The sequence below is a fragment of the Euleptes europaea genome, chromosome 4, assembly GCF_029931775.1.
Source record: "Euleptes europaea isolate rEulEur1 chromosome 4, rEulEur1.hap1, whole genome shotgun sequence".
Lineage (NCBI taxonomy): Eukaryota > Metazoa > Chordata > Lepidosauria > Squamata > Sphaerodactylidae > Euleptes > Euleptes europaea.
In genome coordinates, this window is record NC_079315.1 from 11,352,260 (window position 1) to 11,424,088 (window position 71,829).

The 71,829-nt window shown below is 49.7% G+C and overlaps 1 protein-coding gene and 1 non-coding gene across 2 annotated transcripts; one reads left to right on the forward strand and one right to left on the reverse strand.

Annotated features, from left to right (window-relative positions):
* Nucleotides 1–16,879: 16,879 nt before the first annotated feature.
* On the reverse strand, nucleotides 16,880–31,094 carry COPS7A (COP9 signalosome subunit 7A). The gene is given in 8 exon segments (XM_056847851.1): nucleotides 16,880–16,919; nucleotides 17,069–17,220; nucleotides 18,674–18,779; nucleotides 22,742–22,944; nucleotides 23,053–23,141; nucleotides 25,458–25,475; nucleotides 25,478–25,532; nucleotides 30,930–31,094. Coding segments are annotated over 8 exon segments (825 nt in total). The 5' UTR covers nucleotides 31,092–31,094.
* An 8,888-nt stretch (nucleotides 31,095–39,982) lies between these two features.
* Nucleotides 39,983–40,055, forward strand: TRNAA-AGC (transfer RNA alanine (anticodon AGC)). The gene has a single exon. It is a non-coding gene; the product is annotated as a tRNA-Ala (tRNA).
* Nucleotides 40,056–71,829: the final 31,774 nt, after the last annotated feature.

Here is a 71,829-nt window from a genome sequence, read left to right on the forward strand (position 1 = left end):
GAGAGAGACGGGCCCAGGATCACCCAGTGAGCTTTATGGGTAAGTGCAGAGCTGAACCTGGGTCTCCCAGGTCTTAGTCTGAACCACGAGCGTTACTCTACACTGATCCCCACCTCCGAACAAAAGTATTTGGGAGGGGCTGTGGCTCAGTGATAGAACCTCTGCTTGGCATGCAGAAGGTCCCAGGTTCAATTCCCAGCAGCTCCAGTTAAAGGGGGTAGGCAAGTAGGTAATGTGAAAGACCTCTGCCTGAGACCTTGGAGAGCCGCTGCCAGTCTGAGCAGAGTAGGGATGCCAGCCTCCAGGTGGGACCTGGGGATCCCCTGGAATTACAACTGATTTCCAGGCTACAGAGATCAGTTGCCCTGGAAAAAATGGATGCTTTGGAAGCTGGACTCTATGTCATTGTACCCCACTGAGGCCATAGAATCATAGAGTTGACTATTTAAATATGCTACCACAGCTGCCAGAACGGTTTCAGCGAGGAAATGGAAACAGGCACTCCTTCCAGATGTAGAAGAATGGAAGGAAAAACTAATGGAATATGCAACTATGGCTAAAATGACTAACATGGTAAATAGTGATAAGAACTATGAGCAGTTTCATGAAAAATGGAAATTATTCTATTTTGAGGTTTAACTACAATAAAAATAAGACAGTAGATGTCTTATTAGATTAACCATAGCGAATCCCTATTCAGCTGCACACTTGGAGAACTATTTTGATTGTATAGATACAAAACGTGTCTGATAAGGCGATCCGTTTTTGGTTGCATGATTAGTAATGCTAAAACTTTTCTTTTTAAGTGGGTAGTTATTCTGATTGTATGATTGTGTGGAATAGCATTGCAATGTAATCTGTTTGATCTGCTTTTCATTTTCTGTCCTTCTTAAGCGTAGGGTTGGCATCTTTATTTCCCTCCTTTTCCCCATTGTATCCCCCTTACATCGAAAATATATATATTTTTAAGAACCATAGAGTCGGAAGGGGCCATACAGGCTATCTTGTCCAACTCCCTGTTTAATGCAGGATCAGCCTAGAGTATCCCTGACAAGTGTTTGTCCAGCCTCTGCTTAAAGACGTCCAGTGAGGGGGACCTCGCCACATCCCTAGGCAGCCAATTATACTGTCGAACAACTCTTACTGTAAAAAACGTTTTCCTAATATCCAGCCGGAACCTTTCCGCCTGCAATTTCAACCCATTGTAGTGAGTCCTATCCTCTGCTGCCAACAGGAGCAGGTCCCTGACCTCCCTAGGCTCCACCCCAGTTCTCCAGTTTCCCAACCTGGATCTGGCAACCCTGCCCCCCCATCCCCCACTGATGGCCAGGTGAGACCTGGAAACCCTAGAGTAGACAGTCATTACTTTAATGGACCAAGGGTCTGATTCAGTACACATGAACACATGAAGCTGCCTTCTATTGAATCAGACCCTTGGTCCATCCCAGTCAGTATTGTCTACTCAGACCAGCTGCAGCTCTCCAGGGTCTCAGGCTGAGGTCTTTCACATCACCTACTTGCCTGGTCCCTTGGAGATGCTGGGGATTGAACCTGGGACCTTCTGCATGCCAAGCAGAGGCTTTTCCACTGAGACACAGCCCCTCCCCTCCGGCAGCTTCATGTGTTCGTGTATATTTGGGCTCAATAAATAAATAAATAAATAAAGAAATAAATAAAGCAGAGGCTAGCCATGGCAGCTGTTGGGGACCCTGCAGATACCCACAGGCAATTCCCTGCTTTTTAAAATCTCACACACCCTGGGGACCGTTCCAGCCCCGAAGAAGCGTTCCTGGTGCTCAAGTGCACCGAAATTGGCCACTGAGCCAGGCCTCATTTGGGATGCTCTGTCGTTCTCCCATATTCAGGATAAAACAATCATCGTTTCCCCCATTGCGGTGGTTCCCAAATTGTGCTCCGCGGAGCACTTGGTGCTCCACAAAACATCTCCTAGTGCTCCCTGAAGATACTGGAAAGAAAAATACTACTGTCATTCGGTTTAGTATACGGGTGCTATGGTGAAAAGTAGCGCTCCGTGATGCAATTCTCTCCTGAAAAATGCTCCTCGACTCAGAAAGTTTGGGAACCGCTTGCCCTGTGAGATGGCTCCAACTGGGCCAGAACAGGGAGAAGAGAGCCGGGTTTCTTTACCTTTCTGTAGAGGTTGTTGGGATTTTTAATGTCCCTAGCAGAAGGTCTTATCCGGTCCCTCGGCTCTGCCCGGCCCAGCGCCACGTCCATCACACCGCTTTCCCAACTAGGCGGAGAAAGTCTCTGGGAGGGCTCTGGTACCCAGTCTCGGCCGAAGCAAGGGCAGAGCAGGATTTAAGCCTCTTGTTTCGAAAGGGTCCAGATCTTTCATCCAGCCCTTCCTTTTCCCTCCTGCATCTGATTCCCATCGCGCTCCGCCTCTCTTGTTCTCCCCCCCAAGGTGACAGCGGCTCCTCCCTCTGAATGGGGAAATGACCCCTCAGCATCTCTACATCCCCCGTCAAGGTTTGCATCATGCCAGCATCATTTTATGTAGGGTTGCCAACAACCTGGGCGGGGGGGGGGGACTCCCTGCCCTTTTAACAAAGGCTTAATGAGAGTGTATTTACCTGGCAAGGTTATTGCCCTCTGTGCCCAAGAAAAGTTTCAACTGCTACATTTCCACACGTTACGCCTCTGTTAAAAAAAGCCATTTTTCCCCCTTCCAGGCCTGTCGGTAGGGTTGCCAACCTCCAGGTGCTCCACAAAACAAGAAGGCTTAGTGCTGTAAGGATAATTGAGCAAACCCAAAACAGCACTATAACAATATTCAAGCAAATTAAAGTGAATTTTATAAAGTGCAATAGTGAGAAAAGATATATATACAAAATATGTACAAAGTAGGAGTACAACAAGATACAAAATTTCACACAATGCAATCCAATAAATATTATTATTCTCCACGGGATAACATAGATCCTCAAGCAATAAATAAGTCAAGGTAGCCCATAAGGGCATCCATTGATATCAGAGTCTATTAATTACAACTGATCTCCAGCCAATAGAGATCCGTTCCCCTGGAGATAGGGTTGCCAACCTCCAGGTGGTGGCAGAAGATCTCCTGCTGTCACAACTGATCTCCTGCCGACAGAGATCAGTCCACCTGAAGAAAATGGCTGCTTTGGCAATTGGACTCTATGGCGTTGAAGTCCCTCTCCTCCCCAAACCCTGCCCTCCTCAGGCTCCACCCCAAAAACCTCCCGCCAGTGGCGAAGAGGGACCTGGCAACCCTACCTGGAGAAAATGGCTGTTTTGGCAATTGGACTCTATGGCGTTGAAGTCCCTCTCCTCCCCAAAAACCTCTAGCTGGTTGTGAAGAGGGACCCTGGCAAGTTGGCAACCCTACATGTTGGTGACCCTCTTCTTTTGGGAAGGGCCTGAAGGAAATATTGAGGACAGCAGCAGTTTGGGAGCTAAACAAGTATGGGAGGTAGGGTTGCCAACTCCAGGTTGGGAAACACCTGGAGGTTTTTGGAGGCAGAGCCTGAGGAGGATGGGGTTTGGGAAGGGGAGGGACTTCAAAGCCATAGAGTCCAATTGCCAAAACAGCCATTTTCTCCAGGTGAGCTGATCTCTGTCACCTGGAGATAGTTGTAATAGTGTGTGTGGGGGTGTGTCACTTCTGACTTCAGAGATGGTTGCCAACCTCCAGGTGAAAGCTGGAGATCTCCAGACGACAGAGATCAGTTCCCCTGGAGAAAATGGCCACTTTGGAAGGGGAGCCTGCACCCTGCTTTTTAGTGCCGTTTATTGTACTGTTTTAATTTAGCTTTAATCCATGTATATATTTTAGTGTATTTTAAATTGTTGTTACCCGCCCTGAGCCCTGCTATGCAGGGGGAGGGCATGCTATAAATATAAGTACAAATAACTAAGTAAATAAAATTTCTGTCTTGGGTTGCCAGTAGGGTTGCCAACTCCAGGTTGGGAAATACCTGGAGATTTTGAGTGTCGAGCCTGAGGAGGGTGGGGTTTGGGGAGGGGCTTCAGTGGGGTATAACGCCCTAGAGTCCACCTTCCAAAGCGGCCATTTTCTCTAGGGGGACTGATCTCTGTCGCCTGGAGGTCAGTTGTAATAGTGGGAGATCTCCAGCTACCACCTGGAGGTTGGCAACCCTGTTTCCTTCCCAAAGTCCGGCAGAAGCGCATCCACTGGAACTGGCTGCTGGAGAGTTCTTTTCATTCCAAATGCCTGAAGAAACAATCCCTGAAGGCTAAAATAGCAATAAGATAGGGGGCACAGCTGCTTAAAAACCTGCCGCCTATTTGGTGGCGGTGTAGCGAACAGGCAAAGAATTAGGGTTATGGCCCGAATCACAGCCCATCTTGCCTGCAAGACGCCAACCCTTGATAAAGGCAACGGGAATGCTGGATGTGCGTATACCTCGCTGGTGTGTTTTATCAGCTCACTACAAACGCGACCTGCATCTGTGGCTTGCATATTACAGAGCTCAACACCGAGGTTAAACTGATTTGCTTGGCTGTTTCCAGCAACGGATATGGTGGAAATGCTTGAAAACCAGAGGGTCAGATTTCCTGGAACGATACACCCAAGAGGTCTGGGCCCAGAACGATACTTAAATAGTGTTTGGGCACAAATCTGACGTTGACCCTCGGCCTAGTGATAACAGCTCTTTCTTACACATGGGCCATTCTCAAGGCTGCATATACTTTGCTTCTGCAGAATGCAGAAGAAACACAGAATGTGGTCCTGGGTGCAGAATTCATCTCCCTGAGAATCAGCTTTCATTTAGGTAGGTAGGTAGGTAGGTAGGTAGGTAGGTAGGTAAGTAGGTAAACATGAACATAACCTGGACCTTCTGCATGCCAAGCAGATGCTCTACCACTGAGCCACAGCCCTCCCATAATATTTGAGCACATGAACCCATGAACACTTGAAGCTGCCTTCTACTGAATCAGACCCTGGTCCATCAAAGTCAGTATTGTCTGCTCAGACCGGCAGCAGCTCGCCAGGGTCTCAGGCAGGGGTCTTTCACATCACCTACTTGCCTAGACCCTTTACCTGGAGATGCCGGGGATCAAACCTGGGACCTTTTGCATGCCAAGCAGATGCTCTACCACTGAGCGACAGCCCCTCCCCTCAAAGGTAGGTAGGTAGGCAGACAGACAGACAGACAGACAGACAGACAGACAGACAGACAGACAGACAGACAGACAGACAGACAGACAGACAGATAGATAGATAGATAGATAGATAGATAGATAGATAGATAGATAGATAGATAGAAGCTCTCATGGTCGGGAATACAATATGTGTAACACATTCAGGTAATACCTCCCGAAAAGCCAGTGGAGTGGCCAAACAGAGCCAGTGTGGTGTAGTGGTTAAGCGTGTCAGACCCGGGTTCCAATCCCCACTCGTGCCATCAAACTTTGCTGGGTGACCTTGGGCCAGTCACACTCTCAAAGCCGAATCTACCTCAGAGGGTTGTTGGGAGGATAAAATGGAGGAGAGGAGAATGATGTCAGCTGCTTTGAGTCCTCTTTGGGGGGAAAGGTGGGGTCTAAATTCAAATGAACCAACAAATAAGATCTCTAGTAGACAGGGGTGGAAGGGTACCTTAAAGGCAACTGCCCTGTAGAATGTCGAACTGTCGTATAAATATCGCAAAAGGGGTATAGTGAAGCTTCAGTTCCTTCCTAGGATCTGTACTGTCTTGCTTTTAATTTTAGCTGACGGGAAAGAAAGAAAAAAGAAGAGAAATTTAAAATTAAAATCAGCAGTAACGGTAATAACGCTCAGCACTTATCTGGCTCTTTCCATCTTCCAAGTGATTTACAAATGTTAACTAATTAATTAATCTCTACATCCTCCTTGTTGATGAAATTCAAAGTCATGTTTGGGCTGAGAAGGAAGATAAAATCCCTCAAATCGGAGGATAACAAGAAAGCAATAAACCAGCTGACTGGTAAAGGAAATCCAGCCACAAACGAAGGTGACTTCCAAGCCATATATTTTCCACACGTTTTAAGTTTCAATTGAGGGATTTGGGCAAGGGGTAGTGAAAAATGCACGCGGTTTATTATTTATTTACCTCATTTATACCTTTCTCCCCAAAAGGGACTCAAAGGGGCTTACACTGATCTCCTCTCCTCCAGTTAATCCTCATAACAACCCTGCAAGGTAAGTTAGGCTGAGAGTGAAGGTTGCCAACTTCCAGGTACTAGCTGGAGATCTCCTGCTAGTACAACTGATCTCCGGACGATAGAGATCACTTCCCCTGAAGAAATTTGGCAATTGGACTCTATGGCATTGAAGTCCCTCCCCTCCCCAAATCCTGCCTACTCAGGCTCCGCCCCCAAAACCTCCCACCGGTGGCGAAGAGAGACCTGGCAACTCTATCCACGCAGGGTTGCCTGCCCCCCCCCGGCCCCCGGTGGGAGAGGAGGGGGTAGGGTTGCCACCTCCAGGTTGTGAAACTCCTGGAAATTTGGGGATGGAGCCTGGGGAGGACAGGAACCTCAGCAGGGCACAATGTCCTCGATTCTACCCTCCAAAGCATCAATTTTCTCCAGGGGAACTGACTCTGTAGTCTGGAGATGAGCTGTAATTCCGGGGGACGTCCAGGTCCCACCTGGAGGCTGGCATCCCTAGTGCCTCGAAATCTTCTGCCAGAATAAAAATGTATTTTTAATGTATTTAATATTTTTAACGTATTTAATATTTGTCACATGCATTTAGTTCGGAGATTTGCTAAGACTGTAAAAGAAGAAAAGAGTTGGTTTTTATATGCCGATTTTCTCTACCACTTAAGGGAGACTCAAACCGGCTTACAATCACCTTCCCTTCCCCTCCCCACAACCAACACCCCGTGAGGTAGGTGGGGCCGAGAGAGTGTGACTGGCCCAAGGTCACCCAGCTGGCTTCGTGTGTAGGAGCAGGGAAACAAATCCATTTCACCATATTAGCCTCCGCCGCTCATGTGGAGGAGTGGGGAATCAAGCCCGGTTCTCCAGATCAGACTCCACCGCTCCAAACCACCCCTCTTAACCACTATATCCACTCTCAGCCAACAAGACAACTCTTGTGGTCTTAATTCTGGCGCGCCTCCTTGCTTTCCACACTGGGAAGTAATGCCCACCACACAAGCCCCCTTTGGTCATGCTGACGCACACTTTGGGGCCCCACGTGAGCTCTCCCAACCACACCAAAACACTGAATCTGCCCCACAGCCCCCCATTACCTGCATCCTGCGGCTCGCCTGGCGAGTTGCAGGCAGGGTCCCGTTACCAATGCTGAGGAAGGGGGCATAACCAAAGCCCCCCGAGAGCACACGGTTCACGTGCTGGTGGTGAATGGCGAGGGGGTCCCTGCAAGAGGGTCAGGAGAGCGTTAGATCTTTCACCCTAAAAAACACTCTCGGTTCAGCGCTCCCCTCCCGAGTTCTCCAGATCAGAATCCACTGCTCCATTAAGCCACAAACCTTATACAAGTGGCCAACCGACAGCCTAGATGGATAAGGACTCCGTTAACTTCAAGGACTTGGTTGTTCGGGAATTGTTTTTCAGTTGTTGAGCATATCTGTGGATTATGTTGATGTACTCTTTGTGTGATTACAATTCTTGGCATTGATATATATATATATATATATATATATATATATATATATATATATATATATATATATATATATATATATATATATATATATATATATATATATAATATGTTACTGGATTCTTTAATGTGAATATAGTTCTCGACATGGTTTGGAGAGAGTGGACAGGGAGAAGCTTTCCTCCCTCTCTCATAATACCAGAAGGCGGGGTCACCTGCTGAAGCTGGAGGGTGAGAGATTCAAAACTGATAAAAGGAAGTATTTCTGCACACAACGCGTAGTTAAATTGTGGAACTCCCTGCCCCAGGATGTGGTGATGGCTGCCAACTTGGAAGGCTTTAAGAGGGGAGTGGACATGTTCATGGAGGAGAGGGCTATCCATAGTTACTAGTGAAAATGGATACCAGTCATGATGCATACCTGTTCTCTCCAGTACCAGAGGAGCACGCCTATTATATTAGGAGCTGCTGCAGTCGTCTTGTTTCTGGGCTTCCTGGAGACACCTGGTTGGCCGCTGTGTGAACAGACTGCTGGACTTGATGGGCCTGGGTCTGATCCAGCAGGGTTTTGCTTATGTTCTTATGACATTAATGTGAATGATAGCCTAGATTGCAGGGTTTTATTTTTCTTTGAATCTACACATTACACCAATTCTCCCCCCTTATTTTTGTATAGAATAAAAATGGTGACTCCTGCCCATTTGTACAGCAGCAGCAGGGTAGCCTCCTGGAAATACATTCCTGTTTACTTCCCCGTCTCCTCCTCTTAAGCCTCTTTCCTCTGGAGGGATGGCGAAAGGTAATGTCTGGGTTAAATATCGCACGGAAGCAAGGCCTTATTTCCATGTCTGAGGCTCTCAGATCTTCCCCAGATCAAAAAAAAAGCTTTCCGAGTGGCCGTGAAGTGAGCGGCATCCGTTTTCTGTGGATCTGGAAAAGGCCCTGAGCATCCTCTCTGCATGTCTTAAGGCCGCCATCCGCCTCTCATTAGCCAGGTGGATCGTGCCCGCTGGCTGGCGGTGCATTTCAAAGGCCGGGAGGTGACGCAGGCCTTTGGCAGGTGCTCCGGGACCGGGAGGTATCAGACAGCCATTAGCGCCTCCATCCTGTGCCAGCTCATCCTGCCTCATCCTGGCAGGAGGGGCGGTGGTGAAGTTGGCACAAGTCCCCTAAGAGGGAAATCTGTGAATGAAGACGAGGGAGGGCGGAAAAGCCGCAGAGGAGGTCGTTCCTGATTTAGCGAGCCTGGTCAAGGGGGAGAGTTGCCCTTCCTCATTGGCCTAGATGCAGGGCCGGTTTGAGGTTTGACGAGGCCCTAAACTATTGACGGTAATGGGGCCCTTTATATGTCCAGCTGTCCTTTGTCAACAACACATTGTGGCTGTTTTTTTGTGTTGAATATATGCTATATGCTAATTTATGGACCTAATAGGTATCTAAAGCCATTTGCACATAACAAAATATGTATTTTATCAAAGTAAAAATGTAGGCACCCTATATATAGAAATGAGCAAACCAGTGATATTTTAGGGAGCAGGCTAGCAGGCGGGGCCCATTACTTACATCATAGGAGCCTACACAACACAAAACACTGTTGCTGGATGTAGGTTTTATTGTATTTGTTTTTTATCTTATATTTTGGAAATGTACATCCAGTTTTTTTTCCCCTTTAAATTTTTTTGGGGGCCCCAAGAGAGTGGGCCCCTAAGCTATAGCTTGTTTAGCTTACACGTAAATCCGGCACTGCGATGCTACATTTAGATGCCTCTTCACACATGACAGAGGATACATAGGGTTGCCAACCTCCAGGTACTAGCTGGAGATCTCCTGCTATTACAATTGATCTCCAGCCGATGGAGATCAGTTCACCTGCAGAAAATGGCTGCTTTGGCAATTGGACTCTGTGGCGTTGAGGACCCTCCCCTCCCCAAACACCACCCTCCTCAGGCTCCACCACAAAAACCTCCTGCTGGGGGTAAAGAGGGGCCTGGCAACCCTAAGAATGCAGGTTGGGGTGGAGTCTCCCCTCCCCATGTCAGATATAACACAATCACACATAGGGTTGCCAACCTCCAGGTGGTGACTGGTGATCTCCTATTAGAACTGATCTCCAGCTGATAAAGATCAGTTCACCTGGAGAAAATTGCCACTTTAGCAATTGGACTATATGGCATTGAAGTCCCTCCCCTCTCCAAACCCCGCCCTCCTCAGGCTCCATCCCCAAAATCTCCAGGTATTCCCCAACCCAGAGCTGGCAACCCTAACCACGCGTGAGTTGAGTGTCGTCCTCACCTCCTGTGTATGCGGTGCCCATAGAATCATAGAGTTGGAAGTAGGGTTGCGAGATCCCTCTTCGCCACCGGCGGGAGGTTTTTTGGGCAGAGCCTGAGGAGGGTGGGGTTTGGGGAGGGAGGGACTTCAATGCCATAGAGTCCAATTGCCAAAGCGGCCATTTTCTCCAGGTGAACCAATCCCTTATCAGCTGGATATCAGTTGTAATAGCGGGAGATCTCCAGCTAGTACCTGGAGGTTGGCAACCCCAGATGGAAGGAGCCATAGTCCAACCGCTGGCTCAATGCAGGATCAGCCTAGAGCATCCCTGACAAGTGTTTGTCCAGCCTCTGCCCAATTAGGATCAGGCCCGCAGTACTTGCGGAGAAGGCACTGCAGCCTTTCCAAACAGGAACAGTCCCTATTGGCACGGCTGCCAACCTCCAGGTAGCAACCAAAATAAACACCACTGCACTGATACCACAGGTAAGGAAGAAAAGTGCAGGAATTGCTGGAATATACTTGCCGTATCCCGGTGGGAACAGTTGAAATGTTGAATTTGTCTGTACAATCTGTGTATTGACAATGTTGTGTACTGTATTGGAACCTTAATTTGAAAGACCATATGCAGCTTGATCTCCTATCAGTTTGAGAGAGAGACTGTATTTAAATTGGATAACCTTATGTGCATATAAGAGAAACCTGAACTAAATGGAACTGATGAAGAATACAGAAACGATCGTCTTCCTAGCAACTTCTATATGAAGAATTCCTTGATGCTTGGCCCTAAAACTAGCATTTTGAACCTTGGACTTTGAAAGAGTTTTGTATTACATTGTATGTTTGTTATATGTTAATTCGTACACTGATACACTTTGATACACTTTGTCAAACCTCCAGGTAGCGGCTGGAGATCTCCGGCTATTACAACTGAGACAGGAGACAGAGATCAGTTCCCCTGGAGAAAACGGCCGCTTCGGCCATTGGACTCTATGGCACAGAAGCCCCTTCCCTCTCCAAACCCCGCCCTCCTCGCGCCCCACCCCCAAAACCTCCAGGCATTTCCCAACCCGGAGCCGGCAACCCTTCCTCTTGGGCCTCTTCGGGTTTCCTCGAATGAACGCTCCCCGCGACTGGTTCAGGTCAAGAGGAAATCAGACATGAAATATGCTGGCTATGTATTGTTCAACTTGTTCTAACTAATTGTTAAGTAAATTCTAGACTTTCATATAATAGAATATCAACATAAGTAGAATAATCGAATGACACTTTGTAATAACTTTTTGAGCAGAAAATGTTTCATAATATATCAAGAATGACCCCAAAAAAATTTTTCTTTTCTTTTTTTGTACACAACTGAGTTTATTTTTTAATATTGTATTGTTTTTATATTTATAACGTTTTACCCCTCCCGTTTTTTTTCCTGTACCCCTCCAATTATATAAATAAAATCTAAAAAAAAAAAAGAGGAAATCAGACGTGTGCGATTCTTCCCGGGCTCCCAGTATTGTTTTGCGGGACCCGGTATCAGATCAGCCATTACCGGGGCGGGTCTCCATTGAGATGCAGATCTTGGGCAGGAGACCAGGTGCAAACGGGGAGGGACGGAGTGCAAAAGGACCCCATTTTGTCCGTGGGGGAAACCATCTTGTTTCTATCCGGGGCTGGCGGAGAGCCTATCTGACGCCAACAGGCTTTCTGTAGCACGAATTCTGCAGAAAGGAGCATCCATCAGTCTGAGCGATGAGTTCCAACGAAAAGAATGAAATTGTTATCCTGGCAGAGGTTCCCAGGGACTGTGCGCCTGTGCATGTTGGTCGAACTGGGAGCCTGACGGAGGCATTGAGCGCATCAGCTACGGTCCCGACGTCCCACAATAAGCCCATCACAATTTACAGCTTCCAAAGTGATGGGAAAGGAATGCGAGAAGCCCCCCCGGGGTGTAGCGCTTCAAGTGCCAGAATAAAATCAGGGAGAGCCAGCTTCAAATCCCCTCCCTGCCATGGAAGCTTGCTGGGGGACCTTGGGCCAGTGACACCCTTGAGAGCCAGCGTGGGGTAGTGGTTAAGAGCGGCGGTTTGGAGCGGCGGACGCTGATCTGGAGAACCGGGTTCGATTCCCCCCTCCTCCACAGGAGCAGCTAATCTGGCGGACAGGGTTTGATTCCTCTCTCCTCCACGTGAGCGGCGGACGCTCATCTGGTGATTGAACCGGGTTGGTTTCGCCACTCCGACGCATGAAGCCAGCTGGGTGACCTTCTGGCCCAACCTTCTGGGGCAACGGGAAACGACTCTGCACCCTCCTCTATGTGACAGCCCTTCAAGTACTTGGAGATGGTTTTCATATCCCCTCTCAGTCTTCTCCTCTCCAGGCTAAACATACCCAGCTCCTTCAACCTTTCCTCATAGGACTTGGTCTCCAGACCCCTCACCATCTTTGTTGCCCTCCTCTGGACACGGTCCAGCTTGTCTACATCCTTTTTAACCCTCTCATTGCCAATGTGAACACCATCAGAGGTTTGGGCAGAGGCATGCTTTTTGACATTGCCTCAACGGCTGGTGACCCCTAGGAGTGAGCTACAAGGAATTTTAACAAGAAGCGGGGCTCTGCAGAGACCTTCCTTGCTGTCCCTGCTAGCCAGGAGTGGGTTCAAGAGCCGATCGTCGGTGGCTAGGGTTGACAGCTTCCAGGTGGCACCTGGAGATCTGCTATGATGTAATGGTGAAGAGCGGTGGTTTGGAGCGGTGGACTCTAATCTAGAGAAACAGGTTTGATTCTCCACTCCTCCACGTGAGCGGCGGAGGCTGATCTGGTGAACCGGGTTGGTTTCCCCACTCCTACACACGAAGCCAGCGGGGGGTGACCTTGGGCTAGTCACAGCTCTCTCAGCCCCACCTACCTCACAGGGTGCCTGTTGTGGGGAGGGGAAGGGAAGGGAAGGTGATCGTAAGCTGGTTTGATTCTTCCTTCAGTGGGAGAGAAAGTTGGCATATAAAAATCAACTCTTCCTTCTCCTCCTCCTTCTTCTCTTTCTCCTCGTCCTCCTCTTACAATTGATCTCCAGATGACCAAGATTAGTTACCCTGGAGAAAATGGTTGCTTTGATAGGCTTTGGGTGAGCCATATATAAGTTTTATAAGATATCGCATAATTCTGTGATTCCACAATTTTTTTAAAAAATGTTTTTTTACGAGTTAATTGATATTCTGGAAGTTTGGATTATTGTATTGATTCTATTTTATTGGTCTCGGACTATATTAAATAAATTTGAGATTTGATAGGTGGACTCCATGGCATTCTATCCTGCTGAGGTGCCTCCCCTCCCCAAACCCCCCACCCTCCCCAGGCCCCACACCCAAAATCTCCAGGTATTTCCCGGCCCGTAGCCGGCAACCCTACCTGCGGCTCAGCCAACAGGTGAATTGCTGGGTGGCGCGACTGGTGGTGCTCCTCCAGAGGATTCTGGGTCAAGTGCTAAGACGCACGCTCGGTTGATCGAGAGCACATGCCAGGCTTGTGGGATCTCACGTTTATCCCACGTGGACCGAGCGCGTCTCCTAAAACGTACCCGTTGCTGCGTGAGACTGCGTGGCGTTCCACAGAAAGGAGCAGCGGGCGAGGAAGCCGAGCCACTCATCTTCTGGAAAAGGAGGGCATCACAACCTTCTGAACGGCCCCCGAATCCTCCAACGCGCCGTTTGAACACCACCGGCACAGGGAAAACGGCTTGTACCGAAGGACGGTTCTCGCAGGGCACGCTTCCCGCTGGCCAATTCATTTCCACGCGCTCTGCTCGGGTTATGTAACTGAAATATTAAAAAGCGACTTGACGGGGTGGGGTGGGATCAGAGCCTTTCGCTGCCGCCGAGTTTGGATCGGAACAGATTAGCCAGCCAGCTCTCGCTCGCTGGAAAAAAGGGATCATTAAGCCCTCCAAATCCTTGCAAGGCCGTGGCTCCTCGGAGCTTACTGACAGAGTGCGCCCGGCCGCCGGGCCTGCCGCTGCTTGATTAAAACCGCCCGTCGCGTAACTGGGTGGCTGGCATCAGCTTCCCGAAGACGGCATCTGGTCGGGGAGGCGGACATGTTATTCAGGGGAGGAAGAGGACTGAGCCGCACCATTAGCAAGGCCTGAAGGGGACTGATAGAAGAAGAGTTGGTTTTTATATGTTGACGTTCTCTACCACTTAAGGAAGAATCAACCCAGCCGACAATCGCCTTCCCCTCCCCTCCCCACAAAAGACACCCTGCGAGGTAGGTGGGGCTGAGAGAGCTCTAAGAGAACTGTGATTAGCCCAAGGTCACCCAGCAGGCTTCATGTGGAGATTTTTAAATGCCAACTTTCCTCTACCACTTAAGGAGGAATCAAGCTGGCTGACAATCGCCTTCCCTTCCCCTCCCCACAACAGACACCCTGTGAGGTAGGTGGGGCTGAGAGAGTTTGGAGAAGACTGTGACTAGCCAAAGGTCACCCAGCAGGCTTCATGTTGAGAAGAAGGTTTTCAAATGCTGACTTTCACTACCACTTAAGGAAGAATCAAACCGGCTTACAATCATCTTCCTCTCCCCACAACATACAACTCGTGAGGTAGGTGAGGCTGAGAGAGCTCTAAGAGAACTGTGACTAGCCCAAGGTCACCCAGCTGGCTGCATGTGTAGGAGTGGGTTCACCAGATTAGCCTCCACCACTCACATGGAGGAGTGGGGAATCAAACCCGGCTCTCCAGATCAGAGTCCACCGAGGCGAGGTGAAGCCGTCATTGAAACTGCAGCTTTCGGGCACCGTTCGGGAGCACGGCGGTATCTGGGCCAGGGAAACGGCTCCTGCTGGGCCTCAAAGGGAACCAGCGTACGCGTGGAAAGCACTGAAAGGCAGCTTTCTCTCGAGGACGAAAGAACAGCAAAGCTGGAGTGGGAAGATGCTCTCGCTGCCCGCTGATGGCTTTTCTTCGCTTCCCCAAACCGGGGGAGACAGGAGGAAAAGACAGCTGGGATTGCTCAGCCTGGGTACCACTTGCGTTGGGGGCCTGGCCAAAACGGTTCTCCCGAAAGCTCGAGCGAATGGCTTTCAAAACTGGTTATCTTTTATTGCTAAAGCCGGGTTCTGAAATCGTTTCTTGAACACACACACACATACAAAGCTACCTCATACTGAATCAGACCATCGCTCCATCCAGGTCAGAATGGTCTACTCTGACTTTGACGGACCAAGGGTCTGATTCAGTAGAAGGCAGCTTCATGTGTTCAAATGTCCCAAGTTCAATCCCCAGCATCTCCAGTTAAAGGGACTAGGCAAGTAGCTGACGTGAAAGACCTCTGCCTGAGACCCTGGAGAGCCGCTGCCGGTCAGAGCAGATAATACTGACTCTTTGGTTCTTGTAGGTTATCCGGGCTGTGTAACCGTGGTCTTGGTATTTTCTTTCCTGACGTTTTGCCAGCAGCTGTGGCAGGCATCTTCAGAGGAGTAACACTGAAGGACAGTGTCTCTCAGTGTCAAGTGTGTAGGAAGAGTAATATATAGTCAGAAAGGGGTTGGATTGAGCTGAATCATTGTCCTGCAAAAAGTATCAAAGGTAATGTGCTAATCATTGTCCTGTAAGTATCAAGATAATGTGCTAATGAGGGTGTGGTATGTTAAGACAGGGTCTTATTCCAAGACACTGAAAGACTGGACAATTCTACCAACTATTCTGTCAGATTGCACAGAGAAGCCATTGAAATTCATAAACATCAGCACAACTTTAACAGAAGAGAGTTTAAGAATGAATAAGGCTTGGCTTCCTGTCCTGAAAACCTCCAGACTAACAAAGACTACAGTCAACAATAGCCATGCAGATTAGCTTTGGATTTCACACATTAACAGATCACTTCAGGATACAATGGTTCCATTTTAACATACCACACCCTCATTAGCACATTATCTTGATACTTACAGGACAATGATTAGCACATTACCTTTGATACTTTTTGCAGGACAATGATTCAGCTTAACCCAACCCCTTTCTGACTATATATTACTCTTCCTACACACTTGACACTGAGAGACACTGTCCTTCAGTGTTACTCCTCTGAAGATGCCTGCCACAGCTGCTGGCAAAACGTCAGGAAAGAAAATACCAAGACCACGGTTACACAGCCCGGATAACCTACAAGAACCAATGAACTCTGACCGTGAAAGCCTTCAACAATACTGACTCTGATGGACCAAGGGTCTGATTCAGTACAAGGCAGCTTCATGTGGGATCCACCTGGTGTGAAAAGAAGGCTTCCTCCTTCAGGACGGAAAACGTCAGCGGTGAACCCGGCTGCTTCTCAGAAGCCAGGGGAAATCTTTCCCAGTGCCAAGGGCTGAATGAGGAATGTGTTTGTGAAGCGTCCCACAAGAGAACAAAGTCACGCCGCAGCAAAAGAAAGCCTCTCCAGATATGTCCATAGATTTATTTATTTATTTTTAAATTGCTTTATATATTTATACTATTTAAAAACAATCCACCCAAGACACACGCAGGCGCCCCCCTCCATTGATCGGAGCAAAGCGGGGGGGGGGGGAAATAAGAGAGATGTAACGGTGTGTCATCCAATCCCCACCCCACCCCAGAGCAAAGATGTCCTGGGACCCGCCCTCCCCCAGAACCTAAGAGGCTACTTGGAGCCAGAATTACCCCAGGGCTGGCCACAATACATCAGGTGCAAATGCAATGGAAGGATATGAGGTCGTTTTTTATGGCTGTTTCAAAATGCGCCCCCATAAAAGATTGGGGTCCGGGGAGGGTGGGGGGATATGGTGGGAGAGGCGACAAAGAAAGGGGGGCAACGGCGCTGTCTGAAACAGAAGGGCCATGAAAAGGACGGTGGGAGCGACGGAAGGAGAGAACGTGGCAGGAAACGATGGGCGTGGGGGGCGGAGGGGGGCACACAGACGAAGACACAGCAGTCGGGAGAAGAAAGCCCCACACATGGGAGACCGTCAGCCGGCCCTCCCCGGCCACGCCGCTGTCCCGCTTAGTTTGATTTCGACCAGATTTTCGCGCTGCCTCGGAGCCTGCGGGAGAAGGAAAGGACCTCAGCGCTGGTGACCCCGATCCACCTCTGGCCCCGCCCAGGGGCTCCAGCCCGCTCTGGGGGGGGGGGCGAACCGTTTCTCACCGCCCTGAGGGAACTCCGAGGGGGTCAGCCTGGGTCCCGCCTCACCCTTTGCCCTTGGAAGTCTTTTTGCTCGCCTGCCGCTGGTTGGTGCCTGGGGCCGGCTCTCGGAGCTCGGAAAGGTGCTGCTCGGGATCCTGGGAGGTGGCGGCTGCAGCGGCCGCTGTCGTCACCTTAATGGTCTTCTTCAGGTTGGCAACCTGCTGGGGCAAAAAAGGTGGCGGTGGAGGTGAAGGAAACAAAGAAGAAGAGTTGGTTTTTATATGCCGACTTTCTCTACCACTTAAGGGAGAATCAGAACGGCTCACAATCACCTTCCCTCCCCCTCCCCACAACAGACGCCCCGTGAGGTAGTTGGGGCTGAGAGAGCTCTGAGAGAGCTGAGACTAGCCCAAGGACAACCAGCTGGCTTCATGTGTAGGAGTGGGGAAACCAACCCGGTTCACCAGATTAGCTTTCGCCACTCATGTGGAGGAGCGGGGAATCAAACCTGGTTCTCCAGATTAAAGTCCACCACTCAAGTGGAGAAGTGGAGAAACGAACCCAGTTCACCAGATTAAGAGTCCACCGCTCATGTGGAGGAGTGGGGAATCAAACCCGGTTCTTCAGATTAAAGTCTGCCGCTTGCGTGGAGAAGTGGGAAATCAAACCCAGTTCACCAAATTAAAGTCCGCCACTCATGTGAAGGAGGAATCAAACTCAATTCTCCACATTAGAGTCTGCTGCTCATGTGGAGGAGTGGGGAATTAAACCCAGTTCTCCAGATTAGAGTACACCGCTCAAGTGGAGAAGTGGGGAAATGAGCCCAGTTCACCAGATTAGAGTCCGCCGTTCATGTGGAGGAGAGGGGAATCAAACCCAGTTCCCCAGATCAGAGTCCACCGCTCCAAACCACCGCTCTTAAGCACTACACCATGCTGGCGAAGAGAACCACAAGCGACGGGCAAAAATATGTTGGGAGGCAAAGTCATCATATGACTGATCAAGGGAGGCACAGGAGATCCCACTAGGCCTCCCGGTGAGTAGGAAGACACTCCTTCACGGAGTTAGCAGAAGGGGTTCTTGCCCCAGTCCATCCAAGGGGGCATGTTTATCTCCCACCATTTCTCACAGTTGTGATCGCTGACAGGCACACTTACCTCTCCCCACTTCGGCAAAGCAATCTCTTAGACTTCTGCATGAGTCACTCTTCTAGCTCCCCTTCCCAGCCGGAAGGAAACCAGCCCAGAGCAGCGACTCATGCTGAGGTGCAGGAGGCTGCCTCAGAGTAAGACGGGCAGCTCTCCAGCGCCTCTGCATCCGGAAGAGCCGAAGGCCCTGGTTGGATCTGGGCCGGAATCACCCAACCCTAGGGAGAGGCTAACCGGACGATGGCCAAGCCAGAACAACATATCGAGCAGAGACGCAGCAGACACTATGGTAGGGTTAAGGCCTGGGAGGCAGTCTGGGTCTCCCCCTCCCCGTTGTGGCCAAAGGTGGAGGGGCACCCAGCCCTAGGGAGAGGATAACCGGACAAAGGCCAAGCCAGCACAACGTATCAGAGACGTGGCAGACACTACGGTCGGGTTAAGGCTCGGAAGGCAGTCTGGGTCTCCCCCTCCCCGTTGTGGCCGAAGGCGGAGGGGAAGGTCGGTGGCCGGCTGGCGCGCTCACCTCGCTCTCGATCTGCTGCTTCAGGCCCAGCTGCTGCTCCTTGTGCTGGTTCGCCCGGCTGACTTGCTCCTCGATGCTGGAGAGGACGACCTCGCAGCCCTGGCACCTGGAGGGACAGGAGAGAAAGGTGAGCAGAGAGGACGCTTAGGGCTGTTTAGCTTGGAAAGGAGGCAGCTAAGGGGAGAAATGATAGAGGTCTATAAAATCATGCATGGTTTGGAGAGAGTGGACAGGGAGAAGCTTTTCTCCCTGTCTCATAATGCCAGAACATGGGTTCATCTGCTGAAGCCGGAGGGTGAGAGATTCAAATCAGAGAAAAGGAAGTATTTCCTCACACAGCGCATAAACGGTGGAACTCCCTGCCCCAGGATGTGGTGATGTCTGCCAACGTGGAAGGCTTGAAGAGGGGAGTGGACATGTTAATGGAGGAGAGAGCTATCCATGGCTATTAGTCAGAATGGATACTAGTCATGATGCACGCCTATTCTCTCCAGGGTCAGAGGAGCATGCTGAATATATTAGGTGCACTGGAACACAGGCAGGATGGTACTGCTGCAGTCGCCTTGTTTGTGGGCTTCCCGGAGGCACCTGGTTGGCCACTGTATGAACAGGCTGCTGAACTTGATGGGCCTTGGTCTGATCCAGCAGGGCTTTTCTTATGTTCTTATGAGGACAGAGGCTCATAGAATCACAGAGCTGGAACGGGCCATACAGGCCGTCTAGTCCAACCCCCTGCTCAATGCAAGATCAGCCTAGAGCATCCCTGACAAGTGCTTGAAGACCGCCAGCAAGGGGGAGCTCACACCTCCCAAGGCATTCGATTCCACTGTCGAACAAATCTCACTGTAAAAATTTGTTTCATAATATCCAGCCGGTACCTTTCCTACCAGCAATTTAAAACCATTATTGCGAGTCCTTTTCTTTGCTGCCAACAGGGAGCCAGCGTGGTGTAGTGGTTAAGAGAGGCGGGTTTGGAGCAGTGGACTCTAATCTAGAGGACCAGGTTCGATCCCCCACTCCTCAAACATGAGCGGCAGAAGCTAATCTGGTGAACCAGGTTGATTTCCCCCACTCCTCCGCGTGAAGCCAGCTGGGTGACCTTGGGCCAGTCACAGCTCTCTTCGAGCTCTCTCCGCCCCACCTATCTCACAGGGAGTCTGTTGTGGGGAGGGGAAGGGAAGGTGACTGTAAGGTGGTTTGATTCTTCCTTAAGTGGTTGAGAAAGTCAGCATATAAAAACCAACTCTTCTTCTTCCCCTCTGCCCTCCTCTAAGCGACAGCCCTTCAAATACTTAAGGAGAGCAATCGTGTCCCCCTCAACCTCCTCTTCTCCAGACTAAACATTCCCTACTCCCTCAGCTTTTCCTCATAGGGCTTGGACTCCTAGGAGAGTGAAGCAGCGCATGCAACTCCTGAACAAAACACACCAGACACAAGAAGCTAGAGAGGCAGGGTGGGGGCAGGGTGGCTGGAAAAGCAGACAAAATGAGGGCATCGAAGCTGGAGTGACGGTAGCGATGCAAGTCGTCTGTTCTCAAAGGGGAGGAAGCGGGCGACGCGAAACTAAACCACCTGATGTCTCGCAGAGAGATCCAGGACGAAACGGGCAAGAAAGCGTAGGAAAAGGCGTTTGGCTACCCACAGGCCTATGGCTACGCCCCCACCCCCTCCGAATAGCACCGGATGCTGAATTCAGCTTCCTGAGAATGTCAGATTTCACTTGATCGGAGGGGGAAGCAATCAAGTTTCTAGTCCTCATGTTGCAAAGACAGGGCGAAATCTCAGAAGCCTCAAAGGTGGTGTGGGGGGTATTTGAAGAAGAATGAGGAGGGGCCATGGCTCAGCAGCAGAGCATCTGCCTGGCATGCAGAAGGTCCCAGGTTCAATCCCTGGCATCTCCAGTTAAAGGGACTAAGCAAGTAAGTGATATGAAAGACCTCGGCCTGAGACCCTGGAGAGCCATTGCTGGTCTGAGTAGACAATACTAACTTTGATGGACCGAGGGTCTGATTCAGTATAAGGCAGCTTCATGTGTTCAGTCATTTGAGGAGGGGCTGTGGCTCAGTGGTAGAGCATCTGCTTGGCATGCAGAAGGTTCCAGGTTCAATCCCCGGCATCTCCAGTTAAAGGGACCAGGCAAGTAGGTGATGTGAAGAAAGACCTCTGCCTGAGACCCTCGAGAGCCGCTGCTGGTCAGAATAGACAATACCGACTTTGATGGACCAAGGGTCTGATTCAGTATAAGGCAGTGTTATGTGTTCATAACATTTTCTCTCTGAATCTATATGGCAACTTTTAAATTTTTTATATGATGTTACCCGCTCTGAGCCCGGCTTCAGCCGGGGAGGACAGGTTATAAATTGCAAAAACAAAATAAATACATAAAAATAAACTTAACCAAAATGCGCGGCCCATATTATAACAATTTAGTGAGCTAGCAACTGAGCCAGCCATTTTTATCTACCCTCTGCTTGTCTCGCTGAACGATGAATCCGTGTATTCTTTATCCGCGCTGTCTTGCAGAATCAGCGTTAATGTGTCACTCCGACAAAAGAAATCTGTATTTCGTATACATCTACATTTATAAATTAAAAAAAAAGATTTCTAGAGGGTTTTTTGGGGGGGGGGTGGGCGTCAAGTCACATCTGACTTACGGCAACCCCATAGGGTTTTCAAGGCAAGAGACGTTCAAAGGTGGTTTGCCACGGCCTTCCTCTGTGTCATGCCCCCGGTATCCCTTGGAGGTCTCTCATCCAAATACTAGCAGGGCTGACCCTGCTTAGCTTCTGAGATCTGATGAGATCAGGCTAGCATGGGGCTATCCAGGTCATGTCTAGGAGATGCCTTTTGCAAGCAACACCATTCCTTACCTCTCTCTACAACTAGCAATAATGAAGAAGAGTTGGTTTTTGTATGCCGACTTTCTCTACCACTTAAGGGAGGATCAAACCGGCTTGCAATCACCTTCCCTTCCCCTCCCCACAATAGACACCCTTGTGAGGTAGGTGGGGCTGAGAGAGCTCTAAGAGAGCAGTGACTAGCCCAAGGTCACCAGCTGGCTTCATGTTGAGAAGAAGGTTTTTAAATGCCGACTTTCTTTACCACTTAAGGAAGAATCAAACCGGCTTACAATCTCCTTCCCTTCCTCTCCCCACAACAGACACCCTGCGAGGTAGGTGGGGCTGAGTTTGGAGAGAACTGTGACTAGCCCAAGGTCACTCAGCTGGCTTTATGTGGAGGAGTGGGGAAACTAACCCGGTTCACCAGATTAGCGTCCATGAGAACAAAATGGAGGAGAGGAGAAGGATGTAAGCTGACTTGGTCCCCATTGGGGGAGAATGGCGGGCTATAAATAAAGTCAGTAAATAAATAAAAATCAGTCAATCAACCACGTGCAAGCTGGTTGTTTTCCTTAGGGTGCAGTGTAGCGATTATAGCGTCAGGCTAACATCCGGATCAAAGCCCCACCTTGCCTTGGAAGCTCACTGGCCAACTGCAGGCCAGTGATGTCCACCCTCAGACTGATCTACCTTGCAGGGTTGTTGTGCAGACAGAAGAAGAAGAAGAAGAAGAGTTGGTTTTTACATTCTGACTTTCTCTACCACTTAAGGGAGACTCAAACCGGCTTACAATCTCCTTCCCTTCCCCTCCCCATAACAGACACCCTGTGAGGTAGGTGGGGCTGAGAGAGCTCTAAGAGAGCTGTGACTAGCCCAAGGTCACCAGCTGGCTTCATGTTGAGAAGAAGGTTTTTAAATGCCGACTTTCTCTACCAGTTAAAGAAGAATCAAACTGGCTTACAATCTCCTTCCCTTCCCCTCCGCACAACAGACACCCTGTGAGGCTGAGTTTGGAGAGAACGGTGACTAGCCCAAGGTCACCCAACTGGCTTCATGTGGAGGAGTGGGGAATCGAACGCAGTCCTCCAGGCCACACTCCACTGCTCCAAACCACCACTCTTAACCACTACACCCCGCTGGGAGGAGAGGGAGAGGAAATGGGCAGCGCAGAAACGAAGCCAATAAAACACTCCCGGGGGAAGGGGGGGTTTCAGCCAGCCCAGCTTACCAATCCTGAAGGGTGCGGGTAATGGCGCTGAGCTCCTCCCGGCGGATGTCCCGCCCAATGCTGTAGTCCACCTCCAGCCGCTGGTTCCGCTGGTCCAGGCTCCCGCGCAGCACGTCCGCGTACACGGCCTCGATCACCAGGTCCTCCAGCTGCCGCACGTTCTTCAGCTGCAGCTGCTCCAGCAGAACCGAATAGGGGATGCACTACAAGGGGGTGGGGGAACACAGGGCGGCATGAGCGGCGGCCCCTAGGAGAGCGAGGGCCCCCCCCCCCTGCAGGAAGGCCAAAGGGCCCGGGCCGGGGGAAGCTACCTTGAGCTTGGAAGCCAGCGTCACCACCGAGAGATGGCGGAGTTTGTTCTTCTGAGCCTCGGTTAAGGCGGGCAGATTCCCAGCCTCGGCTGAAAGAAAGACATTAAATCAAAAGAGTTTTCGTCTAGACATTAGGAGGAATTTTCTAACAGTTAGAGTGGTTCCTCAGTGGAACAGGCTTCCTCGGGAGGTGGTGAGCTCTCCTTCCCTGGAGGTTTTTAAGTGGAGACCATCTGTCAGCAATACTGATTCTATGACCTTAAACAGATCATGAGAAAGAGGGCATCTTCTGGGCATGGAGTAGGGGTCCTGGGTGTGTGTGTGTGTGTGGGGGAGAGGTAGTTGTGAATTTCCTGCATTGTGCAGGGGGATGGACTAGATGACCCTGGTGGTCCCTTCCAACTCTATGATCCTATGAAAGAGCTGCCATCACAGCCGGTTCACAGTCCCCCTCGAGCCCTCGCCACTAGCTGAGGTCAACGTTCGTTGTCTTTCTCCTTCTCCTGTAATACTAAAATTTGGGGGGGGGGGCAATGAAGCTGATTGGAAATGGATTCGGGATGAACTAAAGGACATGTTTCTCCACTCAGTGAGAAAATAAACGGTGGAATTGACCATAAGAGGATGTAAATGATGGCCACGGGCACTTGATGGCTTTAAAATGAGGTTAGACAGATTCAGGGAGGAGCGGGTCCCTCAGTAGCTACTAGCCATAGTGACTAAAGGAGCCTCCACAGTCAGAAGCAGTAAACCTCTGGATACCAGTGCCTGGAGGCAACATCACGGGAAGCCCTTAACCTCTGTGCTTGGTTTGTTGGCCCTCCACGGTAACTTATAAGAACATAAGGAAGGCCCTGCTGGATCAGACCAAGGCCCATCAAGTCCAGCAGTCTGTTCACACAGTGGCCCAACCAAGTGCCTCTAGGAAGCCCACAAGCAAGACAACTGCAGCAGCGTTATCCTGCCTGCGTTCCACAGCATCTAATACAGAAGAAGAGTTGGTTTTTACATGCCGACTTTCTCTACCACTTAAGGGAGACTCAAACCGGCTTACAATCGCCTTCCCTTCCCCTCCCTACAACAGACACCCTGTGAGGTGGGTGAGGCTGAGAGAGCTCTGAGAGAACTGTGACTAGCCCAAGGTTCACCCAGCTGGCTTTGTGTGTAGGAGTGGGGAAACAAATCCAGTTCACCAGATTAGCCTCCGCCACTCATGTGGAGGAGTGGGGAATCAAACCCAGTTGTCCAGATCAGAGTCCACCGCTCCAAACCACTGCTCTTAACCACTACACCACACTGGCTATCTTCTGTGACTGCTCCTCTGAGACTGGAGAGAATAGGTATGCATTGTGAACGTGTTGGCCACGGTGTGAAAAGATAAGACTTCTGGTCTGATTCCAGCAGGGTTCTTTACATTATGTTCAATTTTTCCAAATTTCTCACATCTTGCTCCTTTGTTTGGGTTGGCGTCAGACCCCACTCAACTGCCGAAGGTGTAGCTCCTCTCAAATATATGCAGTAGGACGGTACTCTTACCCAGCCAGTCCTCACTTTTGGGGGGGTCTAGATCCGGCAGACAAATAAGCCACCTCCCTGAGCCACAAACACATGGTGCTTTTGCTTTGGAGACTAGTTTTCCTGACCCTGATCTGATGACTGCTGCTTCAGAGCCCAGCCAAGAAGAGCTGTTTTTTTATATGCCAACTTTCTCTACCTTTTAAGGAGAATCAAAAGCGGCTTACAGCCTCCTTCCCTTCCTCTCCCCACAACAGATGCCTTGTGAGATAGGTGGGGCTGAGAGAGTTCAGAGAGAACTGTGACTGGCCCAAGGTCACCCAGCAGGCTTCATGTTGAGAAGGAGGTTTTTAAACGCCAACTTTCTCTACCACTTAAAGAAGAATCAAAGTGGCTTACAATCTCCTTCCCTTCCCCTCCCCACAACAGATACCCAATGAGGTAGGTGGGGCTGAGGAAGCTCTAAGAGAGCTGTGACTAGCCCAAGGTCACCAAGCAGGCATCATGTGCAGGAGTGGGGAAACCAACCTGGTTCGCCAGATTAGAGTCTGCTGCTCCTAACCACTAGACCACGCTGGGGAGTACCTTGCTGTAACCCACCACACTCCAAGATAGACTCCAGAAGCAGCAGAAAAAGGAGCTAAAAGGAGCAGCCAATGAGATTCAACATCATGGGATAGAAGAGATCCTAAGACTTCCTGGGACAATTGCCAGCGTTTGGACCTATCTCACAGCCCCGGGCCTATCCCACAGACTGACCTGAGGTGATTTTCCCCTCCAGTTCTTCAGGAGACATGGTGTATGTGGATTCAGCCCCTACCACTCCGCAGGCCCTCCTCCATTTCTTCCACATCACTATTCCCATTTCCCCAGGACAAGAAGAAACATACCCAGGTAATCCGAATACGTCCATACGCAAAGATGGTGAGCAGGCGGAAGACAGGAGAGAATTCGCTGTCGGCTAGCTGTGGAGAAAAGAAAGACACCAACATTCAGCAGGAAGGGGGGGGGGGAAACCAGAATCCTTATGTTACTACACAGGATTTTAAACAGCTTTGAGGGGCAGCAGAAACCCTATAAAGCCATGAAGGAGCTAGAAAAGAATCTGAAGTGTAAGGATGTGTCACTGGCCACCAAGACTAGATTAATTCATGCCATCATATTCCCTATTACTATGTATGGGTGTGAAAGCTGGACATTGAAAAAAGCTGACAGAAAGAAAGTAGATCCCTTTGAAATGTGGTGTTGGAGGAGAGGGTTACGGATTCCATGGACTGCCCAAAAAACAAATCAGTGGGTTTGAGATCAAATCAGGCCTGAACTGACCTTAGAAGCTAAAATGATTAAACTGAGGCTATTGTATTTTGGTCACATTATGAGATGACAAGAGTCGCTAGAAAAGACAATCATGCTAGGAAAAATTGAGGGCAGCAGGAAAAGAGGAAGACCCAACAAGAGAGGGATGGACTCAATAAAGGAAGCCACGGCCCTCAATTTGCAAGACCTGAGCAAGGCTGTCAGGGATAGGAAGTTTTGGAGGACATTGATTCATAGGGTCGCCATGAGTCGGAGGTGACTTGACGGCACTTAACACACAGGGACCCTATCCCCCTGGCTGTCAGCTTGGGTTCAGCTCTCACCAAGGTGGTCACAGCGTGTGTCTGGATTATCCCCCTTCAGACTGCAGGTGGAAACTTGCCAGGAAGAGGCTATTTTTTGACACTACTGGTGGAATGATACCAAAAGCCTTACGATTCTGGAGCAAAATTGCATCACAAATAGAAAAAAGACCGCTGGGCGTAAAATCCCATTAGACCTGGCCCTGATTCTGCTGGAAAAGTTTGATACTCAGTCGATCCCTAAAGTTGGAATGGAACTAATTTCTTTGCTTTTCCTCGCAGCTGAATTCCTAATTATTTCACACTGAGAAAATGAAAGCCACTGTGCGTGTGTGCTAAATGCCGTCAAGTCGCTTCCGACTCATGGCGACCCTACGAATCAACGTCCTCCAAAACGTCCTATCCTTAACAGCCTTGCTCAGGTCTTGCAAATTGAGGGCTGTGGCTTCCTTTATAGCAGGGGTGGGGAACCTTTTTTCCGCCATGGGCCATTTGGATATTTATAACATAATTCGCGGGCCATACAAAATTATCAGCTTAAAAATTAGCCGATCAAGCCTCAAGCAGGCAGCTGCCCCAGATGACACCCCCCTTGCACGCGGGCAAGCAGGCAGGCATCCAACCGGTGGTGCACTCTCCCACCTGGTTGCCATCCAGCCACACGCTGGAGTTGCTCCTGCTCCGCATAGTCGGGGCCAGATTCTACAGCCGGCTCCTGCTACCTCTGCCTGCAGGGGTGAAATGAGGACACACTGGCTAAGAACTCCCCCCCACCCTCGCATTCTGGCCTTGCCCCCTTTAACCCCTCTATTGTCGCCACTTCCACCCCCAGCCCTCTTGTAGTACAGAGGGAATACGTTTCTCCATGGCCTGGGTGGGAAAGGGCTACACAGTTTCTTGGGAGGTCCCAGCAGCTCCATAGCTAACAACTCTTCTGCAAGAAGGAAAAAAGGTTTCTTTTCTCAGCAAAACAAGCTCACATCCGCCTTGAGTAGAGGCTATTCCTGTCCGTGGAAGGGGGCGGATCACGAGTCTAAGATCCTTCTGAGCTAGAAATTTGCCAGGACCCACAAAGGGCCAGACCAAATGATTTCAAGGGCCTTAAACAGCGCCCAGGCCTGACGTTCCCCACCCCTGCTTTATAGTCAATCCATCTCTTGTTGGGTCTTCCTCTTTTCATGCTGTCTTCAACTTTTCCAAGCATGATTTTCTTTTCCAATGTCTCTTGTCTTCTCATAATGTGACCAAGTAAGACAGCCTCAGTTTAGTCGTTTTAGCTTCTAGGGTCAGTTCAGGCTTGATTTGATCTAGAACCCACTGCTTTGTTTTTTTGGCAGTCAACGGTATACATAACACTCTCGTCCAACACCACACTTCAGAGGAATCTACTTTCTTCCTATCAGCTTTCTTCCTTGTCCAGCTTTCACACCCATACAATGTAACAGGGAATATGATGGAATGAATTAACCTGATCTTGGTGGCCAGGGACACATCCTTACACTGAAGAATCTTTTCTAGCTCCTTCATGGCTGCCCTTCCCAGTCTGTCTCCTTCTGATTTCTTGGCTGCAGTCTCCCTTTCGGTTGATGATGGAGCCCAGGAATAGAAAGTCTTCAACAATTTCAGTTTCCTCATTGTCAACCTTAAAGTTGAGTAATTCTGCTGTAGGCATTACATGTTCAGCTGCTTTGGCCACTGTACCTACCATCAAAAAATGGTCTAGAGAAGTCTGGGAGCTTCTGATACTGGATAAAATATCTTTGCAACTCAAAATAGCCGACAGCACAACACATTCAACACATTTTATGGAAAGTCACTGTTTCTAGAATTTACAGAAAACTCTACCTTGCAAATTTATAAACATCCGTTGAAATTACTACTTCTCTCAAATTAGATACTTTTTATTCAATTACTGTCCTGAGGCTAAGATACAGAGCCATTGAAGCAACATGATTTTTCACTCCTCTGTCTCTTGTTGGCATATCATTTTATGTTTCATGTTCTGAGCCTTGCATTTAAAATTTTACACCTTCAATTTAAACACAACACTCTATTTTCTCAGACCACTGCTCAGCAACCGTAGCACTGCAGTTCTATTTATTTCTTGTTGTGACAAAAAAAATCCAATAATGCAAAAAAATAAAAGTTAGAAGATCTTTGTGTAGAGAAAACTGGATTTCAGGCGGAAGTTGCTGGATTCTTGACATGCTTTAGCACAGAAGCCCTCTGATACTATCAGATCTTTCTGCAGTCTTTTGACATGACTATCAAATTATTTAGAGATTAACATCTAGAGCAGTGGTTCCCAAAATGGGCAGTACCACCCCCTGGGGGGAGGGCGGGATTACCTAGGGGGGCCCTAAGAGGAAAGGGGGCAGCAAGGGGGCGCTAGAGGTGGGCCCCTTCAACTGTGTTGTTCACTATTTTACAGTTTCAGTCGCCTTTACTGGCATGATAATAAAAATAGTAGTAACAGAAATGCATAAATCTCCATACTCACAATTCAACAACGTAACTGAAACTTAACCATCAGTTTACAACTCATCAGCGTTAAAGGCTGTAATAATACGTTCTCACGAGCGACAAGTAAAAAAAAACAAGACTTAATGTCCAGCACAGCTGTTGCCGGCACCCATTTATTTACAATAGATCAAGCTATACCACCATGCTGGCAAATTTAGTGGAAACTATCAGAATTTTTTTTACAGACTTTGAAGAGCTGGTACCGCTGGATCAAGTTCATCAGTTTTGTTGAATCAATTTCAACTAAAAAGTTTTAATTCGATTTTGAATAGATGTGCAAGTAATTGTTACTGTTTTGAAATTTTACGGTTATTATCTTCTATAGTGAGTCATGCAAACCCGTTTTGAATAAAGCTTTTAACAGGATAGGGTAGGGGGCGCTGGGGTTGAGTTTGTAGAACCAAGGGGGCGGTGGCCCGAAAAGTTTGGGAACCACTGATCTAAGATAAAGGTCCCCTGTGCAAGCACCGGGTCATTCCTGACCCATGGGGTGACGTCACATCCCAACGTTTACTAGGCAGACTGTGTTATTGGGTGGTTTGCCAGTGCCTTCCCCAGTCATCTTTCCTTTACCCCCAGCAAGCTGGGTATTCATTTTACCGACTTCGGAAGGATGGAAGGCTGAGTCAACCTTGAGCCCGCTACCTGAAACCGACTTCCGTTGAGACCACTGATCTAGAGTAACCTAAATAGCCCCGACTAGTTACTCAGAAACAGCCTTAATAAGTTCTCTAGGGCAGAGAACCCGAAAATAGTAGACTAGACCAGGGGTGTCAGACTCAATTGTTTCGATGGCCAGATATGACGTAAATTTCACTTGGTCGGGCCGGGCCAGGGTCGCTATACAGAGGAAGGCACTGGAAAACCACCTCTGTTAGTCTCTTGCCTTGAAAACCCCATAAGGGGTCGCCATAAGTCGGCTGCGACTTGACGGCACTTTACACACACACATGGGAATAAATGAGCTTGTTATGTCTGTCTTTTTTGGAAATTTTTCAATAAAAATATTAACATTGGTACATTTATTCATATGTGGTGGGACTGTCCAATCATACAAAAAATTTCAAAAGAAATGTTTAAGGAAATTGAGGCGATTACCAAAGAAAAAATAGAACTCACAGTGCAGATTGCTCTTCTGAATCTATTTTTGAAAGAAAATGGGAATTGTATACAGAAAACATTAGTAAGTTTTTTTATTGTAGCAGCGAGGTTGGCAATTGCTGCAAACTGGAAACAGCAGAAAATATTACGTTGGACAGGTGGCGACAGAAAACAAAAATGTTTATGATTTTGGAAAAAATTACTTCTAATATCAGAGTAATTCAAGGTTGTACGGTGAAGGAAGAATTTAGTAAGGTGTGGGGTAATTTGTTACTTTATTTCGGGAAAACCGCTGACTGTAATATAAGTAATTTAATTAGGTAAACCAATATTTTGTGTTTCAATGAGCAGAGAATTTAATGGAATGTTGTGATGCCCCCCATTGGGGTTAACAAATGAAGTTCATGCATGGCTTCTTCTTCGGTCTATGTAGTTTTGTTATCATGTTTTTTCCCCCCTTCAGTCTATGTCAATCTATGTATTGTTTTTCATGTTTATTTGGGAAAAACTTAAAAAAAGGAACCCCTGGAAGACTGATTATACTGTATGTATGGGAATGAATGAGCTTGTTATGTCTGTCTTTTTTGGGAAATTTTCAATAATAATAAAAATAAGAGTTGGTTTTTATATGTCGACTTTCTCTGCCACTTAAGGGAGAATCAAACCGGCTTACAATCACCTTCCCTTACCCTCCCCACAACAGACACCCTGTGAGGTAGGTGGGACTGAGAGAGTGTGACTAGCCCAAGGTCACCCAGCTGGCTTCGTGTGTAGGAGTGGGGAAACAAATCCAGTTCACCAGATTAGCCTCCGCCGCTCATGTGGAGGAGCGGGGAATCAAACCCGGATGTCCAGATCAGACTCCACCGTCCAAACCACCGTTCTTAACCACTACGCCACTCTGGCTCTCAATAATAACAATTTTTAATAACAATATTAAACATAAAAAAGATACACAATGCATTTTGACATGGATGACCCTTAACCCCCCCCCCCCCATTTTTTGCCAGCATATCAACATCTTCACAGGTGGATTTGTGTTTTCTTCCCAGTTCTCAGGCTCCCAAAGATCACCCTCCCCTGCTCCAGGCCTCCATCCCCCCTAGCCTCTGGACTCACCTCGCGAACATTGGGCATATCCAGGAGCTCCCCAAAGACGTAGATGCCGGGGGCTTCCAACACTTGGTGGATGAGGTTGGCCAGGGCAGCCCCACGGGCGGATTTGGCCAGCAGCAGGAACTGTTCCTGGTTTTGCCCGGTCACCTTCACCTCGGCTGCCATGGCGCCTCTGGGCCGGGCCGCTCCAGGGCCCGGATGCGGCCCCCAGAACCTACAGAAAGGAGGAAGCAAGCACATTGGAATAATGGCTCATTCACTAGAGGCAATGGTGTCCTTGTGAATGCATGAACACATGAAGCTGCCTTCTACTGAATCAGACCCTTAGTCCATCAAAGTCAGTCTTGTCTACTCAGACCAGCAGCAGCTCTCCAAAGTCTCAGCTCTCCAGGGTCTTTCACATCACCTACTTGCCTAGTCCCTTTAACTGGCAATGCCGGGGATTGAACCTGGGACCTTCTTCATACCAAGCAGATGCAAGACCACTGAGCCACGGCCCTTCCGCTACAGGCACACTGCTGCCATTTTAAGGTGACATAAGTGCCAAAATGGCTGCACCTCTTCCCACCCCCCCACACGGCTGATTCAGATCACATCAACCTGCCTTATACGAAGTCAGCCCATCCAAGTCAGTTCCGTCCACCCTGACTGGTGAGCGATGCAAGAACAAGGAGGAAGCGCTCATGAGCAGATGCAGAGTGTATTTCCGCCTCACCCGCTGAGGTCAGTTAAAGAGTGGAACACATGAAACTGTGGTATGCCGAGTCAGACCATTGGTCTCTCAAGCCAGCGTGGCGAGAGCCGGCATGGCGTAGTGGTCAAGAGCAGTGGTGTGGAGCGGTGGAGTCTGATCTGGAGAACCGGGTTTGATTCCCCACTCCTCCACATGAGCGGTGGACGCTAACCTGGTGAGCCGGGTTGGTTTCCCCACTCCTACACACAAAGCCAGCTGGGTGACCTTGGGCTAGTCACAGCTCTGTTAGAGCTCTTTCAGCCCCACCTACCTCACAGGGTGTCTTTTGTGGGGAGGGGAAGGTGACTGTAAGCCGGTTTGATTCTTCCTTAAGTGATAAAGAAAGTCAGCATATAAAAACCAACTCTTCTTCTCAAGATCAGGATTGCTTCCTCTGACTGGCAGCGGCTCTCCAGGCTGCAGTCTTTCACACCATCTACTGCATGTCCCTTTTACCTGGAGGCACCAGGGATGGAACCTCCCACCTACAATGCAAATGCCCTACGCCTGAGATACCCTAAATCGAGTTAAAAAAACAAAACAGATCCACACCTGCACTTCTGAACTAAGCCAACTGAACAATAAATGTCATGAGTCTTTTAAGGCACCACTGGACTGCAGAATTACTTCATGGCACAATATACTCATTCTCCATACTCTTTTTTAAAGTAAATATTTATTGCGGTCCTAGACCAGAATGCTGTTATATACACAGAATTAAAACTGTAACAAAGGTTATAAATATATCTTCAGTCACTCCATCTGATTGATAATCATTCATTGCCACTAAAATATAGAATCACAGAATTGGAAGGGACCTCCAGGATCATCCAGTCCAACCCCCTGCACAACGCAGGAAATCAACAACCACCCTCCCCCCACATCCCCAGTGACCTCCACTACATGCCCAGAAGATGACCAAGATGAGTTCCCTCTCATCATCTGCCCAAGGTTACAGAAGAAGAGTTGGTTTTCATATGCCGACTTTCTCTACCACTTAAAGGAGAATCAAACCGGCTTACAATCACTTTCCCCTCCCCACAACAGACACCCTGTGAGGTAGGTCTGGCTGAGAGAGCTCTAAGAGAACTATTACTAGCCCAAGGTCACCCAGCAGGCTTCATGTGTAGGAGCTGGGAAACCAACCCAGTTCACCAGATTAGCCTCCGCCGCTCATGTGGAGGAGTGGGGGATCAAACCCGGTTCTCCAGATCAGAGTCCATCTGATACTAAAAACAAATGAAAATGAGTAAAAGAAGATATATAATGATAACTGCTTATGATCCTTCCTGAACCAGCTTAGACCATGATTTACAGATCTCCAAAACCAGCCAGCCAAATTTTGCCACCTTAAAAGTCACCTCCTGATTCTTATCTGGCAATAGTATAAAGGTAAGACATCCTATTCTTCACTGGCACTCTCCATAAGCAGAGGCTAGATGGCCATCTGTCAGCAACCTTAGGCAGAGGATGAGAGGGAGGGCACCTTGGCTATCTTCTGGGCATGGAGTAGGGGTCACTGGGTGTGTGTGGGGGGGAGGCGGTTGTGAATTCCCTGCACTGTGCAGGGGGTTGGACTAGATGACCCTGGTGGCTCCTTTCCAACTCTATGATTCCACTCTTCCCTCCTGGCTCCCCCTTCATTCTTCCCCACCTGCGTTCCAGGTCCCGGGTACCCGTGATAAGAACACGGGCCCCTCTGTTGTGTGAACGAGGCCCGGCTCTGGGATCAGGAAAGGGGGTGGGTGGGGTGAGGGGCTCCTAGGCAGAGAGACAGTGGGGCTGGGTCCCCCCCTCCCCAAGGGATCTCAGGACCCCTTTCCAAAGGGGGGGGGAGTTCCCACTCCAGAGGGGCGGGGGTCTCCCAATTAGGCCTCTCCCCCCCACACTGCAAACATGGGGAGGGGAGGCCAGGGGTGGAATGAGGGGCTCCCAGACAGAGAGCCAGTGGGGCTCCCCAAGGGATCTCAGGACCCCCTCCCAAAGGGGGGGAGTTCCCACTCCAGAGGGGCGGGGGTCTCCCAATTAGCCCCTCCCCTGCAAACATGGGGTGGGGTCGCCAGGCCCACCCCCTCGGCCTCCCCCTTACCGGAGGGCCTCCGTCCCTGCGGAGAGCCGGGGCAGACCGGCAGTCCCTTGCCCGCAGAGGGACCACTTCCGGGTTGGTGGCGTCACAAGCTGCCCTCCAGGCCACGCCTCCCTGCCCTCTCATTGGCCGGCTCTTCCCCAATGGGGGGGAGCGGCGCCGAGACGCCAGATGTTGGCAGCTGGGCGCACCTGCCACGCGGTCTCTGTTTTCCTAGGGCAGTGGTTCCCAACCTTTTTTTGACCAGGGACCACTAGGACTTTTTTGTTCGGTGCAGGGACCCCGAGGTTCAAAATAAAAATTCCGGGAATTTGAAAATAAACTTTAATCATAACTGTTAGTTAAACATTAAACTTAGAATTATATTTGAATATATATATTTTATAATAGAGAACTTTTAATTGAAAATATTAATTTATTATGGGTTTATAACTTTGTTTCACGGACCTTAATTTAGTTCTCGCGGACCCCTGGGGGTCCATGGACCCCTGGTTGGGAACCAGTGTCCTAGGGGTTGGGTTTTTTCCCCCTCAGAAGAGGGGGAAAGAAAAAAAACCCTAGGAAAACAGAGACCGCGTGGCGGTCAATAGATTATATTTATGTATAAGCTAAACAAGCTATAGTTTAGGGGCCCCACCCTTTGTCTCCTGGCAGCCAATATTTTTAGACCCAGTCCGCCACTGATTATTTACACTTCAATCCCGCGCTCCCTCTGCATGGGAGGGCTGAAGCGACTCACAAAATAAATATATAACACAATATAATATAAAACCGTTAAAAAAACCCACAACTATAAGTAGACTTAACTACATCTAAACCACATATGGCCCTTAATAAAACAACAAATAGCCACCCACCAACCCGGGATTAAATCTCAGAATAAAACAAACAAATAGCCTCCCTCCCTGCTACTTCGATTGGGAGGCGTCGCTAGGGTTGCCAACCTCCAGGTGAGGGCACACACAAATTAGCACGCTGTAAGTTAGTTAGCAAACAAAGAAACAGCTTCAAACTGCAAAACAATACAAGTTTGTTGGTTCTTGTAGGTTATCCGGGCTGTGTAACCGTGGTCTTGGTATTTTCTTTCCTGACGTTTCGCCAGCAGCTGTGGCAGGCATGTTCAGAGGAGTAACACTGAAGGACAGTGTCTCTCAGTGTCAAGTGTGTAGGAAGAGTAATATATAGTCAGAAAGGGGTTGGGTTGAGCTGAATCATTGTCCTGCAAAAAGTATCAAAGGTAATGTGCTAACCATTGTCCTGTAAGTATCAAGATAATGGGCTAATGAGGGTGTGGTATGTTAAAATGGAACCATTGTATCCTGAAGTGATCTGTTAATGTGTGAAATCCAAAGCTAATCTGCATGGCTATTGTTGACTGTAGCCTTTGTTAGTCTGGAGGTTTTTCAGGGCAGGAAGCCAAGCCTTGTTCATTCTTAAACTCTCTTCTTTTCTATTAAAGTTGTGCTGATGTTTATGAATTTCAATGGCTTCTCTGTATTAAACAACAAATAATCATGCACCATACATATGGTACAACAAACATGGACAATGTCCAGCCAAGTAAATTCTATATACAATTGAAGCCACCGCAGGGAATATTTACAGTCCTGGGCTTGAGAGCATCTTTTCTCTTCTTTGAAAGAAAATATTCCCTGCGGTAGCTTCAATTGTATATAGAATTTACTTGGCTGGACATTGTTTGTTGTACCATATGTATGGTGCATGATTATTTGTTGTTTAATACAAACTTGTATTGTTTTGCAGTTTGAAGCTGTTTCTTTGTTTGCTAACCTCCAGGTGAGGGCTGGAGATCTCTCGCTATTACAACTGATCTCCAGGAGATAGAAATTAGTTGCCCTGGAGAAAATGGCCACTTTGGCAATTGGACTCTATGGAATTGAAGTCCCTCCCCTCCACAAACCCCGCCCTTCTCAGGCTCCGCTCCAAAAACCTCCCGCCGGTGGCGAAGAGGGACCTGGCAACCCTAGGCGGCACTGCATTGCATCTAGTAGGCTCCCCAGTCAGCAAAACATTATGCTGGATTTTTAGTTTTTTAAGCTTCTACGGTAAGTTTAGGGTTGCCAAAAGGGTTGCCAACCTCCTGGTACTAGCTGGAGATCTCCTGCTATTATAACTGATCTCCAGATGATAGAGATCAGTTCCCCTGGGAAAAAATGGCCACTTTGGCAATTGGACACTATGGCATTGAAGTCCCTCCCCTCCCCAAACCCCGCCCTCCTCAGGCTCCACCCCAAAAACCTCCCACCGGTGGCGAAGAGGGACCTGGCAAGCCTAGTTGCCAACCTCCAGGTAGTGGCTGGAGATCTCCCACTATTACTACTGATCTCCAGGTGATAGAGATCAGTTCATCTGGAGAAAATGGTTGCATTGGAGTGCACATGTTCATGGAGGAGAGGGCTATCCATGGCTTTTAGTAAAAATGGATACTAGTCATGATGCATACCTATTCTCTCCAGGATCAGAGGAGCAGGCCTATTATGTTAGGTGCTGTGGAACACAGGCAGGATAATGCTGCTGCAGTCGTCTTGTTCGTGATTTCTTGGCTTCTGATTTCTTGGCTGCGGTCTCCCTTTTGGTTGATGATGGAGCCAAAGAATAGAAAGTTTTGAACAATTTCAATTTCCTCATTCCTTATTTGGTGCCTGCTAAAACAATTAAGAAATGCAAACAAGTCCAAAGCACTTTAATTTGAAATGTTGAGGTCAAATGCTACATTCATCACGTATATTTTGAGAGACAACATTGGAGGAAATGTTCACAAACAAATAAGAAGGAAAATGTGTGTTCTCCTGCTTCACGTTTGTTTGTTTATCATCTAAAATATTTGTATTATGCCTTCTCTAATCTCAAGGTAGTTTACATAAAAATGCATTATAAAAATAAACATAAAACCACCACACTATCCTGCTTTGCAACGAACTCTCTGAAATTTCACAGCAAAGAAATAGTCCAAGAGAGTCCCTCATCAGATCAACCTTCAAAGCCACTTAAAATTGGTGCATCTGTCACTTAAAGAGGTAGCACCTTCATAAATTTGTCATCTATAATGGCACATACACTGAACATGAGTCAGCAGTGTGACGCTGTAGCTAAAAAGGCAAATGCAGTCTTGGGATGCACCAACAGAAGTATAGTGTCCAGATTACTCTGCTCTGGTTAGACCTCACCTAAAGTATTGTGTTCAGTTTTGGGCACCACAATTTCAGAAAGATGTATACAAGCTGGAACGTGTCTAGAGGAGGGCAACAAAGATGGTGAGGGCGAGTCCTATGAGGAAAGGTTGAAGGAGGTGGGTATGTTTAGCCTGGAAAGGAGAAGACTGAGAGAGGAAATGATAACCATCTTCAAGTACTTGAAGGGCTGTAGAGGATGGTGCTCAGTTGTTTTCTGTTGCCCCAGAAGGTCGGACCAGAACCAACGGGTTGAAATCAAATCAAAAAAGTTTCCCTCTAGACATTAGGAAGAGTTTTCTAACAGAGCGGTTCCTCAGTGGAACAGGCTTCCTTGGGAGGTGGTAAATGCTCCTTCCCTGGAGGTTTTTAAGAAGAGGTTAGATGGCCATCTGTCAGCAATGCTGATTCTATGACCTTAAGAGGGAGGGCATCTTGGCCATCTTCTGGGCACGGAGTAGGGGTCACTGGGGGCATGGGGGGAGGTAGTTGTGAATTTCCTGCATTGTGCAGGGGGTTGGACTAGATGACCCTGGTGGTCCCTTCCAACTCTATGATTCTATGATTCTATATGAGCATTTGTTCACATTCTCCCAGGCCAGGGGTCCCCAACCTTGTTGAGCCTGCAGGCACATTTGGAATTCTGACACAGCATAGTAGGCGCAACTACAAAATGGCTGCCACAAAATGGCTGCCACAGGAGGCGGAGCCAGCCACAAAACGATAGCCACAACTTCAGCCTTCTCTGAGGCCTGTTCCTTGGCCCAGGGGCTCCTCCGCCTTGCCCTACTGGGCCCGGTAACACGTCAGGGGTCTCTGAGCCCCATGCACACCCCTTCCCTCTTGAGACGTTCAGGTCTTTCTCATAAGATAAGTCAGGGGTCCTCAACCTTTTTCAGCGTATTTCGAATTCTGACAGGTAGGGTTGCCAACTGCCAGGTAGTATAGAGAAGACAAAAAACAGCACCAATTTCCAATGCAATTAAATATATTAAGTGCAAAAAGGTGTACAGTGAAAACACATACAACAAACAACATACACAAAATACAAAGGATCAAAAAGATAAGGTAAGTACTAAATGCTGTTGCTTATCAATGACTTGACAATTTCTTTTACAGGGTTCAAACTTCCAGGGAAGTGCAATTGTCCAAACGTTTTGAGGACATATGAAAAACTAGAACAGCTGGAAAAGATGAAAATGGACGTGTTGTCTAGATCATTATTCACGTTTCGCCAAGGCTTCATCAGCTGATCAATTTCTATGTACAATAAAGATTATTATTATAATACAAAAACATTAAAATTGCATTTTATTATCATAAATGCATGCCATTATAAAAATGCCAGGCAGGAGCAGGAGATCTAATTCAACTGATCTCCAGCCGATAGAGATCAGATCACCTGGAGATAAATGGCCGCTTTGGCAATTGGACTCTATGGCATTAAAAAAAAACCCTCCCCAAACCCCGCCTTCCTCAGGCTTCGCCCCAAAAATCCCCCGCCGGTGGCAAAGAGGGACCTGGTAACCCTACTGACAGGACATGGAGGTCGCAGCCACAAAATGGCTGCCACAGAATGGCTGCCGCAGGAAGCCGCGCCAGCCACAAAACGATTGCCACCGCTTAACCTCAGGAACACAGCGCAGTTCCTTGTGCTGCGGTGGCGGCAGCTGCCACAGCAAACATTAAAAAAACACCACCCTCTGCACCTCCAATCAAATCTCCAATAGTCAAGTCAAGTTTATTGATACGGCCTATTTGACCAGCCGGAAGTTAGTTTATCATATTGTCCAACTTGGATAAAACTGTAAAAACGGTTACAAATTACAAAAACTGATTTTAAAAAATCTGGTCTTTATAAGATATACAAAATTAGTGCACGACACAAAAGTGGCTTGCCAATTTAAGATTACTAAAAATATAAAATTATAAAAGAGTTTTAACAGTTTTTTTCCGCACCCTATTTTTGCGTATTTTAATTGCAATGGCCCAGAATTTGGCAGTGGGGAGCGAAAGTGGGGAGCGAAAGATGAGGAATCTCCCCCATCAGAAGCTTCTGACTTATCTGGGACTCCACTGATCAGGGGATCAATAAGTCTGATACGAGCCCCATGATAAAACGGACAGCTGAGCAATACATGTTCGCTGGTTTCTATGCCACCTGTCCTAAAAGGGCACAGCCTTTCAGATCTTGCGATCTTATATTTTCCATCTAAAACTGCTGATGGCAGGGCTTGGCATCGGGCTAAAGTGTAGGCCTCCCTATAGCTAATGATCTCCAAGTGGGAGAGATAAGCCCCAGGTGTAACTAGGTGTCTGGATTTTTCTGGTGACAAAAAGAAAGGAGATTTTCCCGGGTCTGCTTGACATTCAATATCTTCTACCCTTTGCTTTAGGAAGCTTACTGCTTGGTCTTTACCCATGGCTAATAGTCAATCGCCCTGACCTGGATGGCCCAGGCTAGCCTGATCTCGTCAGCTCTCAGAAGCTAAGCAGGGTCAGCCCTGGTTAGTATTTGGATGGGGGACCGCCAAGGAAGTCCAGGGTTGCTGTGCAGAGGAAGGCACTGGCAAACCACCTCTGTTAGTCTCTTGCCTTGAAAACCCCATGAGGGGTCGCCATAAGTCGGGTGCGACTCGATGGCACTTTACACACACACAATAGTCAATCAGACGCCTTGCTGGGCAAAAGCCCTACCTGGCCCCACCTGTGCTGGCCCCAAATGCTAGACCAAAGAATCTCAGCAGATACGGATGAGGCTTATGCTAAGCAAGAACACTCCATGCTCAAGGGTCTTAGTGAGGGATAATCTCCCAGTGAATTGTGACTGATGAATCAGATATGTCAGCCTCCTTCGTGGCATTCAGAATGTGCTTCCCGAGGCAGCTGTCTTATACACTGCACAGGAAAGCACCTTTGGCGCTCAAGATGGGTGTAGGAATGTGTGCGTGCGCATACGCACATGCAGTCAATGTACATGTGGCATAAAGCAGCAAGGGTACACGCCATTACATGGTGACTCTTAATCATTCACCGTCATTGGGGAGGGGGCCATGGCTTAGTGGTAGAGCATCTGCTTAGCAAGCAGAAGGTCCCAGGTTCAATACCTGGCGTCTCCAGTTTAAAGGATGAGGTAGAACAGGGGTGTCAAACTCATTTGTTACGAGGGCCAAATATGACATAAATGTCACTTGGTCGTGCTGGGCCAAGTGTATCATAAAATTTAAAGCTAGGTACCAGAGATAAAACTTTATAGAAGACATAGGCAAAATCAATTAATGATATTATGTTTTACTTTATTTTTTTACTTAAAATACAAACACGCTTAAAAGTTTGTCTTCAGCACTCATAGGAGATGATCAGTCAAGTGAGTTATCTCCCTGTCTCTCAGGTGGTAGGTGTCCTTCTCTGTCGCAGAAAAAAATACAACTGCCTCTTTGAGACTAACAAATAGATTTGAGGCCGAAAGCAACGCAAAGAGACAAATGTATGCATGTCATCACATTACCATGTCAATGAGTACAATATCCAATCACATGAATACGCAATCCAATCAGAGTGGGTGGGACCCCACTCCCAAATAGCATCCTCGGAGGATGAATCAGCATGACAAAAAAAAATACAGAGTAGACGGTCATTGAAAGAAGGACTTTCTGAAGTGACCCAGGCATGCTCCATCTCTATTGCACTCCAGTTCCACAGGATAAAATTTGCTAATGAATTCCAGCTCGGCTACACACTGAAATCTCCCTTTGAATCTTTTGGAGACTGTAAAGTTAAGATGCACAACATGAACACGTGAACCCATGAAGCTGCCTTCTACTGAATCAGACCCTTGGTCTATCAAAGTCAGTATTGTCTACTCAGACTGGCAGCGGCTCTCCAGGGTTTCAGGCGGAGGTCTTTCACGTCACCTACCTGCCCAGCCCCTTTAACTGGAGATGCCGAGGATTGGGGGGAGGTGAATTTTTTTTTTTTAACAGCAAGAGTAGTTCATTTATGGAATCAGCTGCTTAGGGAGGTGGTGAGCTCTCCCTCTGGCAGTCTTTAAACACACATGAACCTACATTATACTGAATTAGACCCTTGGTCCATCAAAGACAGTATTGTCTACTCAGACCGGCAGCGGTTCTCCAGGGTCTCAGGCAGAGGTCTTTCACATCACCTACTTGCTTAGTCCCTTTAACTGGAGATGCCAGGGATTGAATCTGGGACCTTCTGCATGCCAACCAGATGCTCTACCACTGAGCCACTGCCCTTCCCCAAGAATGCCCTGGGAAGGATGGTGCTGGTAAAGCTGCAGGTTCCGCTTGGCTTGGACCTGGGCCAAGGTGATGAAGACAACAGCTGTAAGCCTGTTGTCATTTTCACTGTGGCACGGGTCCACCTGGCTTACTGTAACCACACCTGTTGGCTACCTGGTCTGCCAAACTAGACTGGAATGTGTGGATAGCACCTAACAGCGGAGGGACCCTCCAACATGGTGGCCATGGGTGCCCCTTTCCTGGTGCCCCCAGGTGTTTTTAGAAAGGAGGTGTGGCCAATGGGCCCAGCAGGGCTTCTGATGGGCCATTGGAGACCGGATGGGCTGCGCAGATTTTTCTGAAGTTCCTTTAGCAGCAGCTGCCACCACAGCACAAGGATCTTCACTGCATGACCAAAGGCAAGCTACGTTTGTCCAAGAAAATACTTAAAAATAATATGCTGGTTTTTAAAAGGCATCCTGTTACATAGAGCTTCTGCCTGCAATGTTGAAGAGTTACTATTAGAGTTATGTATAGGGTTAGAATCATAGACTTGGAAGGGTCATCTATTCCAACCCGCTGCACAATGCAGGAAATTACTAACTATCTCCCCCCCACACACACACACACATCCAGTGACCCCTACTCCATGCCCAGAAGATGGCCAAGATGCCCTCCCTCCCATCATCTGCTTAAGGTCACAGAATCAGCATTGCTGACAGATGGCCATCTAGCCTCCAGGGAAGGAGAGTTTATCACCTCCTGAGGAAGCCTGTTCCACTGAGGAACCGCTCAGGTCCCTCTTTGCCACTAGTGGGAGGTTTTTGGGGCCTAGCCTGAGGAGGGCGGGGTTTGGGGAGGGGAGGGACTTCAAAGCCATAGAGTCCAATTGCCAAAGGAGCCATTTTCTCCAGGGGAACTGATCTCTATCGGCTGGAGATCAGTCGTAATAGCAGGAGATCTCCAGCTAGTACCTGGAGGTTTGGAAATCAGCAGAGCAATAACTGTACAGAGCGAACACACAAGTAACGTGTTTAAACATATATTCAACCAAAGTGCAGTGATACATATAAAACACACGTACAACTATGTACACATATATACAATGTTTTTTCTAATGCAGTCTTTGTGCAAAAAATTTTTCTATAGTAGCAGTAGTTGTAGAAAATATCTTTAAAAGGTCCACAAGGTACTTTTTAATATTCCAATCTTTGGAGGAAGCCATTTCTACTATAGAAATATTTTTTGCACAAAGACTGCATTAGAAAAAACATTGTATATCTGTGTACATAGTTGTATGTGTGTTTTATATGTATCACTGCACTTTGGTTGAATATATGTTTAAACACGTTACTTGTGTGTTCGCTCTGTACAGTTATTGCTCTGCTGATTTCCAAACCGTGTGGTAATAGCACAGGAGTGCTCTTTTTTGTGGCTAGTACCTGGAGGTTGGCAACCCTAGTTATGTATGCCTTCACTCCCTGACATGTTGTGGTTGGCTCCGCCTCCCCGGTCAGCCATTTTGAGGCTGTGCCCACCGCCCTGCCTCGGAATGCCGAAGTTGCCCGCAGGCTGAAAAAGACTGGGGACCCCAGGCTTAGAAACACTCCTCAAGTAAAGTCCCCCGGAACCAGCCATGCTGGAGAGAAAAGTCATATCACACAAACTAAGCCGAGAACGCTGGTCCTTTGCGAAAGGCTACCCTCGGCTACTTTTTAATTAAATGTCTAGAGGGAAGGCTTCACGCCTGGCTGGGCATCTTGAACGGGGGCATGATAGTGGGTTTAAGCGGTGAGATGCTGAGCTGTTCCTTGGGGTTGCGGCGTGCTGGGGTCCTACTGTGCGTCCTTAAGGCGTTTTTATAGCCGGGACATTCACAAGCCGGTATCTTGTGGGATGAGCGCGGTTGCATGGGGCAGAGAACTCCATTTGCGGCTACTGAGCTGTGACGCTGTCCTGATGACCTTGGCCAAATCTCCATCCCTTAGCTTACTATAACTCACTTGGAGGTACTGAAGAGGGAGAATGAGATGCCGTTCTTTATTTACTTCGTTTTGCCCCTCTTCTCATGATACCAGAACGCCTGGTCGTCTGCTGAAGCTGGAGGCTGAGAGATTCAAAACAGACAAAAGGGAGTGTTTCTTCGCACAACGCAGAGTTAAGTGGTGGAACTCCCTGCCCCAGGATGTGGTGATGCCTGCCAACTTGGAAGGCTTTAAGAAGGGAGTGGACATGTTCATGGAGGAGAGGGGTATTCATGGCCACTAGTCAAAATGGATACTAGTCATGATGCATACCTGCCAGATCAGCCGAATCAACCCTGGCGATCAATGGGGTGACAGATGTCGCAGCCAGATCGCCCTCACATCCTCATGATGCATACCTATCCTCTCCAGGATCAGAGGAGTGTGCCTATTCTATTAGGTGCTGTAAAGGAACACAGGCAGGATGGTGCTGCTGCAGTTGTCTTTTTTGTGGGCTTCCTAGAAGCACCTGGTTGGCCACTGTGTGAACAGACTGCTGGTCTTGATGGATCTTGGTCTGATCCAAGTTGGCAGCCATCACCACATCCTGGGGCAGGGAGTTCCACCTTTTAACTATGCACTGTGTGAACAGATTGCTGGTCTTGATGGATCTTGGTCTGATCCAAGCTGGCAGCCATCACCCCATCCTGGGGCAGGGAGTTCCACCTTTTAACTATGCACTGTGTGAAGAAATCCTTCCTTGGATCTGTTCTGAATCTCTCCCCCTCCAGCTTCAGCAGATGACCCCGCGTTCTGGTATTATGAGAGAGGGGGGAAAGCTTCTCCCTGCCTACTCTCTCCAAACCATGCCTAATGAATACCCTGCCCTCCTCAGGCTCCTGCCCCCACATCTCCAGGCATTTCAGGAGTTGGCAACCCCGAATTTGAACACACACACACACACACACACACACACACAGAAAGAGAGATGCTTATTAAGAAGCTCCGCAAAAGCATCCTCTAGGCGTCTAGGGCCTGACTCCCCACATCCCTCCTTCCCACCCCTTTCCCGACGGATGTGCAAAGTCACCGTTCTAATCCAGCACCTCTGCCAATCCCATTTACATTTGCCTGCCGCCCCAGGAGGTGGGAGAGAGACAGCGCTGGGGGAGAGCAAACCCCAAACCGGCTTCCTCCCTCCCTTTCCTTCCCCCGCCTGAGCCTGCCTCGCTCAGGTTTTTATCTCTCCATCGATCCGCTGCTCCCCCATTCTCCGACACGCTGGCTGCTTTTCATTAGCCAGATAAAAAGGCCCAGGCAGCCTTTCCCTTCCCTTTCGGGCGGCGTCTGCCCTTCTTCCCCCCTGCCTGCTCACCTGTCGCCTCTTTCCTGGGCCTGGAGGGCTCCCCTTCCCTGGAGACCTCGCCTCCCTCTGCCAGAACTGTCATTGTTCATTCCAGACGGATAAGGGCCAGCCTGAACGCCCCCCACCCCAATCTCCATCACTGCAAAGAGAAATCACCGATCCCTTCGGTTTGGATGGGGTGCGGGTGCGGAACAGGGCTTGTTTACTCTGCTTCGAAGCGGGCCATTTTGCAGTGGGCAGGCCGGTCTTCGCATCCCGCTATGTGGGGAGGCAGGGGGTCAATGCGCCAGTGGCGGCACAATGCGGTGGCACAAAGCTTCCCCGGTAGCGAAGGAGGAAGAAAACCGTCTCCGTAAAATCCGGACTTCGCAACCGCAGCATCCCTGGCAACAGCAACAAACCCCCACCCCATCAGTCAGGAGGGGGCTTGCTGCTTCTAGGCCCCCGTACCCATGCTGAGAAAGCCCACATGTGCTGAGATCCTTTTCTGGCCACCCTCTCCCCTGTACAATGTCCCCAAACACACCCAGGGCTATACATTCATGCTGTATTCCCTTAGGGCTTCCTCCTGCCTGCAATCCAGAGGCCTCCAGAGTCCAAGCCCTGCTTGGCTTCCATCAGTTCCATGCATATGATGTGCATAGCACCAAACCCAATGGGTTTGTTCTGGTGTCTGTGTAGGGCTGCCAGCCTCCAGGTGGTGGCTGGAGATCTCCCGCTATTACAGCTGATCTCCAGGCGATAGAAATCAGTTCCCCTGGAGATGGGGTTGCCAACCTCCAGGTACTAGCTGGAGATTTCCTACTATTACAACTGATCTCCAGCGGATAGAGATCGGTTCACCTGGAGGAAATGGCCGCTTTGGCCATTGGATTCTATGGCTTTGAAGTCCCTCCCCTCTGCAAACCCTGCCCTCCTCAGGCTCCAGCCCAAAAACCTCCCACCGGTGGCAAAGAGGGACTTGGAAACCCTACTTCCTCCTGCCTAAAATCGAGAGGCCTCCAGGGCATTCCAAGCAGATGCTCTACCACTGAGCCACAGCCCCTTCCATACGACGTTCATAGCACCAAACTCAGTGGGTTTGTTTTGGTGTCTGTGTAGGGTTGCCAACCTCCAGGTGGGTGGGTGGAGATCTCCCGCTATGACAACTGCTCTCCAGGCGACAGAAATCAGTTCCCCTGGGGAAAATGGCCACTTTGCCAATTGGACTCTATGGCATTGAAGTCCCTCCCCTCTCCAAGAAGAAACATGCGACACTAAGTGGTGGTTGAGAGGAGAGTTTCACACCCCTTATCCTCACTTTCTAGCTTGGCATGTAACTGTGGCAGGCCTGACTTATACGTATATGACCATAAGGGTGAAGACGGACATTACATTTTAAGCGTTAGTTGTGTCTGCTGCTTCAACCACAGTTTGAGCCCCGCAGGGCAACAGTGGTTACAAAATGTATACCTCAGCATCAGGTACTGAATCGGTGCGTTCCTTCCGTGTTGAGGAAATGCACCAGCCCTTTGTCTTGTCCCTTCTCGCCACGCAAATTATGTTCACCTCCTAAAATTATTCAGAAGCGATTGGGAGGGGCCGTGGCTCAGTGGTAGATCATCTGCTTGGCATGCAGAAGGTCCCAGGTTCAATCCCCGGCATCTCCAGTTCAAGGGACTAGGCAAGTAGTTGATGTGACACCCTGGAGAGCCATGGGGAGGGGCTGTGGCTCAGTGGTAGAGCATCTGCTTGGCATGCAGAAGGTCCCAGGTTCAATCCCCGGCATCTTCAGTTAAAGGGACTAGGCAAGTAGTTGATGTGAAAGACCCCTGCCTGAGACCCTGGAGAGCCTCTGCCAGTCTGAGTAGACAATACTGACTTTGATGGACCAAAGGTCTGATTCAGTATAAGGCAGCTTCATGTGTTCATATGCTCAATTGCAAATGAGTTGCAAAACTGCCCTAGAAACTTGTGGGTGTTGGTGATGTCACAGGTACTAGCCAATAGTTACCCAACTGGCTTCCCCCAGTTCATTCTAAACAGTGTAGAAATCCCGCAGCCCTGTTTTTATTTTCCGGAATGAATACTGGGACAGAAAAGATTACGTGTGTTTTGGGAGCTGTGATGACACAGCCCCCATATTTCCCGCCCCTTCACTTGCAAGAATTAATAGACACTATTTTCATACATTTTGTCCTCAGCAATATTGCCAGCGTTCAGCAGTTCATACTCCCATTATGAATCTTCTTTAAAGCCTGGACCTGTGTATTTTAAAATCTATACAAAGCTGGTCTTAATGTCGGCTTCAGTCTTCCAAATGGCCACTGATGTTTGCAAAACAGCATTGTTATGAGGAAAGGGATTTCTTTTTCTGAAATTCACTTTAAAAAAAAAGATATAGCCTTTTCTTCCTCTTATTCTTTGTTCTCTTTTAAAAGAAGGATTTCTCTTTCATTTTCTCTTTGGAGAGGAAAATGCACTCTTTTTACATTTCAGCCCACACGGTTGTTTTTATGTTACGCATCACAGGGAGGCACTCGAATAGGAGGCTAGGAGGGTTTGGGAAGTCGTGGCCTGCCTCTGAGCATGTACAGAGTGAAATTCTGAAATTTGGCAGGACCTCCCTTCCTGTCCCCTCCTCTCTTTGGATTCCTCTTTGATCAAAATGGAACTGATCAGAATCCGACTCCAAATTCCTTAAAAAGAGGAAAAGAAACAGATTGTTGTTTGTCAGGGAGAAATGGGATAAAGAGGAGTTAACAGAATTTCTCTTAACAACACTAGTGTGTGAAATAAGACAGATGAAATACACCCTAGTCACACACATTCAGCCTCGCCTGCCTTGCAGGGTTGTTGTGAGAATAAAATAGAAGAGAGGAGAATGATGTATGCTTAGGGTTGCCAACCTCCAGGTGGTGGCTGGAGATCTGCTATTACAACATATCTCCAGCCGATAGAGATCAGTTCCCTTGGAGAAAATCTCCCCTTTGGCCATTGGACTCTATGGCATTCAAGTCCCTCCCCTCTCCAAACTCTGCCCTCCTCAGGCTCCACCCCAAAAATCTCCAGGTATTTCCCAACCCGGAGCTGGCAACCATATGTATGCTGCTTTCATTCCCCATGGGGGAGGAAGACAGGGTATAAATGAAGAAAATCAATAAATATAAATAAATTGACAAGATACATTAAACAACATTAAAAACCACCGCTTCAAAAACACCCTGTGCACATTCCCAAATGGCTTCAAATATCTATATATAGCTGCCAATTGAATGTAACACTTCGTGCATCTGACCAAGCTTATGCTCTAATATACGTGTTCATTTTCAAGGCGCTGCAAGATTTTTTTGCGGCTGTGGCTGCAGCGGATTTGCACAGTTACCTGCCTGGAACCGTGTTGGTTGAATTAGATGCGGTCCTGCCAGCTCTAATGCCTCCGTTCTCACCTCCGCCCTGTCTCCACTTATCCCCCAAATTAACACCATTTCACACGCTAATACAGCAACAGATCCTGCTCGCCAGCCTGCTAAGTCTAGATCTCGCTGCTCAAAAGATTCATCTTCCTGAGAATTTTTGCTGTCGTTTTTGAAAAACGACACACGTTTCCACACACGCTGTCTGTCACACTCTGTCTGACACATTAACAAGTTGCAATTTCAGATGTATGCTTAAAATATCAGGTGTATGCATAAAAATATAATGCACGAAGGGGCCCCTGAATTTCCCTGTTTCTCCCCTACTGAAATTTTTCAGCTTCCTCCTGGCCAGGACCGTTTTCATTCAAGGGAAGTATTTTCCTCTCTCTGCCTAGGGTTGCCAACCTCCAGGTGGGGCCTGGGGTGAGGGTTGCCAGATCCCTCTTCGCTACCAGTGGGAGGTTTTCGAGGCGGAGCCGGGAGGGCAGGGTTTGGGGAGGGGCTTCAATGCCATAGAGTCCAATGGCCAAAGCGGCCATTTTCTCCAGGGGAACTGATCTCTATCGGCTGAAGATCAGCTGTAATAGCAGGAGATCTCCAGCTAGTCCCTGGAGGTTGGCCTGGAAAAAAGAGGCACTTGGTACTAATAAGGGTACAGCAGTTCAAAAAGAAATAGTACCCATATTCTATTATGCAAAACAAAACTTTAGTGAAAGTGAACAAAGTGCAAGGGTGAAACAAGACACAATTCAACAACACAATACAATTAACATATACGTAGCTCTCAAGGAGTCTTCAATGTAGTCGTCTAGAGTCAATAAGCTAATCCAAAAGTTTTCTTTTCATGAATATTCTTAAAAGAGACGGTGGAAGTGATCAAATCGAAACGCAGTCCGGATTAACTTAACGTTTTCACCGCCGCAGCGGCGGCTTCATCAGCGCACCGTTTAAATGACGGGAGACAAGGCTCCTCAAATGCCAGTGAATAATATCACATCTGTCCTGAGGAAGGCTTGTATCAAGAATGCGTTTCGATTTGATCACTTCCACCGTCTCTTTTAAGAATATTCATGAAAAGAAAACTTTTGGATTAGCTTATTGACTCTAGACGACTACATTGAAGACTCCTTGAGAGCTACGTATATGTTAATTGTATTGTGTTGTTGAATTGTGTCTTGTTTCACCCTTGCACTTTGTTCACTTTCACTAAAGTTTTGTTTTGCATAATAGAATATCGGTACTATTTCTTTTTGAACTGCTAGTCCCTGGAGGTTGGCAACTCTACCTGGAGTTCTCCTGGAATTACAACTTATCTCCAGGCTTCAGAGATCGGTTCCACTGGAGGAAAATGGCTGCTTTGGAGGGTGGACTCTATGGCATTATACCCCAGTGAGGTCCCTCCCCTCCCCAAATCCCTCCCTCTCCAGGTTTCATCCCTAAATCTCCAGGATTTTCCAATCCGGTGCGGGCAAGCCTATCTCTACTCCTCTGCCCTGCTCCCTTTCCAGGCCCTTTTTTAAGACTTTCTCCTCTCAGAGGGATTCTCAAACTTTGCGCTGTTCAGATGGTTGCTCTTTCGTTGACCTTTCTTGTGGTTGAATATATTCCTTGGTTCTCTGCTTTTGGAAATTAGAATAAATACTCTCCAGATCTGAAAAGGTCACAAGCGGCCCCGTTGGAGCCCCTCAGAGACCATGTGGGACAGCAGATGGGCACGGGATGAGGAGGAAGAAGAAGAGTTGGTTTTTATATGCCGACTTTCTCTACCCCTTAAGGAAGAATCAAACCGGCTTTCAATCACCTTCCCACCCCCTCCCCACAGCAGACACCCTGTGAGGTAGGTGGGGCTGAGAGAGTGTGACTAGCCCGAGTTCACCCAGCTGGCTTTGTGTGGAGGACTGGGGAAACAAATCTAGTTCACCAAATTAGCCTCCGCCACTCATGTGGAGGAGTGGGGAATCAAACCCAGTTCTCTAGATCAGAGTCCAGTGCTCCAAACCACCGCTCTTAACCGCTACACCACGCTCAGCCAACAAGACAACTCCTGTGGTCTTAATTCTGCCGTGTCTCCTTGCTTTCCACACTGGGAAGTAACACCCACCACGCAAGCCCCCTTTGGTCAAGCTGACGCACATTTTGCGATACCACGCGAGCGCTCCCAACCACACCGAAACACTGAATCTGCCCCACAGCCCCCCATTACCCTGTGAGGTAGGTGGGGCTGTGAGAGTTCTGAGAGAACTGTGACTAGCCCAAGGTCACCCAGTTGGCTTCATGTGGAGGAGTGGGGAAACCAACCGGGTTCGCCAGATGAGCCTCCGCCGCTCACGTGGAGGAGCGGGGAATCGAACCTGGTTCTCCAGATCAGAGTCCACCGCTCCAAACCACTGCCCTTAACCACTACACCACGCAGGTGTCTCGTGGAAGTGATGGTGGCCCCGGCCCATCACCTGGACAGAACGGAAAGCAGCCTCCTCTCGTAGAAGCCAACTGAAGGCAGAGGCAAGGATACGGATTAGAAAGGCATGATTTGTAAAGATGGTTTGTACACCTCCCCAGAGAGAGGGAGATGAAAAGCTGGAAGAAAGGGAGAGAAACCTCGATAATCCACGACATAAAATCGTATCTGTGTGTGAAGCTGAAAGACAGATCTACGCACCCCGCATGCAAACAAGAGGGCTGGCAGGTAACACTGACAGCTGTATAGTACGTGCATGCACACACCTTCAGATGCAAAGAATTCCTCTGCTCCTATCATACTGCCCTTGTACACATTTATGGTGAGACCACACTTGGAATTCTGTGTACAGTTCTGGTCACCACGCCTAAAAAAGGATGTTGCAGAGCTTGAGAAGGTGCAGAAAAGAGCGACCAAAATGATCAGGGGGCTAGAGGAACTGCCCTATGGGGAGCGGTTAAAAAGCGTAGGGCTGTTTAGCTTGGAAAGAAGGCAGTTAAGGGGAGACACGATAGAGGTCTGTAAAATTATGCACGGTATGGAGAGAGTGGACAGGGAGAAGCTTGTCTCCCTCTCTCATAATACCAGAACGCGGGGTCATCTGCTGAAGCTGGAGGGTGAGAGATTCAAAACAGATAATGCATAGTTAAATTGTGGAACTCCCTGCCCCAGGATGGGGTGACAGCTGCCAACTTGGAAGGCTTTAAGCAGGGAGTGGACATGTTCATGGAGGAGAGGGCTATTTGTGGTAAAAATGGATACTAGTCATGATGCCTCCCTATTCTCTCCAGGATCAGAGGAGCAGGCCTATTCTATTAGGTCAGGGGTTGGCAAACTCATTAGTCAAAAGAGCCAAATATCAACAGTACAACGATTGAGATTTCTTTTGAGAGCCAAATTTCTTAAACTTAAACTATATAGGTAGGTACACTGTTTATTAACTTAATAAACTTTAATTAAAGTTTTAAGTCTTAATTAAACGATAGGTACACTGAATAAAACTTGATATCATACTTAATAGCGATCTTATTTATTGATAAAAATTAAATTGTAAGTCCCTGCCATTTCTCCCTCCCTGTCCGGAGTCCTCGTCTGGAGGCCTGGTCTACTGCCATAAAAGCCTATTGGTAGACCTGGCCTCCGGCTGAGTCCCATTGGGAGGCCAGGTTTACCCATTGGCTTTCTTGGCAGTAGACCTGGCCTCCGGAGGCCCATAGAAGCCAATTGGAAGACCTGGCCTCTGAAGGGGGACTTTTCCCCCTCCTCGGAGTCCAGGTCTACCGCCAAGAAAGCCAGTGGGTAGACATGGCCTCCCAGTGGGACTCAGCCGGAGGCCAGGTCTACCAAAGGAAGCCCACCCCGCCCAACAGCTGATAAGCGGGGGGGCAGGAACCGCCGAGCCGCCCGCCCAGTAATCGCGTGGCTAGAGGGGAGGGGAGGCTTTAGCCTCCCAATCACTGAGGGCAAGGGAAAGGGGGACCCGGCCATTCTCCATGGTGGTGGGGGGAGAGACAGTGCGCCCGCTCTCTCTCTCTCTCTCAGGCTCGCCGGCTCCACAGCCCAGCTGCCGGCGCGAGCGGGCACAAGAGCAGGGGCTCCGATCCAAGTTCGGAGAGCCGCACTCAATGGGCCAAAGAGCCGCATGTGGCTCAGGAGCCGCTGTTTTGAGACCCCTGTATTAGGTGATTTGGTACACAGGCAGGATGGTGCTGGTGCAGTCGTCTTGCTTGTGGGTTTCCTGGAGGCACCCTGTTGGCCACTGTGTGAACAGACAGCTGGATTTGATGGGCCTTGGTCTGATCCAGCAGGGCCTTTCTTATTACGTTCTCCGTTTTTTTGGGTAGTCCATGATTCTATCAGAATGTAGCGCAGGACACAGAATCCATCACCTTGAGAGGTTTTTTGGGCTCTGATTTTTTAAAAGCCAGTTTTTAGATCTCACGGCTGCTGAGGTCGCTTTTAAGGTGTGCAAAATGGGTGTGTAAAAAAAACAGCATCAGAACTGTCTCTCTCTCTGTGGGGGGTGGGTTGTATCTCCACATCCACATTGTGGGTATTTGGGATGGCTGTACAAAGGACCTTTGAGAAGCAGCACATTTTATGCACACAGGTATTATACTTCCAGGGCCTAGAACAGGCTGTGGTTCAGCATCTCCGTCTCGGGAAAGCATTTGGGCAACAATTGCGTGCTGATTGCATGGAGGGGAAGAAAAATACTGCGGATTGATTCCTAGAGATTTATGCCATTGATTCGATTCCTTCTGTTTATTTATCACAATTATATTATGACGTCCGTCCCGGTTCTTCAAAGTGTGAGTATTCCAGTGGCTGGTATTGACTCGGGTCTGTTCCCTTTGGAGGAGAGGAAGCGCTGGAGTCTTGTGGTGCCTTTATAATATTTATTTACTGCTGTACAGGGGGTGCCCTGGCCTGGATGGCCCCAGGCTAGCCCGATCTCATCAGATCTCAGAAGCTAAGCAGGGTCGGCCCGGGTTTGGACTTGGACGGGAGACCACCAAGGAAGTCCAGGGTTGCTATACAGAGGTGGGCAATTGCAAACCGCCCCTGTTCGTCTCTTGCCTTGAAAACCCTACGGGTTACAGGGGAAGGCACCATACAGGGGGAGGCACTAAAGGCATCCCTATAAGGCAACCGGTCTACTACCCCACATCAGATTTCCAAGAAAGAGAGATCCCTCCTCACCAAGTGCTTCAGCCAACATTCCCAGCAAATGGATTTTCCAGCAAGACCTGACTCTCCTCTGTCTCTTTTTAAGTGTCCCCTTGAAGCACCTTGGGTGTAGGGTTGCCAACCTCCAGGTAGTAGCTGGAGATCTCCTGCTATTCCAACAAATCTCCAGCCGATAGAGATCAGATCACCTGGAGAAAATGGCTGCTTTGGCCATTGGACTCTAGGGCATTGAAGTCCCTCCCCTCCCCAACCCCCGACTTCCTCAGGCTCCCCCCAAAAACCTCCCACTGGTGGAGAAGAGGGACCTGGCAACGCTACTTGGGTGTGCTGCCTAAAACAATGTTGTGAAGCAGCACGGAGATTGGGACCACAGAACCAAATTCCAGAGGGGGGCAGCCATGCGTGGCGCCTGATCTCAGGAGAGAGTCAGCCTAGCGTAGTGGTTAAGAGCGGTGGTTTGGAGCGTTGGACTCTGATCTGGTGAACCGGGTTTGATTCCCCCACTCCTCCACACGAGCGGCGGACTCTAATCTGGGGAACCAGGTTTGACTCCCCACTCCTCCACGTCAAGCCTGCTGGGTGATCTTGGGCTAGTCACAGCTCTCTTAGAGCTCTCTCAGCGCCACCTACCTCACAGGGTGTCTGTTGTGGGGAGGGGGAGAGAAGGTGATTGTAAGCCTCTTTGATTCTTCCTTAAGTAATAGAGAAAGTTGGCATATAAAAACCAACCCTCCTCCTCCTCCTCCTCCTCCTCTTCCTCTTCCTCTTCTTCTTCTTCTTCTTCTTCTTCTTCTTCTTCTGGCATGGGCCCAGTTTGGCGCATGTCTTGTTAACCTTCAGATGCATCCATCCAGCAGGCCCTTCTGACTTGAATACAACATTATTGGGAAGCCGTGCTGCTAATTCGCACATTTTTGAATAATGCAAAGAACAATGGGAGAGAGGCTTGCTACCCCGCAGCCTGGGACCCGCGGAACGCAACCCTGTAATTGCTCGGGTGTCAGCGGCTTCGAGACGCGACCGCCCGGGCTCCCAGGACGACTCCCCTGCTGCGTCCTTGTTCTTTCCTCCATTATTTATCACATTTTTACACACGATGCAAAGAGGGACAGAAAAAGGAGACCCCCCGAGCGGCCTGGATTGGCAGGCGCTCAGCTGCTGCGGTGATACGAAGTGTAACAAATCCTGTCATGTAACAGATGTGCCTTGATGCTGGTGAGTAGAAATTAATTAGTTGCCCATCCTCGATTTTTTTTAAAAAGGAAATATAACGTGACATCGGCGGTGGCTGTGTAGAAATAGGGATGGGGTATTCTATGATTTCATGCAAGCGCCTGGAAGAGGTGAAAAGAAGCTGACCAGCAGTACGGCATTTGGATTCCTGAGGATTTTCAGCTTTCTTTCTTCCCCCTTCCAAAAAAAACATGAATCTCTAGCCTCTAGGAATGCAAAAAAAAAGGGCTTTGCTGGTGGGGGAGAAGCCTGGTGCATCCCTAGGGTTGCCACCCTCCAGGTACTAGCTGGAGATCTCCCACTGTTACAACTGATCTCTGGCTGATAGAGATCAGTTCCCCTGGAGAAGATGGCTGCTTTGCAATTGGGCTCTATGGCATTGAAGCCCCTCCCCTCCCCCAAACCCCGCCCTCCTCAGGCTCCGCCCCAAAAACCTGCCACCGGTGGCGAAGAGGCACCTGGCAACCCTATGAATCCCCAAATGTCGGGCTGAAGAAGATCTGTGATTCGGGTTGCCAGGTCCCTCTTCGCCACTGGCTGGAGGTTTTTTGGGGGGCAGAGCCTGAGGAGGGCGGGGTTTGGGGAGGGGAGGGACTTCAGAGCCGTAGTGTTCAATTGCCAACGCGGCCATCTTCTCCAGGTGAACTGATGTCTATCGGCTGGAGATCAGTTGTAATAGTGGGAGATCTCCAGCTAATACCTGGAGGTTGGAAAGAAAAAAGACACCACTGTGCATGTACCTGGAGGGTTTGGAAATCAGCACAGGAGCGAATGAATATTACAAAGTGCAAATATGTATATAAATCGCTACAACATGTAACATAGAGCCACAACTATACACTAACTGAAACCAACAACCTAAACAATCTATCCTACTATATACAATGTATATTGCAACAATCTGGCTGGAACAAGGTTTAGTCCTTAGGTCATTTTCAATCATCTCAGAGAAGTGCTTGGTTTCTCTTCAAGCTTTTAAATGGTATTTCTGACAGTATCGAAGACAATGTCACCATGAGATGATGCCAAAAATTAAAGAGGGGATACGGCCGTTTTGAATTCTTTTGCTTTAAATTTCTTCATCAGTCCCTCAAAAATCAGTCATCATGTAATATCTCCAGCTTACATATTGCATGTATGCTACAAATTCAAGCAGGATAAATTTCAGCCAGTTCCCACGTAGGGTAACATAAAAGTGTAGCTACATAAAAGTGTAGTGGTTTGTTCCAGCCAGATTGTTGCAATATACATTGTATATAGTAGGATAGACTGTTTAGATTGTTGGTTTCAGTTAGTGTATAGTTGTGAGTCTATGTTATATGTTGTAGCGATTTATATAAATATTTACACTTTGTAATATTCATTCGCTCAGCATATAAAAACCAACTCTTCTTCTTCTATATTAGGTGCTGTGGAACACAGGCTCAGTGGTAGAGCATCTGCTTGGCATGCAGAAGGTCCCAGGTTCAATCCCCGGCATCTCCAGTTCAAGGGACTAGGCAGGTGATGTGAAAGACCTCTTCCTGAGGCCCTGGAGAGCCACTGCCAGTCTGAGTAGACAATACTGACTTTGATGGACCAAGGGTCTGATTCAGTATAAGACAGCTTCATGTGTTCTTCTTCTTCTTCTTCTTCTTCTTCTTCTTCCTCCCCTTCCCATTCCCCTTCCTCTTCCTCTTCCTCACTGTTCCCACACGTGAACTCACATGGAGCTACCTTCTACAGAGTCAGACACTTGGCCTGTTAAGATCGGTATTGTCTGCTCTGACTGGCAGCAGCTTGCCATGGTCTCGGGTAGAAGCCTTTCACCCCACCTACTACTTGACCCTTTTAAACTGGAGATGCTCGGGATCCAGACTGGCCCAAGGGTTTTTGACTCCCTAGGCAAACTCTAACTATGGTATATTCAATGTAAAGTACATTTAGAGATAACACACATGTCTCTGTGTGTAAAGCGCCACCAAGTTGGAGCCAACTTATGGCGACCCCAGCGAGGGGCTTTCAAGGCAAGTGAGAAGCAGATGTGGTTTGGCATTGCCTTCCTCTGCAGAGCGTAGAATCATAGAACCATAGAGTTTCAAGGGCCCATAGAGGCCCTCTAGTCCAACCCCTTGCTCAATGCAGGATCAACCATCCTAGAGCATCCCTGACAAGTGTTCGTCTAGCCTCTGCTTCAAGACTGCCAGTGAGGGGGAGCTCACCACCTCCCTAGGTAGCCGATTCCACTGTCCAACAACTCTTACTGTAAAACATTTTTTCCCTAATACCTTTCCGCCCGCAATTTCAACCCATGATTGCAACTCCTATCCTCTGCTGGCAACAGAAGCAGCTCCCTGCCCTCCTCTAAGTGACAGCCCTTCAAATACTTAAAAAGAGCAATCATGTCCCCCTTCAACCTCCTCTTCTCCAGACTAAACATTCCCAACTCCCTCACCCTTTCTTCGTAGGGCATGGTCTCCAGGCTCCTGATCATCCTCGTTGCTCTCCTCCACACCCGCTCGATTCTGTCCACATTATTTTTGGTGGCCTCCCTTCCAAGTACTGACCTGGCTTAGCTTCCGAGATCTGACAAGATCGGGCCATGCCACACACACGCATACACACAGATTCACCTTTCTCTAATGTAGTGCCCGTTACAAGTTGGCACATTAGGAACCTGCCTAATTTATATGGTTGCCTTTTTGCCACCGGTGGGAGGTTTTGGGGCAGAGCCTGAGGAGGGCGGGGTTTGGGGTGTTGCGGGAGCTGGCAGATTGTGCCAACGCCCAGGAATAACCACCAGTACCAGTAGAGCTTGTAGAAAATGCAGTTGTTTATTCACAGTGCTATAAACACACTCTTCCACCACTATCTCCCGACACAGACTCACAGAGTCTTACACTTATATACAGATGCCATCTCCAGGCAGCAAGTAGTGTTACTGGCTGAGTCACTCTCCAGGTGCAACTCATCACCTCAGTCTCAGGCCTTCTAGGGGCTTTCCAGGTTATTGCATCAGCTTAGCTTGACACTTAGATCCCCTGAATCTAAAACCACCTGTCATTGCTAATATGAACAGACTTGCATATTCTGTCATGGGGAGGGGAGGAACTTCAAAGCCATAGAGTCCAATTACCAAAGTGGCCATTTTCTCCAGGGGAACTGATCTCTATCGGCTGGAAATCAGTTGTAATAGCAGGAGATCTTCAGCTAATGCCTGGAGGTTAGCACAGTTATTGTAGGTTACATCACACGTCCCAGTCAGGGTAAGTGTGCATTGTGTAGCAGATAACACTATGGTAACTCTTCACTGCTAAATGGCTAACCAGTTACAATATGCTGATGGAAATATAGAAATATAAGAAGACCATTGATTGAAGGACTGATGAAGAATTATCAATTAATAATTTGAAACGGCCGTATCCTCATCAAGTCTGTGGCTTCTGCAAGACTACATGAAATTTCCAGATATTTATTGTACTCTTTCAAGAGACTTTTCAAAACTTTTGTCTCTTATTGCACTTGATCACTTGATCACTTTGTTATGTTGTAGGTCATGTATGTTCACTTTAATGTTGTTGTTCTTGTGTCAATTAGTAGCTTATAAAACTATTTTTACACTTTCTTAAAAATCTTCTCACTCCTGTGCTAATTTCCTAATCTATTGATATTAGAACAGTGGTGTCTCTCTTCTCTCTACCCCAGTGCCTGGAGGTTGGCAACCCTACTAGTTTACTTATAGGTTTGGGCCAGGCCTAGCTGGGGACTGAAACTAGGACCTTTTGCACACAGAGCAGATGCTCTACTACTGAGCCAGGGTCCCTCCTGTAAGAAAACTGCAAATTATGATGGTTATTCCTGGAACATTCACAAGAACAATGACTTCAGGAATCATGAAATGTGCTCCTGCTGTGCTGCTGCTGTGAAAAAAAAGGCAAATTCCATGCTGGCCGTAATTAGACAAGGAACACAGAATAAAACTGCTGCTATCATGCTGCCCTTGTACAAATCTATGGTGAGACCACACTTGGAATACTGTGTACCATTCTGGCCACCACACCTAAAAAGGGATATTGCAGAGCTTGAGAAGGTGCAGAAAAGAGCAAGCAAAATGATCAGGGGGCTAGAGCAACTGCCCTATGGGGAACGGTTAAAACGCTTAGGGCTGCTTAGCTTAGAAGGAAGGGGGTTAAGGGGAGATGTGACCGAGATCTAGAAAAGTATGCATGGTATGGAGATAATGGACTGGGAGAACGCGGGGTCATCTGCTGAAGCCGGAGGGTGAGAGATTCAAAACAGATAAAAGGAAGTATTTCCTGACACAATGCATAGTTAAATTGCGGAACTCCTTGCCCCAGGATGTGGTGATGGCTGCCAACTTGGAAGGCTTGAAGAGGGGAGTGGACATGTTCATGGAGGAGAGGGCTATCCATGGCGACTAGTCAAAACGGCTACTAGTCATGATGCATTCTTATTCTCTCCAGTATCAGAGGAGCATGCTGATTATGTTAGGTGCTGTGGAACACAGGCAGAATAACAGTGCTGCAGTCATCTTGCTTGTGGGCTTCCTCGAGGCACCTGGTTGGCCTCTGTGCGAACAGACTGCTGGACTTGATGGACCTTGGTCTGATCCAGCAGGGCTTTTATTATGTTCTTTGTTATGTTCTCCTCCTGTCCTTTCACTTCCCTGCCTTTGGGGAACACAAGAGACCAGCCACTGAGCTGCAGCTGCAGAACATCAGAGGTGCCCTGCTGGATCCATCTGGAAGAAGAAGAGTTGGTTTTTATATGCCGACTTTCTCTACCACTTATGGGAGAATAAAACCGGCTTACGATCACCTTCCCTTCCCCTCCCCACAACAAACAGACACCCTGTGAGGTAGGTGGGGCCGAGAGAGCTCTAAGAGAGCTGTGACTAGCCCCAAGGTCATCCAGCTGGCTGCATGAGGAGGAGTGGGGAATCAAGCCCGGTTCTCCAGATTAGAGTCATCTGCTCATGTGGAGTGGGGAATCAAACCCAGTTCTCCAGATTAGAGTCCGGCACTCATGTGGAGGGGTGGGGAATCAAACCTGGTTCTCCAGATTAGAGCCCACCGCTCCAAACCACTGCTCTTAACCACTGCACTACACTGGCATTCAGTTTCACCCTGTGGCCAGCCAGGTGCCCCTGGAAAGCCTACTGGCAGGGCACAGAAGCCAAAGCCTCCTCCTCCTCCTGTTGCCTTCCCCCCCTGCCCACCCACCCACCCCCCGGCACATGCACCCCCGGCACCCACCCCCCTGAACCTGGCGGTTCCATCAAGTCCCCTCCATGGAGTTTTCTGATCTCCTTAGAAAGCCATCTCAACCGGCGGCTGTCCTTCCATCCCGCTACTGTGAACCCCACACTCTGCCAGCGAGGGAGGGCTTCCTTTCATCTGCACTGAGCCTGTCGCATGTAAGGAAGGAGTCGTCGCCTGTAGCAAAAAAATGATGGAGAAATTAGGACGATTTCCTCACCCGGCTGTCTGTGATTAGAAATCCGGGGAAGCGGCAGGGAGAGAGAGGGGAGATTCTCCTTGGCGGGAGGATGCAGGCGGCCGGCCTGCCAGAACGGTCACATGTCATCAAATGGGCATCAATTATCCTTCGCCTCTCCCCCCCTCTCACTAGTCTGGGGTGGTTTCTTTTCAGACTGAAGCGCTGATCAATTTATCACCGCCCAACGGCCTCAATGGCTAAATATTCTGCATCCCCGCTCCTTTTTTGAGAGGGGGTGATGAAGAACCCTGCCATGTTTCTGAAAACGTGGGGATTCAGGTAGGGTGGGCAAAGCCTGTGTTGGTAGGCCCGCTGCCTCTCGCCATGTGTGCCCCCGAGAAGCATTTATTTTTTTGGTAATGGCTGATTTACACATCACCGATCCAGACAGGCTGGGCCTTAGGTGCTACCTAGGGTTGCCAACCTCCAGGTACTAGCTGGAGATCTCCTGCTATTACAACTGATCCCCAGCCGACAGAGATCAGTTCCCCTGGAGAGAATGGCCGCTTTGGCCATTGGACTCTATGGCATTGAAGTCCCTCCCCTCCCCCAAACCCTGCCCTCCTCAGGCTCTGCCCCAAAAAGCTCCCGCCAGTGGCAAAGAGAGACCTGGCAACCCTACTCAGTTCCCATGTGTGGGTGCTCAATTTGGAGGAGGGTCATGATGGGCATGGAGAAAATTCTTCAGCCTTGTACCATTTCTAGGGTTGCCAGCTCCGGGTTGGGAAATACCTGGAGATTTTGGGGGTGGAGCCTAAGGAGGGCAGGGTTTGGGGAGGGGAGGGACTTCAGTGGGGTATAATGCCATAGTCCAACTTCCAAAACTGCCATTTTTTCCAGGTGAACTGATCTGTCACATGGAGGTAGAGTTGCCAACCTCCAGGTGGTGGCTGGAGATCTCCTGCTATTACAAGTGATCTCCAGGTGACAGAGATCAGTTCCCCTGGAGAAAATTGCTGCTTTGGTAATTGGACTCTATGGCACTGAAGCCCCTCCCCTCCCTAAATCCCACCTCCTCAGGCACTGCTCCAAAAACCTCCCGCCAGTGGCGAAGAGGAACCTGGCAACCCTAGTTTCTCAGATATCAGTCTCAGCAAAAAAACAAAAACCTCTGCACATGTTCCATGATCCACGGGGGATAGGGTTGCCAGGTCCCTCTTTGCCACCAGCAGGAGATTTGGGGGGCAGAGCCTGAGGAGGGCAGGGTTTGGGGAGGGGCTTCAATACCATTGAGTCCAATTGCCAAAGCGGCCATTTTCTCCAGGGAAACTAATCTCTACCGGCTGGAGATCAGTTGTAATAGCAGGAGATCTCCAGTTAGTACCTGGAGGTTGGCAACCATAGCAATTAGACTCTATGGCATTGAAGTCCCTCCCCAAACCCCGCCCTCCTCAGGCTCCACCCCCCAAACCTCCTGCCGGTGGAGAAGAAGGACCTGGCAACCCTACCTGTTTGGGGATCTGTTGGCAAAGGCCTAGGGTTGCCAGGTCCTTCTTCACCACCGGTGGGAGGTTTGGGGGCGGAGCCTCAGGTGGGCGCGGTTTGGGGAGGGGAGGGGCTTCAATGCCATAGAGTCCAATTGCCAAAGCGGCCATTTTCTCCGGGTGAACCAATCTCTATCTGCTGGAGATCAGTTGTAACAGCAGGAGATCTCCAGCTAGTACCTGGAGGTTGGCAACCCTACAAAGGCCTCACTCTCTCCCCTTCTCCCCCGGCAGCATGGATAGCAATTGAGACCTTGGGCAGAACTCGCCCCTCAGCTGTTGACTTTGGCTTGCTTGCTTGGTTTTGGAAGCCCGCTTTTGACAAGGAGGAGCTCGACACTGGCCCGGGGCTGTGTTGGCCCAGGCCTCCTTGCTGTGCCAAGCCTTTTTAGTGCGCCAGAGGAACCTGGCCCAGGCATGCGTCGCCCTGGCATGCAAGCGAGGCACACGCCGCCACGTCGCACGACCGCCAGCCCGTCCCCGCACCAGCGCCAAGCTTCTCGGCTGATTTCTTTCGCTTCGCCCTGCCTCACGTTTTAATTAGGCTTGTGCAGTGCCAGATGTACGCATCAGATAGGTAAGCTGCAGCTTCGGGCCTCACGATATGAGGGCCCTACATAATGGATGGGGGGTGGAGTTGCAGTTTGAGTTAGGTTGTCATTTTTCTTAGTGCCTTAAGAACATAAGGAAAGCCCTGCTGGATCAGACCCAGGCCCATCAAGTCCAGCAGTCTGCTCACACAGTGGCCAACCAGGTGCCTCCGGGAAGCCCCCAAACAGGACGACTGCAGCAGCATTATCCTGCCTGTGTTCCACCGCACCTAATATAATAGGCATGCTCCTCTGATCCTGGAGAGAATAGGTATGCATCATGACTAGTCGCCATGAATACCCCTCTTCTTCATGAACATGTCCACTCCCCTCTTAAAGCCTTCCAAGTTGGCAGCCATCACCACATCCTGGGGCAGAGAGTTCCATGGATGGATGGAAGGATGGATGATAGATGGAAGATGGAAGATGGATGATTGATAGATGATAGCTAGATAGCTAGATAGCTAGACAGACAGACAGACAGACAGACAGACAGACAGACAGACAGATAGATATAGGGTTGCCAACCTCCAGGTGGTGGCTGGCTATCTCCCGCTATTACAAGTGACATCCAGGTGACAGTGATCAGTTCCCCTGGAGAAAATGGCTACTTCGGTAATTGGACTCTATGGCATTGGACTCTAATGGCCCTGCTGGATCAGACCAAGGCCCATCAAGTCCATCCGTCTGTTCACACAGTGGCCAACCAGGTGCCTCTAGGAAGCCCACAAGCAAGACGACTGCAGCAACATTGTCCTGCCTGTGTTCCACAGCACCTAATATTATAATAGGCATGCTCCTCTCATCCTGGAGAGAAGAGGTATGCATCATGACTAGTATCCATTTTGACTAGTAGCCATGAATACCCCTCTCCTTCATGAATATGTCCACTCCCCTCTGAAAGCCTTCCAAGTTGGCAGCCATCACCACATCCTGGGGCAGGGAGTTCCACAGTTTAACTATGCCTTCACTTTCCTATATAGATGCAAAAACAGAGTGTTCATATTTGTTTATTTTCCCCCAGAATCCTTTCTGGGAGATTTACAACGGGGGGCCTTTTAAAGTGACCTCACCCTGTCGTGATCCAGCCCTGGACCTGAGAATGAGCCAACCCCAGTTCACAACCACCATGGCTGCTCAGCCACGGAATGATTCAGTAGGTGGGACAAATGTGGCCGGTGCCTTCAGCCCTCGCTCAAGGCCAGATTTTGTGCAAGAAGCTGGAATTTCCTGCCTGGAACTGTGGCCATACGGTGGTGGTGGAAAGTGCTGTTGGAGAAAACTGGGGTTGGGGGGGGGGGGAGAAAGAGACCCGACCATTATCAAGAAAAACAGTTTTATTTGCAGCTGGACCCAGCTGCCTTAACAAGCAAAAATTACTGGGCCCTGATTGTCCTGGGGAAGAGACATTTGTCCCAAATCCATGCTCTGACAAGGCATGACAACATTCAGTGCTTATCTGGTTGTTTTACATAGTCTGGAGCCTAAGAGCTCCAACGGTTCCATCCAGTTATGTTATCGTTCATTCTGACTTCTCCATGACATTTACCCTACTAACTTAGCACACACACAGAGTTATCCTGCCCAGCAACAAGCTATTCCCTTGCTGTCTTAATACATTTCAATACATTTACAGAAAGGAAAAGAGGTTATCACAAACTATTAAATCAGAATACTTAAGTGGATCCTCCACAGTCAGAGGAAGTCTATCTTGCTGTCTCAGTGCTGTCAAGGTTTTCAAGGCAAGGGACTTTCAGAGGTGGTTTATTGGGCTTTAAAGATGAGTTTGCTGGGGGTAGAGGGTAGACGACTGGGGAAGGCACTGGCAAACCACCCCGTAAGCACCATCTGCCTAGGAAACGTCGGGGTGTGACCTCACCCCATGGGTCAGGAATGACCCGGTGCTTGCACAGGGGACTACCTTTAAAGATCAGTAAGGGGGTATGGGATTGGGCAAGGAAAATGTTGGCCCCCTGCACACTGATTTAACCCCCATAATGGGGGAAAGGCCCATATTTCAAAGAGGAATTTCCTAGGAAAGGGACCTACAGTAGTCACCGCTATGCTCCTGTGCAGTTTCTGCTCATCTCCAGTTCAAGGGACTAGGCGAGTAGGTGACGTGAAAGACCCCTGCCGGAGACCCTGGAGAGCTGCTGCCGGCTTGAGTAGACAATACTGACTTGGATGGACCGAGAGTCTGATTCAGCATAAGGCAGCTTCAGGTGTCCATGTGTTCATCATGCTCACATTTCATACCAGGCACTCTTCAAACCAGGTGGGGGGCGAGGTGGGTAAAATCCCCAATCCCAGAGGCTGTTCCCACCCACCCCCAATCCGGACTCGCAAAGCCCCCTTTCTTGTCTTTTTCTTTTTTTTAATTATTTCCCACTTAAATCACATTTAATTTCATCATTCAATTAACATATTTGTATAACATAAACAATTTTTGTCTAATCGCTACAAAATAATTCTATCGTACTGACTTCCCCGCTCCCCTCCTCGATCTATTTTATATATCCGTAGTCCCCTTTGTAATTAAGTTCTAATTCCTTATAATATTTCAGATATAAGTTCGACTAGATATCCCATTTTCTTATCACCGAAATTATAGCGGTAATATTTTTCCTACTTGGATCTTTGAATCAGATCAAAACATAATAACCTTTAACATTTCCCAAGTTAAATTCACCCACACCGTCTATTGTCCTGGCCTCCCATCCTCCCATAAAGGCCACATTTCCTTTTGGATTTACTAACGCAGCAAGTTTAGCCATTTCTGCTAGTTCCAACATTTTTCAAAGCCCCCCCCCCCCTTTCCAACGAGCCACCCCCGGATCGAATCCGGCGGAACCCCGGGAACCCTCCCGGGCGGAGCCGCGCGGGGGCGCGCGAGAGGCATCCCCGTTGCTCGCTCCCTACGGCGCGCCCCCCTCCCCAGTTTCCCTCCCTAGCTCCGCTTCGAAGGGGATCAAAAGGATCTGGGGGGGGGGGCGAAGAGGCTCCCCCTCCTAGAGCGAGCAGGAGAAGGGGGATCCGACGGGGGTTGAAAAGAGAATTGCCTTTCCTTTTATCCCTTAGAAGCTCCTTGATCAATTGATCTTGAGCAGCATATATCTAGTGTTGGAGGGATATAAGGAAAAGAGAATTGGGAAGGGAAGCCTGCGCCGATCCAGAAGGGGGGGCGCCGGGGGGGATCGGGGGGGCGGGAATGGAGGAGTTTTCGGGGGGGGGGGAAGAAGAGATGGCCGCGCTGGGACCGAACTGCGGAAAGGCTGGAGCAGAAGCCAGCAGCGGGCAAGTCGAGCCAGGGGGCAAAGGGGGCTGGGCGACGGGGGGCTCCCCCTCCCCGTCGGTGGGGGGGGTCGTGTCCCCCCCCTCTCCCTGCGGGCGAGATCGGCTGCAGACGGAGCCACAGGTGCCGGTCCCTTGGAAACGCCTCGCTCCATAGCAACGCCGGAGGAAGAGGCTGGGAGGGAGGGGATTTTTTTTTTGGGGGGGGGGCGCAAAAGAAACCTGCAGGGAGCGAGGGAGGAGGGCCAGTGGTTTTAAACCCGGGGGGGGGGGCAGCGTCGACACGCCTCCGGTGGGAGCCGGGAGGAGGATCCTGCGCAGGAGAAACCTAGGTTGCAGGATAGCGTGTGTACGCGGGAGGGGACCCTCTGCACGTGCTCAGAGGCACCGTGGGAGCGGTAGGAAAGGCGCGCGCGGTGGCCTTGGGGGCTCGCAGGGGCGAGACGGGGAGGGGGTGTCCAAAGGACGGAGCTGGACCCAGAAGGGACCAACCCTTCCCAGGCTGTTTGCAGAGTTGAATTGTGGAACTCCCTGCCCCAGGATGTGGGGATGGCCGCCAACTTGGAAGGCTTGAAGAGGAGAGCAGACATGTTCGTGGAGGAGAGGGCGATCCATGGCTACTAGTCAAAACAGATACTGGTCGTGATGCATCCCTATTCTCTCCAGGATCAGGGGAGCATGCCTAGTATATTAGGTGCTTTGGAACACGGTTGGCCACTGTGTGATCAGACTGCTGGACTCGATGGGCCTCGGTCTGATCCAGCAGGGCTATTCCTAACTGTCTATCTGTCTGATCCATCTATTTATTTGTGGAACTCCCTGCCCCAAGTTGTGGTGATGGCTGCCAACTTGGAAGGCTTGGAGGGGAGTGGACATGTTCATGGAGCAGAGGGCGATCCACGGCTACTAGTCAAAATGGTGCATACCTATTATCTCCAGGATCAGAGGATCTTGCCTGTTATATGAGGTGCTGTAAAGGAACACAGGCAGGATGCTGCTGCTGCAGTCGTCTTGCTTGTGGGCTTCCTGAAGGCCCCTGGTTGGCCCCTGTGTGAACAGACAGCTGGACTTGATGGGCCTGGGTCTGATCCAGCAGGGCTGTTCCTCTCTTGTCTGTCTGTCTGTCTATCATCTATCTGTCTGTCTGTCTATTAATTTGTGGAACTCCGCCCCCCCCCCCAGGATGTGGTGATGGCTGCCAACTTGGAAGGCTTGAAGCGGGGAGTGGACATGTTCATGGAGGAGCTACTACTCAGAATGGATGCTAGTCATGATGTCTACCTATTCTCTCCAGGATCAGAGGAGCATGCCTATTATATTAGACCTGATGGGCCTTGGTCTGATCCAGCATGGCCTTTCTTATGTTCTTATTATAATTATATTAATTATATTATATTAAATATAATTATATTAGGTGCTGTGGAACACAGGCAGGATGGTGCTGCTGCAGTCGTCTTGTTTGTGAGCTTCCTGGTGGCCCGTGGTTGGCCCCTGTGTGAATAGATGGCTGGACTTGCTGGACCTTGGCCTGATCCAGCATGGCCTTCTTATGTTCTTATTATACTTATATTACATATAATTATATTAGGTGCTGTGGAACACAGGCAGGGCAATGCTGCTGCAGTCGTCTTGCTTGTGCGATTCCTGGAGGCCCCTGGTTGGCCCCTGTGTGAACAGACTGCTGGACTTGATGGACCTTGGCCTGATCCAGCTTTTCCTATGTACTTATTATAATTATATTAATATATTAGGTGCTGTGAAACACAGGCAGGAGGGTGCTGCAGTCGTCTTGTTTGTGGGCTTCCTGGAGGCCCTGTGTGGACAGACTGCTGGACCTGATGGGCCTTGCTCTGATCTAGCAGGGCTATATCCATCCATCCATTATCTATTTGTGGAACTCTCTGCCCCAGGATGTGGTGACGGCTGCCAACTTGTAAGGCTTGAAGAGGGGAGTGGACATGTTCATTTATGACAGGGCTATCCATGGCTACTAGCCAAAATGGATACTAGTCATGAGTGGTGGACTCAATGGGCCTTGGTCTGCTCCAGCAGGGCTATTCCTATCTTATCTATCTATTTATTGGTGGCACTCCTTGCCCCAGGATGTGGTGATGGCTGTCATCTTGGAAGGCTTGAAGAGGGGAGTGGACATATTCGTGGAGGGAAGGGGTATCCATGGCTAGTAGTCAAAATGGCTACTAGTCATGATGCATACCTATCCTCTCCAGGCTCAGGGGAGCATGCCTATTATATTAGACCGGACGGACCTTGGTCTGATCCAACCGGGCTTTCCTTATGTTCTTATTATAATTATAATATAGATGATTGTATCAGGTGGTGTGGAACACAGGCAGGATGCTGCTGCTGCAGCTGTCTTGCTTGGGGGCTTCCTGGAGGCCCCCCCGGCTGGCCCCTGTGCGGACAGACTGCTGGACTTGATGGGCCTGGGTCTGATCCAGCAGGGCTATTCCTACCTAGCTTATCCATCTAATTTATCTTATACATCTACGTACTTGTGGAACTCCCTGCCCTAGAGGCCCCCGGTCGGCCCCTGTGCGGACAGACAGCTGGACCTGATGGGCCTGGGTCTGATCCAGCAGGGCTATTCCTACCTATCTTATCTATCTTATATATCTATGTACTTGTGGAACTCCCTGCCCTAGAGGCCCCCGGTCGGCCCCTGTGCGGACAGACAGCTGGACCTGATGGGCCTGGGTCTGATCCAGCAGGGCTATTCCTACCTATCTTATCTATCTTATATATCTATGTACTTGTGGAACTCCCTGCCCTAGAGGCCCCCGGTCGGCCCCTGTGCGGACAGACTGCTGGACCTGATGGGCCTGGGTCTGATCCAGCAGGGCTATTCCTACCTATCTTATCTATCTTATATATCTATGTACTTGTGGAACTCCCTGCCCTAGAGGCCCCCGGTCGGCCCCTGTGCGGACAGACAGCTGGACCTGATGGGCCTGGGTCTGATCCAGCAGGGCTATTCCTACCTATCTTATCCATCTAATCTATCTTCTATATCTACGTACTTGTGGAACTCCCTGCCCTAGAGGCCCCTGGTGGGCCCCTGTGCGGACAGACAGCTGGACCTGATGGGCCTGGGTCTGATCCAGCAGGGCTATTCCTACCTAGCTTATCCATCTAATCTATCTTATACATCTACGCACTTGTGGAACTCCCTGCCCTAGAGGCCCCTGGTTGGCCCCTGTGCGGACAGACTGCTGGACCTGATGGGCCTGGGTCTGATCCAGCAGGGCTATTCCTACCTAGCTTATCCAGCTAATCTATTTTATACATCTATGTACTTGTGGAACTCCCTGCCCTAGAGGCCCCTGGTCGGCCCCTGTGCGGACAGACTGCTGGACTCGACGGGCCCCGCTCGGCCTGAGCCAACCTGGCTGTTCCGATGCCCTCGTGCCCACCCCCTCTCCGCCGAGGGGGGCTGGGACGCCGTCGAGGCCACCCTCCGGGCCCCTCCTCCCCTTGGCGGGCAGCCCCGCCCCCGCCCCCCCAGGGGGGGTCCCTCCTTCCCCAGCCCCTCGCCGGCCGCGCCAGCAGCAGCAGCAGCGGCGGCGAGCCCCCCGCCAGGCGCGCCCTCCCGCCGCTCGAGGGGGCGGCCTCTCCGGCGGCGAGCGAGCGGGGAGAGGCTGCAGCCGCCGCCGCCGCCGCCACTCCTGCCCACCATGGAAGGAGACGCCGGCTGCGGACGCGCCGCCCCCGGCAGCTGCGGCCGGACCCTGCCCGGCCCGGCGGACGCCCCCTCCGGGAAGGTGAGTCGGGGGCCGCCGCCCGTCCCTGCCTCCCTCCCTCCCTCCGCCGCCTCCTCCGCGCCCCGGCTCCATCCCTCCCTCTGCTGGGACGGGGCGGACGCGGGGCGGGTCGTGTGGTCCGACCGGGGAGGGGGCAGCTTTGGGGGTCCGGGCGTGAGATCTATGGGGGGTGGGGGTCCAAGGCTCCGCGGGGCGCGGGGAGGCGGCCGACGGGGGGGGGGGGGCGCGGCCGCCCGCCCTTCGGGGCTGGACGGGACGGGGAGGGACGCGGCTGTCGGGGGTCGAGGCCGTTTCCTTCATGGGGGGGGGACCGCGGACCCCCGAGAAGGGCGTTTGGGTATGGGGGGGGCTGCCCTTCCTCGACGGGGACCCCCACCCTAGGAGCCCCCTGGAGGGTCGGGTTCCCTCCCTGCCTCGGGAAACGCGCCAGACCTGTTGTGCCCCGGGAATAGCGCAGCTGGGGGATGAGTCAGGAGACGCCAGGCGGACATGCCCGGCGGGAGGGGCACGCTGCCCAGCGGGAGGGTGCCCGGTGGCAGGGCAGCCGCAAAGGTGCCACCTGTCTGCACGGGCGCAAGCTGGCGCCGGATGCCGCTGGGAATGCAGCCACGCACTTTTCCTCGCCTCCTGCTTTAATAGACCTTCCTGGAACGGAGGATGCTTTAGGCTGCTGGGGTCACGCCCTGAGCCCGGGCACGCTTGCCCAAAAGTAAAACCCCCCCCCCATTCAAAAGGATGCTCTTCAAAGCACAACTACGCCGGGGCAACCGAAAGCCCATCAAGAGTGGATTCCGGCATCAGCTTCCGTTTCTGCCCGTTTTGCAGCATGGGTCTTGGGGACATCTTCGACGCAAAACAGGTTTCATTCTGGCAGAGCGGCAGCCTGCTTCGCCTGTGAACGGCAGCTCGCTTCCTCCGATGCTAGACGTGGGCCGCCAAAGCTGCTGCTGGAATAAAACTGCTGTGTTTGTCTTTTAGGGGGGCCCGTGGCCCCGGTGGTTGTTTCTCCACCTGCCCCAAGCAAATGCAGCTGCCCCACTGGAACGGTCTCCAAAGGAGGTGCGCTCCTGGATCGGGGTGTCGCTCTGTCCTAAGCCTGGAAGACCCGCAGCCCTGGAGGGGAGAGCTCAGCTTCTCTAAGCCACAGGTAGCTGTGAGAGAGATTAGCTTTGGCAGCCCTCCACGCAGATCCTCCAGCGAGGACGGGGTTAATGCTGCCCTCCAGTCCCTGGCGCCAGCCCTGGGAAGAGGGCGAGGGAAGGGACCAGATCCTGACCTCGGCTGGCAGGCGCCGCCTGGCCCTCTGCAAAGGGGACAGGCGCCGCCGCCGAAGTGAAGTCACGGCTCGTCTCCCGCCCATGGCAGGATCCGCACCCAGGGTCGCCTCCCCAGCATCTGAATCCCCGGTCCCAGCTGCTCTTTGCACAAACACCCCGACATAACACAGCGTCTTGGGATCTGCCGGCGAACGTGAGGATCGCCTTTCTGGCTCCCACCGAAGCCGAAAGAACTTTGTGAGCTCCGTGTGCCCATACCAATCGTCGGGCCATCGGAGGGATACGCTGCACCTAAGCTGGGAGGCTCCCTTTTGGCTCGCCTTGGCTCGGCTGATCCTCCGTGAATGAGTTCCTCTTGTTAAAATAATAATAATACAATCCACCTAAGCTTGCAGCGCTGGCTGCATGTTGTGGTAATGAATTCCAGAAGTTAATTATGTCTGGCGCGGAAGAAACACTTTCTTTTGTCTGGCCTGAATGAACTGCCGTTCCATTGAACTGGAGACGCAGAGTTCGGATATTGTATGAGGGAATTTAAAAATGATTTACTCCCACACTCGTGCACCTCTTGTGCCCCTTCCTTCCCTTCTTCTATATTTTCTTCCCTCTCGAACATGGGTTTGTCACGCGCTCTGGCTTCAGGGTTCCCACTCCATCCCCTGGTTAAAGGGCTACCAGTCTATTCCTCTCCAGCCTCGGCTAGGGTGGGATCCGGAACAATACAGCAGGATCCTACCCACCTCCTCTAGTGAGTGGGGCCCGTTCCCTCTGCCCACGTCGCAGTGACTTTCTGAGCTCAGATGTGCACGTCTGAACCGCAGGGATCGAGCCGCCCCAAAACCAAACTGAGCAGGCTTCCAGCCGAGTCGCTCTGGTTTGCACCCACAAGATTTAGGCACAGGCAGGCAATCTAGGGGCGCTCTCTTTCCCTCCCCGAATGAAGCACAATACCGCACAACTATGCACAACCATGCTTTTATGCCTCACATGTTTGCTTCACTGAGAACGCTCCCCCCCCCTTTTATGGGTCAGATCTTTCTCCGGTTCTGCCACCCTGAACCGTACCTTCGCTTTCCTCGCAGCGGCTTCATCTGAGACCAGTTCCGCCGGGGTCGAAAACACTGATTTAAAATGTTCCGAACGTTAATCCCGGCAGACTCCAGATGCAATTATTCCAGTTAATAAGATCTCTGATTGTCTGAGGGGTGGGAGAGGGAATGAAAGGGGGTACCTTTTGTTTCCCTGCTCAATTTGATTCCTCGCCCCGGATCATCCTATGCCTTTATCCACTAGGTTAAAGCGTTGTTTACTGTCGGGAAGGCGCAGAAGGGCTTGGAACGCTGACAGAAGCGGACGAGGCTCCTAGCTAAATATTGTGATGACAGGGAACAGTCAACGGCGAGATTAATAAGGGAAAGTGACACCGCGCAGATCGAGCCGAATCCTCCGAGGATGTCAGCCGGCGTGTAGTACAGGGCGACCCAGTTGATTTAGTGCAATTGGATTTTCGGAAGGTTTTGACAAAGCTCTTCATCAAAAGGCTCTTAAGAAACAAAGTCCTTCCGGAAAAAGAGGGGCCCTCTTCTGGTGGATCGGTAATGCCGTGAGTTATAAAAACA